The sequence below is a fragment of the Malania oleifera genome, chromosome 6 (assembly GCF_029873635.1).
Source record: "Malania oleifera isolate guangnan ecotype guangnan chromosome 6, ASM2987363v1, whole genome shotgun sequence".
NCBI classification, from domain to species: domain Eukaryota; kingdom Viridiplantae; phylum Streptophyta; class Magnoliopsida; order Santalales; family Ximeniaceae; genus Malania; species Malania oleifera.
The window spans coordinates 13,559,992-13,632,080 of NC_080422.1; positions in this window are offsets into that span (position 1 = coordinate 13,559,992).

A 72,089-nucleotide genomic window follows, 5' to 3' on the forward strand; every position below is an offset into this window, starting at 1 on the left:
ATAAAGAATCCTTCCACGATCCTCGCGGTAACTTTAGATTCACGATTCTCAAAATGAACGACAAAGAAATCTAGAGATATGAAGAGTAGGGAGAGTTCTAGAGAGAGAGAGAGAGAGAGAGAGAGAGAAAAAAGATATTTGAGTTTTATTAGCTTGGAAGTAATGAAACTTCTATTTATAACCCCTTAACTCAGCCACTTCTCGTCGACGAATTGCATCCTCATCGATGAGGCTCTATAGTCTTCTCATCAATGAGACCAAGACCTCGTCGACGAGTCTGGGATCTCTGATTTTTTCGAAACCCCTCGGCTTCTCCTCGTTGATGAGACGACGCTCTATAGTCTTCTCATCAACGAGACCAAGACCTCGTCGACGAGTCTGGGATCTCCGGTTTTTTCGAAACCCCTCTGCTTCTCCTCGTTGATGAGCCTTTGAACTTCGCCGATGAGAGATACAAGGCCTTCGTCGATGAACTCTGGCTTTGTCGACGATCCTATTTAAATTCCAATTTTACCCCTCTCTTAGTTATTTAAACCCATTTATCACGGTTTGGGTTCTTACACACACACACACACACCTGAGCACACACCTGCATACACATTAACACACACATCCGAGCACATACTAACAAAACACACAACCCATACATAGCATAACACACATGCACGGGGCAGGGGGAAAACATAGTAGAAAGAAGCCAAAAAAAAAAGGACAGAGGGAGGAGAGAGAGAGAGAGAGAGAGAGAGAGAGAATTACCTATAGGGGAAGGCTAAGGTTCTAGGAAGGGAGAAGGAGAAGAATAAGAAGAACCAAAAAAATCCTGAAGAAGGGGAAGAAAATGAAAGAAAAAAGAAAGAAGAAGAAAAAATACTAGAGCAGAGAGAGAGAGTTTCCTGAGCCCCACCCCCTTTGGCCAACCCCCTCGAGGGCTTTATATAGAGGGAGGAAGAGGAGAGAGATAAGGGGAAAACTAAAAAATAAAATAAAATAAAGGAAAAGGTGGCAGTGCAACTCTCATGTAGTCGCTAGAGTCGCGTTGCTAAGCATCATAGTAGAGGGAAGGGGACATGGGAAAGCAATGGTAGATGGGCAGAGGTGCCATGGGTAGCATGAGATAGCAATAGGATGAGAGAGAAATGGAGAGAAAAGAGAGAAAAGGGATGGGAACCCGCCCTTATTAATGGCGGAAGACCGCCAGAGACGCGCGAGGGGCGATGGAAGAAAAATAATAGGGGGATGCACCACAACAATGTCGTTTGCCCCCTTTTATTTTCTTTTTTTTTTTTAAATAAATTAATCTTATAGCTTAAAACATTGTCATTTTGGTTAAGAAGGGGGCGTATGTGCACATGTTTGCCCCATCTTAACTGGAACGACGCTGTTTTGGAAATGGCAAAACAATGTTATTGTTCTTCTTTCTTTTCCCATCTTCCTTCTCTTTCCTCCTCTTCCCCTCCCCCCTCCCTCCTGGCACACTAGCCTACAAGTCATTGCCATTTTCTCCAATGAAGACTCAGATTTCGCTCTCTATTTCTCTTTCTCCATTTTGGTTTCTTGTGTTCCCTACGCTTCCATCACCCTTCTCCCATCTTCTCCCTATTCCTTCATCCTCTACCAACCACTTGCCAATGTGACTTTGGTTAAAGGAGAGGAGGGGGGCATGTGGATTTGGGTAGGTGGCTTGGCCAGCTAGAATTAATAAAAGAAACAAGCATCAAATACTTGAGCAGGGGAAGGGGGTAGGAGGGGAGGGAACAAGGGGAACCTATATGGGTTTGGGATGGGGAGGGGAGGGGGGTAGACCTACTTAGGTTGGGTGGGTAGGAAAACTAAAATTAATAAAAAAAACAAGTATTAAATACTTAGTTGGGGGACGCTTCTAGTCCCCCTTGGATCCACCATTGTTACTTATGCAGTTTAATAATATCCATATGTTCGCAAATACTCTGTGTCATTTCCACTTTCTTGTTAATAGAACTATCTTAAGGTTTCAATCGTAGACTACAAGTATGTGTGTGCGCGCGTGTGTATAGCTCCCATATGAAAATCCTAAAATGCCCTCATGTAAAAATATAATGCTACTATGACTTAGCTTAAACATACCATACTGTACTTGGGGGGGGGGGTGTGATGACTCGATTTTTTCACCATTTTTTTATAATAAAGAATAATAATCAAACCTCTGTCACATAACAAAACTCTAATAACATATATCAAGACAACCCAACCCAAAGTGGGATACCGAGTAATTCGTCTATCACATACAAATATACCTAACAGCGGAAGTCAATATTTACATACCATCTCGAATACAAATACCAGAGGACTATCCATCCATATATACACATGTCTATTTACATCTCCAAACTCAACAAAATACTTTAGGGGATTACACAAACACATCCCCAACACAAAACACTTACCTTGACTACCAGAATACTAACTCCCCTCAATCTTGGAGCTCTCTCTACTCGACAGTCCTGATTACCTAAAATGTTTAATTTTCTGGGTAAGACACCTCTTAGTAAGATAGAATAAATTATTCAGTATGTGGCAGTATAAGTTTATTTATATCATAATACACTCATTTTAAATGATTATATCATCTGAGAAAATATATAGATATGCACTCATAATCATATAGATATAAAACATAGTTTCATAAGCTTTGATATCGTTTCTCATACTCACAATCATAAGCTATCATTTCTCATAATCATATACATATACTTTCATTTCTAAAATCATATTCATATACTTTCATATCTCATCTTTAAATTCATGCTCTTTCATTTCTCATATTCATTTTCACATTCAAACCCATGGGTATCCACCAGTATATTGCATAACATGTTTGTAACCCATGACTGTTTGTTTCCAAATTTCATAATCTAGCTCATGAGTTTTTGCCAGTATAGAATCCACATGTCTATAACTCATGGTTGTTCATTATCGTGTCTGTAATGAGTAACCAACCTGAGGATATTCCACTCTCATCATCATGTATCCCCTCATGATCGGGTTGTGTGGCCCAAAAGCTGGACCTAACCGCGGTTGGCCTATTTAGATCAAAATAGGGAACGTGTATGTAGTACGAATGACCTACACAATCCTAGTACAAACCCCAGGGGGCAACAAAACCCTTCACAGGCCCATTCGACTGTCATGCCACACTCTCCACGAAATGTGTGGTTGCACTATCACCATGCTAGCAACGGTACCGTGCTCTCTATACAACTATGGTTCATCAGGGTTCTCATTTTCACATTTTCATATTCACATTTCATTACATTTGTATATCTCATAATATCAGTATTATTCTCATCATATATGTATCATTTCCATTATACCTATATTCATTTCATCTCAAATATGTATGTATCTCAATTCAACATTTCTGTATAAAACATCTCTGTGTGCATATCACGTATATCATCATTTCAGTAAAAACATACATGGAACTCAAATTTTACCATTTCTTAGAAAAAAATATCTTTATACCACATTTCATTATTTCCCAGTAAAATACACATTTGTATATCACATTTCATCGTTCCTTTATAAAATAATTCTATATTCCACTTTTCATCATTTTCATATAAAAATCTCATAACGTCACAAATATGTATATAAAACATATATGGATTTCCCATATCTTCATTTCTATATATATATATATATATATCATAGTCTCATTTTCTCAGTGCAAAACACATATCTCAATTTCAATTACATTCCCAGTATAAATTTGTTATTTCAAATTCCTTATGCCACACAATTTTATCTGATATTCATAATATAATAACCATAGGCAAAATATCATATTCACATTTTCACATACTTTAAATCAACCAGCTCATTTCCCAAAATAGCTGTTATAATTTATTTTCCTTACCTGCTTACTGAGAGTCTTGCTAAAAACCCTAAATCCACGCCTGCGGCGTTTGAAACTCCATACCCTGAAATCGCATTATCCCCAATTCAATCAACTCAACCCCAGAATATTTATCATTCAATACATTCCCTAAGCCCACATACTCCAAATAACCAATTAAACCCTAAAATATCATACTTACCTTGGTTTTGGAGTAGTGCCTAGGAACCCTAAATCAACAATTTGCTCTGATTAACTTGTAGAGAATCATCCGTAGATCCTCATGGTGGTTCTTGATTGTCAAATTGGGCTAAAATGGAGCTGAAATCGAAAAGAGAAGGTGAGGAGCCGAAGCCGAGAGAGAGAGAGAGAGAGAGAGTGAAGAAAATATGTTTTCTCGCTAAAAAATTGATTTTAGTCTATATATAGACAGCTGTCCATGTGTGCTTGTCGACAAGATATGTGTACTTGTCGACAAGTCAAAGAAAGACGTTCGTCGACGAAGATAATGTGTTCATTGACGAACCCCTAATGGTTTGAAATTCCTTGCTCTCGGGATCTCCTTGTCGATGAGTGCAGGTGCCCCATCAAATTCTTTCTTCTTCCTCTCTTCTTTCTTTTCTTCCTCTTTTCCCATTTTTCCTTTATTATTTTCATAAATTAAAATTGTTGGGTCTCTACAAGGGGGTGCAAAAACCCCACATGTAACGCCCCGCACTCGCCAAGTGGGGCTCGAGGTGTTATGTGTTCCATTCACTTATCTTTGATACCATAAATATCATCCAAGCAGCGGAATATAATTAAACATCTTCAAATAAATACCAGAGTACTAATTTATACAACCCAAAAAAAAATGTATCATTCTATCCATATTACATATCCAAAAAATAAAATAATACATTTGAGTTCTACAACCAATCACTCTAAGCTATACTGTCACCCCACTATGGAGCTTACTAGGCTCGATCACGAGACAATCCTAAAAAATAAGTTGTATGATGGGGTGAGACACCTCTCAGTAAGGATGGAATAAATTATTATCAATGTGTGGCAACATGAGTTTTAGTGTATACAAAATATAATTATTTGATAAACGACAACAATTGTTAAAACATTTATAAATTGTATTCACACATGCAACATCTTTTATAAGCAAGAGTTCCCAAAGATTGAGGGCATTACACACCCATACTTGTAACGCCCATTTGCTCTGATACCTTATATAACCTTGCCCATTTAGTTTGGGTGTGACTACAACTGATACCTATCAGGACACTTGCCTTACTCAGAAAGCCCTCGAGCGGAGAGTTTACTTCGCCCCAACCATACGTAATACTACATTATAAATTACATTTAATACTTTACTATAAATAACTTTCACATGCAAACTATAACTCATACGTATATAAATATTATAAACTGTAAGCTGTTAATACTTTTACAACTATAAGTTGTGTACTGTAAATATTTTGCAACTATACTCTGTGAACTGTAATATCTGGAATACTCTTCTCTGCTATACTCTGTTTTCATATACTCTACTCTATTATACTCTCGTTAAATCTACAAATATGAATATAAGAACTCTCCTCGAATGGATAAACGACATGCTTTCTCCTATGACAGGTTGTGCAGCTCGTAGGCTGGATTTAACCCTGGCCGGCCTACCACCAGGCTAGGTCAACTATACTCCTTCTCTGCTAGTACGAATGGCCATTCCATAGCTGGTCTACACTCCAAGTGGGAACTCTACACTTCACTAGCCCACTTGACTATTCAATACCAACACTCTCCCCGAGACGTATGGTTGCACTAAGCTCTTTATTACTGTAGCTGCGGTACCGAGCGTTCTATGGTCCATCGTAGTTCTTAAACCATATATTGCAGTTTAATAATAATAATAATAATAATAATAATAATAATAATAATAATAATAATAATAATAATAATAATACTCAATAATTTACTTCCTTTTCCACAGTTCCAAAAATAGTATAACACCCATACATTTCAGTATATCAATATATCATACTATAAACTCATAACTTTAATTAAACAATAATATTGTTTCTCATGTCACACGATTTGGGTGTTTCTCATTATTATATAAATTATTGGAAAACTGGTCGTTCTATTTTCAATATATGTTTTTACCGAAAACACCGATTTAATTATCTCCACCAGTTATTTAACTCAAAACATGTATTTAAAGGAAAAACAAAGATAACTAACCCTACTTACTTTAATTCTTTATAAAATACGTATAATAAATCAAACCAATAATTTTAACCGATCAAATCATTTAGAAAATCTACTACAATAATCCAGAAATCAAATACTTTAATTAAATCGGCTAAACTTTGAAATACAATTATTATAAAAATCCCTAAACTCACAAACATCAGTTTAATCAACTAATAATAATAATAATAATAACTCAAAATCCAATTTCCATATGCTAGGATATTTAGAAAAATATGTATATAATACCTGTAATCTCATATTACAATTTAATCGGTTAATTTATAAAAATTCCTGACATAATTTATTCCCCTTACCTTATCACAAGAGTGGTGTTTACGACGCTCCTGCAACAAATCTACTTCGGTTAAAATATTGGTGGTCGAATTTGGAACCCAAGGGTATTTTCTGTTCTTCAATCGGTGCACGTTTGGTTGAGAGAAGAGAGAGAAAGAATGGCGAAAGACAGAGAGGGGGGGTTTTTAATAAATTCAATTGATGGATCCTTTATATATATCTATATATATTATATTATATTATATTATATTATATTATTATAGTATTTAATTAATAATAATGAATTAATTAATTTAATTTTTAATTAATATTTAATTTAATTTTAAATTTAATTTTTTTATTTTTGTTTTTTAGGTTCACTTCACCACACCTCTACTAGGCTTGGTTTAAGTAAGTTTTCATGCATGGATCGCATGAAACATCTTACTTTTAATGGCATCAAGTGTACAAACTCTTATAAATAAAAATCATAACTCAACAATACCTAAGTGAGTTTTTTTTTTTTACGAAAATATTATAAAATTAAAAAAAAAACAAAAATAGAGGGTAGGTAGGGGTATATTTATGATTTTAAAATCAAGCGACTTTCCAAAAGTCGGTTTGAATATTAAAAAAAAATGTGGCAAAACCAACTGTCCAAAAATTGATTTTTGATACAATAGGATGTCGCCATCAATACATGATTACTTGTAGAAGGTGAAACTGTTATGGGCACGACTAGTCCAACCTGTGTTTTAGACTCCTTGGATGCGACCCCCCCCCCCCACTAGCTTGAGAGGACGATCTGTCTCCTCCCTGTCAATAGCATGGATGGACAATGACCTACTGAGGCATGATGATAATGCATCGGAGGATTAAGTAATGCAATACACTCAAGCGTACATATTGCGACTTATATGTGGCTTGTTTTTCGTTAACAAGTTGCAATACTATGTCTTGTTAATGTTCCTACCGCTCCTTAACAACTTGGACATGACGTCAAGTATAGTTGGGGTAGCATCGCACTTGCATGGTTATACAAAGAGATGTGTCAGTTGGTCGTGGGGGGGGGGGGGGGGGGGGGGCACACACTCAGTTGGAGGTTCATTATTCATTCTACAGGCTTGCGCATGGGAGCTGATGTCTTTCATTGCTCTCATTATACTTGGCCTGCCACATCTTCCTGCTGATGTTGGCGATGGACCGTACTCACTTGGCGCCAAGTTAGTGTGTGTTTTACTTTATATACATTGAAAATTTTAAGCATCTTTTTATATTTTTAAGCAACGATAAGCTCTGTTTAACTTTATGTGAATATAATATATTGTAGGTGGAAAACTTCATTTCTTGCATCACATGTCCCCATGCACACTCTGCGATTATACCGACATGACATTGATATGATGCGCGAGGACCAAATAATACATCTTTATTATCATTGGAATCGTAAAATGTCATTAATTAATATTTAGTATTATTCTTGCATATATCGTTTGTTAGCAATTTATATCGATGTCGTACACATCAAATATCTATGCGAGACTACCACACATATGCATAATTTAGTGGAGCACAAATTTGGCTAGTTTGAACTCGGTTAGTCAACTTTCAGATTATGGAGCGGCACGTGCCAGACCGAGTCCTATGGAAGTTTGGGCTAAGGCAACATATCCCCCATCCACCTTGTTGCGATGTCCCGAGCGCGAGGGTGCCCTAGGGTCGACGAAATACAAAAAAAAAAATGTATGTTTAATTTTCAGAAAAAATAGGAATGGTTGGAGTCATCACTAACCTTTTAGTGTGGTTAGAATACTTGATTACTGTCCAATTAAGGATAGAATCGGTTTGCATTACCAAAGTAGGAATTGGGAGTTCGGTTATGCTAGGGGAAGGTATGAGCACCCCTACACACCCGTTTTTACGAATGGTACCTAATTAATTGAGAATTATCCCAAAATAAAGTTAGTAGTCTTCTATCTTACTCCCTTTGAAAAATTACGAACCATGATGTACATGCAACATATATTCACAAGATATATTTAATATAAATATTCCCTTAAAATTAGGGTACGTAAGGCTTAAAAAGCCTGTACCCCTTTTTTGAAATCATAGGGAATGGAATATCGAGAAAATATCTTATAAAAAATAAGCATAATGATATAGAAATAAAAATATAATATAAATTACTTAAAGAAAATAAATACTGCAATTATGAAGAACACACACCATGATAATAATAATAACACCTAACTTAAATATATGTACATAACGTAATAGTAATAATAACACGTACCTTAGCATATGTATAATAATAATAGTAATAATAATAATAAATAACTTGTACTCTGATATATGGTAATAATAACACGTAACTCAAATAATATATATATATACATACACTAATAGTAATAATAACACCTACTTTAACATATATATACTAGCACAAAAAAGATAATAATAATAATAACACGCAGTAGGATATACAATAATGACACAATTCTAAAAATATATGTATGTATATGTATATAATGATAAAGATAATAGTTGTAGCAATAATAATATTAATAATAAAAAGGTATATCTTAATAATACAATACTTGTCTTAATATTAACATACAATTAATGATAACATGTACAATATGGAAATAATTAAAGAAACAAATCAGTCCTACAATTAACATATAAACTATACAATATGGAAATAAATCAATTCTAAAATTAGTATGTAATTACACGATTATGAGTATGACAACAAAATAATGAAATTATGGAAACAATCAATTCTAAAATCAATATGTAGATATGCAAGGATAAATATAGCAACAAATAAGCTTTAACATTAGTAAGCAATAATATAAAATGATAAATATGGGAGCAACATTAAATAATAAAATAATGATTAAGAATACCCTAAATAATTATGCAAGTAAATGAAATAATCACATTACACATTAAATAATACAATAATAATAAAAAAACCCTAAATAATTACACAATCAAATAAGATAAATATATTACCCATTAAATGTCACAATAACAATAAAAAAACTCGAAATAATTATACAAGCAAACAAGGTGAACATATTACCCATTAAATATTACAATAAAAACAAAGAACTGTAAATGAACATATAAGCCAATAAGATAAATATATTACACATTAAATATTATAATGACAACAAAATAAACCCTAAACACTAACATATTACATATTAAAATTAACAATAATGATAAAAACCCTACATATAATACAAGCAAATAGAATAACTATTACATATTAAATGTTACCAAATCAACAAAGAAATCATGAATAAATATACAAACCAACTAAATACATTGCACTGAAAATATTATAATATCAACACAACAAAAACCATAAATAAATATTCAAGACAATAATCATGTTGCACTTCAAATATTAACAATAAAACATAAATAAATACGACCTATTACTAAAAGTATTACAACATTAAAACACATAAATAACATTACAACATAACAAAAAAAAAAACTTACTATAATAATAATAAATAAATAAATAATTTACGTGTGCAGTGCATGATGTGTGGTTACTGTGTGTGGGTGTCTGTGTATATTAATGGTGTGTGTTTTTAATGTGTGTGTATGGTGTGTGTGTGTGTGTGTGTGTGTGTGTTTGTGTGTGTTTGCAGCAGTAAGAACCGTGTGCGTGGGTGGCTGACTGCTGCAACCGCTGTGTGTATGAGGGCTATGGGGAACTTACCGCGAGAGGGTTACTGCTGGACTGACAGCCGGAGAAGGTGACCGGAGCTGGGCACGGCGACTGTGAAGATGCAAGGGGTGTTGTGAATGGAGGTTGCTGCTGGTGCTGTGGGTGATGCCTGCGGCTCTGCCCCTGCGACTTTGTCTCGATCTCCTTGGCAGTGTTGGCCGCCTTGGGGTGTGGAAGAGGGTGTCGTGAATGGAGGTTGCTGCTGGTGTTGTGGGTGAGGCGGAGGCAGGTGTAGGGGCTGCCGGAAAGGGTGGCGGTTGTTGGTGGTGATGCCGGTGGTGTGGGAGAAGCTGTGTGCAGGGTGGCCGTGGCAAGTTGGAAAGGAGATGAAGAGCGATGGTCTGTGAAGCAGGGTGAGGTCGAGCTCGGGTGGAAGATGGAGGAGAGACTAGAGAGAGATGGAAAGAGAGGGAGAATGCGTGAGAGAGCATTATGGAGAGCCCTCTGCGGCCGTTCTTGGGTGTGGTGCCTCTTATGTTCTTTTATAGGCCCCAAAAAGCCTAACTGAAGCCATAGTGTGCCTTCCCTATCTTTTGCATGTGTGGGTTTTAAATTGCAATGGGCCATGAATTTTATTTAGGTGCCCAATAAAAGAGAGACACGGTAAAAAAATGATTTTAATCCCAGAAATAAAAAGGATTCGAACTTAATTTAAAATAAAAACTCGAAAATAAAAGGGACTTGATCATCAAGAAAATTAAAAGACTAACTTTAAAATTAAAAGACTCGATTTCAAGGTAACCAGGACTTAATTTTAAAAATAAATGGGATTCAATTTTAAGAACTCAATTTTGAAATTAAAGAAGCCAACTAAAAATTAAAAGAACTCAATTTTAAAAAGAAATTAAAATTAGGACTTAATTTTTAATTTACCGGGGACTCGATTTTTTTTTTTAAAAAAAAACGTGACTCAAATTTAAAATAAATGAGATTCAATCGGATCCTCCTATTCCCAGGATTCAAAGTCAACTTTTTATTACGTCGGGTCTCCTCAGAATGGCCTAGTTAAAATTAAGGTGTCTACACACCTCAGACAGGGTACAACCCCGATGATCATTATTGGGATCTGCACGATAGTGACCAGCGTAGGATTATTACACTAACCAACGTATCTACATTCATACCCTGTAGATGTGGCAACGACGAATAAACTATGTCGTACACATACTGACTAAGATTCCATTCCCTAGGCCTATACCTATATGGATTGAGGATGGATACAGTCAGTGGTATCAGTCTATCACTGTTCGCTGCATTAGTAGGACCACTTGTTGGCTTTTTGAGTTCGATCTCTGTTTTAATACTGACAAAACACTTGTATCTCATGTGTGCATTTAGCGTTTTTGAACTGGTTCATGATTCAACACACACATGAGGTAATGGACATGAAAGCCAGAAGGAACGTAAAGATCACTCACTTAGGCCCATTCCATGACACCAGAAGAGCAAAAGAAGAAGACACTTAATTTAAGTTGTATATGCATTTAATTTTTGTTATCTGGTCAATAATAATGCATGCATCTGCATGATATGTTTGAAAGCTCAGGACGACCTTAGGATAGGGGACCCAACAATAGCACCAAAAATCTTTTTCTAAAGGGTTAAAATTAAACATGGATTTTTGAAATAACTTTAGGGTAAATATCGGGGCAAAAACAAAGCCTTCAGTCGACTGAAGGTTGACCGACGTTGGATTTTTGGCTTAGTTAAAGATTCTCGGTCGATCGAACCCTTATGTACTAAATGACTCGGTCGACCGAACCTGCCATGTAAGGCATGTGCTGTGAAGCCTCGGTCAACTAGACCCACCATGCACAAATTAGCTCAATCGACCAAACAGACCGTAGACTAGAAAGTCAAAAGTTTGACTAAGCCTCAGTTGACCAACTGATTTGCGTTATAAACGCTTCGGTCGACCAAATGGGTGAAAGTCAAATATTTGACTTGTCTCGATCGACCGACCCAACGCATTGTCCTTGGTCAACAAAACCATAAAGTGTCTAACACTCCAACTACTTGGTCAACCAAACCTTACAGTTCAAACTGGCATTGGTCAACCGAATCTATATAAATGGTCAATCGACCTTTGTCTTGGTCGACCGAACCCGTGAAGGGTTTAGAATCACCCTAAAACAGTCAACCATATCCTTAGTTCAAATTTGCCCTAGTTGACCGAACTTACAAAATTGGTCAACCTAACCTTGACCTCGGTCGATCGAACCTCTCTAGTTGGAAATTTTTTAAGGGATAAAACATCATTAATTTTTTAATTAAACTTTTTCAAATTATCGAGCGTGTCCTTTTAACAGTCAAATTTCCCGAAAATCTATAAATACCCCTCCATAACTCTGATTAGCAAGTTTGATTAACTTTAAAATTCTCTCTAAACCTTTGTTAATCAAACTTCCCCCAAACTAGTTTTTATAGTTAAAATCATTCTTTTGGGGCAAAATTTTTTATCCAAATCTCTTCCATGCTTTTATTTCAAAATTATTTTTGAGGAGAGTATTTTATTTAGGACATTTTACTTACACATACTCTCACTTGTTCTTTATGTTCTAGAAATCATTTCCTGGGAGTACTGCTTACATTTCTCTCAGTTATTTCTTTGATAAATATTTTTGGAAGAAAATTATTTATAGCACAAATATTTTCTTGAACTTAAATTCTCAGATTCTCCAAATATCTTTATTTGAAGAAAAATTTTGTTCGAGAACATATTTATAATATTCATATATATTTTATTTGTGCATTAACAATTTGAAAAATACCCTTACTCTACTAAGCATATTTCATATCATATTAGAGAGTGCATTGTAGAGTTTAAACATGTACATCTTTGCTTGTATTTTCAGAAGCATTATCTTGTACAAAAATATTTTTATTGTACTGGTTGGGATCAGCTCGTTAATTGAATAGGGGAGTCTCAGCCCCGTAAGTGAAACCGGTTAGGTTTTAGCCCATAAATTGAACTGGAGAGTCTCTGCCCTATAAGGGAGACACGTTGGGCTTAGCCTTATAATTAAGTTGGGGTTTACCTTGTCCCGTAAGGAAAGGTTGTAACGGCTTTTGCTCTGCCCCTTTAAGTGAGCAGAGATAATATAATCCTTGGGGGGTATATCTAAGGCAATGACATAGGCTGGTTTGGTCGAACCTCGATAACGAATATCTTGTTCTCTCTCTCTCTCTCTCTCTCTCTCTCTCTCTCTCACATTTATATTTTCGCACTTTGATTTCCATATGTGTATGCTTGTTCATTTATAGTTACAATTATTTGCATGCACACATTTGAATTAAAATGAGATATGTTGCACATGTGTATGCCGACACTTATATCTTAATCATTTTACATACACACTTGCATTATGAATGGGGTATGATTTGTGGTGAATCAACGAAATGCTTAAATTAGACGAAATATTTTGAAAGTCCAATTCACCCCTCTCTTGGGAATACACAAATTCCAACAATTAGTATCAAAGCCCGGTTGTAATAAGCTTGACAACATTTGCATAAAGATTGCAGCGACTTATTTTTCGGTGTATCCCTATTTTGAGGATCAACTCTTTGCAAATCCTCCACTATTTTCATTGTGTAGATTTTGTTGTTTGAATATTGAAAATGCTTTTGTAAAATCAATTGATTGGAGGTTTTGGAAAAGGTTTCGGCAAAATATTTCATATCCTATTGAAAATATTTTTTAATGCATAGTTTCCCAAACATGAAAATGATTTGAAAATACATGACTTGATCTTAATGCATATCATTTGAGTGTCATGCATATTGTATTGTGTCTTGGCTACTAATATTATTGTAAAGCTTATGCTTTATAGTAGTCCTAAGGAATTTTGGGAACAATAGAAATGTTGAAAAATACGAGAGAGAGGGGAATGCAACCTTGAGCTTAAACGACTAAGAATGAGTAAAACATAAAGGTATATCTATCCTCCTTCTAATTTATTGAATGATTCATGTTATGATTTACATGATATATTTTGTGTTAGATTTTTAATTTGTTGTGAATCATATGATAATTTTGTGATTATAGCATGCTATCTTATGAGGTTCTTAAAAAGAAATTTTATTTTATACTCATAAGATTTTAGAAATTGTTGTAAATGGGGTTAGAATGCTTTAAAGGCCTAAATAGTGTATAATGCTTAAATTTATAAATCTTAATATATGCTATTATTTTACTGGGAATCCTATGAAAATCTAGCCAATACGTGAGTTTTAATTGATATATCCATTTAGAAGATAAAAAATAAGTAAAATATGTTCATATTCTTAGAAAGAAATTTTTGATCAATTCAGTTAAGTACTAAAAAGTCAAAGTCATATTTATTGAACATTTAAAACCATTGGCTAAAATCTTAAATGATCTGGCTGTGTAATTGAGGGGGAGCAACCTTACTTAAAATTCATCCAATATGCATTTTATTGTAATTGTGTGCTTATCATTTCATATATATTGGATGCTTTGTTTGAGCTGAATGCAAATATCGATTTTTTCTAAATGATTATATTCTTTCATGAATATATATATATATTGGAATTGAATGCCACTGTCTCCTACATGACGGATACAATGATGTGAATTGCATGCTGGTAGTGGATATAAGTTTTTGCATGCTTGAGCTGAATTATAAATTGATTGTATGAATCTGTCAGGTTTTAGGTACATGAAAAAATGGAAAAATGTTCAATTTACAGACAGCATGCTACCGAAATTTCGGTAGTACTTTTCCCAAAAATGAAACCATATATATGGATAATAATTTAATGCATGCTAAAATATTTTTAAAATGATGAGTGAATCATAAAATAATAATATTTTTCATCCTTAGTGCATGCTAAATCATCCGCTGGTGCATGTTGAATTTTAAATGTTAAATGGTAAATTGAAAAACATCCACAGTCTTTATGTTTATTTCCTAGGATGCTAGTTAATTAAATAGGTTAGTACATATAAAATCCAAAAAGTTATAAATTAAAACATGTACACATTATGTTGTCCTATGAAGGACTAGTTCATGGACACCATTTGGTCCAAATCTTTAGGTTATGTACTCTCACTTATGACCTAAATGGTAAAACATCATCTTTAAAATTAAACGTCACATGTTCTGATGATGGTCCATAAACTAGGTGAATTGCATGACTTAGGGGGAGCTTTTCATATCGCACACACTCATTGTAGATTTTGAGTTGTGCCATTCTTTTGAAACCTTATTGCATAATCTTGAGTATAGCCTTGACTAGCTATCGAGTTTTTTGTTTTTTGTTTTCGTTTTTGTTTTTGTTTTTGTTTTTTTTTAAATATCAAAATGCAATATGTCATGCTTATATGCTAAACCATTAATATTTGTTGCATGCTGAAATCTCTTGAAATGATGAATATATGATGAGTGGTCTTAAATGATTATAGTCCTTGAACTAAAATGCAAGTAAGCGTGTATGCAAATATACAGGGGAGCTTATGCCCCACTCTTAAGAAAATTAGTAAGAGCTTAATGCCTATAATCTTTTGCATACTGAGTTTTGTCATAAAAGATGACCATATGTTAAATGTGCTTAAATGAAAATTCATCCTTACCCTTAAATGCACTTATGTGTGCTTGATAATATATCGGGGAGCATAAGCCCCATCCTTGAGAGAAGAATTAGAAGCACCCGACCCATGGACTCACACTTTCATTGCTTCTACCTTTTGAGTCCTAATTTCTTTTGGTACCCTGAACATCATATCATGTCTTTATTGAATCATATTTGATATAGATTATTCTTGGTACGCATGAACACATTGCACATGACTTGATATTAGATCTCTGGTGCATGTGTTCTAGGAATAATTTTACATGTAAAATATAAATTGTTTAACATATATACAGTAAAATTTATTTAAAAATGGAAATAATACTTATAGCGTTTAAACTCTCAATGATTTTTTTAGCATCAGTATAAGTAATTAATAGTTTCTAATCACATATTCAAATTGATACGGGGAGCACCTGAAAATGAAGTTCTATCTTGCTATGCTCAGCAACAGTTTTGGCTTAGATCTGATTTGAAATTTTTTGTGGCTTATGTACTTTAAAGTACGATGATTCTATTGAAAATATAAGATTGAGTCATGTTATTTAGCCACAAGTGTCTTAGGTTTTGCCATATGATCTAGGTTTAAATTGTCTAAACTATTTTTGGATCTATATGGTTGGCTTTTATGGTTATTTGTTGGAATATTTTGTTTTTAAATGCATACTAGAGAAACATAACTTACTTGAACTTTTATGTTAAAGTTTCTTTTTCAACAAGCATAACCTCCAGCATTTATTGAAAATGATATATATATATACATATATATATATATATATATATATATTCATATTTATCTATTTATATTATATATTTTTATACAAGTATATTTATATGTATGTATGTATATATATATATATATATATATATATATATATATATATATATATATACATACATATAAATATACTTGTATAAAAATATATAATATAAATAGATAAATATGAATATATATATATATATATATGTATATATATATTTTAAAGCAAGAAATGAACTTATATGGAATATATTTTATGTCTTACTTGTGTACTTAAATGCCTTCATGACTTGTGCTACTCTGTGTTAAAAATTTTATGTCATGAAGTTTCAAAATTTTTAAGGGTGTTGCATAACTAGTTCATTGACTTTACATGAAATGTATGTGAACTTGTTAGATCATGTTTATGCTCAAACATATTTTCTCATATGCCACATGGATTTTAAATTTCAATCTTTGCAGGGTCTTACGTTGTGCTTAAATTGAAATGAATTGTGTATATTTTTTATCTAGCCTTGTTCATCATGTCATTTTCTTTTGACCATTTAAACTATGTCGTGTGTTTCACTGCCATATATCTTTCAAAAAGTTACAAAATTTTTATGCCCATAAAGTATACTAAAAAGAAGGAGAGTTTTTCTAAGAAAAGTAAAAATTATTTTTAAAAGGGGGAGTTCGCTTTGCTAAGTCTATTTTAAATACTAAAAAAATTTTCTACTTAACTTAGCCCTTTTTACTGATTCCAAAAGGGAGAGAATTTTATTTTATGCGCAAAAATTTTGTTACCAAAAGAGAAGTTTTTTTAGGGGCAAAAACATAAGGGCAAATATCTGAGCATGCGCATTAATGCAAAACTTAAATGCATATGTTTTGAAATGTCTTCTTTTGTGAATATGCTTGCACTATATTGTTTACATTTTTAAATTATGCATATACTTAGGGAGAGCCTTTTCAGGTTGTACACATTTTACTCTGGTGCGTTTGTCATCATAAAAAAGGGGGAGATTGTTGAGCTTTTGAGTCCGATCGCTATTTTGATACTAACAAAGCTATTGGAATTGGTGTGATCCCAAAAGGGGGGGTGAATTGGATTTTAAAAATTTTTTTGACTAATTTAAACAATTCGCCGATTCACCACAATAACATATCCCATTCAACATGTAAATGTGTATGTAAATCGAGTTTAACAATAAAAGCAAACATACACGTGTGCAGTATCTTATTTAAATCAAATGTGTGCATGAGAATAATTTCAACATTAAATAAACATTCATACACATGCTAAAATTAAAGTGCGGGAATTTAAATAAGATAGAAAGAGTGACACCAGATTTGTTATCGAGGTTCGGCCAAACCAGCTTACATCCCCGCCTTGAGCTTACCCCCCAAGGATTCCACTATACCTGCTCACTTAACCGGGCGGAGCAAAAGCCTTTTACATCCTCTCCTTACAGGGCGAGGAAAGCCCCAACTCAATTACTAGGCTAAGCCAATCTAGTCTCACTTGCGTGGCTGAGACTCCCCAATTCAATTCCGGGCTGAACTGAACCAGTCTCATTTACAGGGCTGAGACTCTCCAGTTCAATTAATGGGCTAAACCGAACTATTACATGAAAACTATTTTTGTACATAAAAATATGCTTCTGAAATACAAGCAGAGATGTACACACTAAGCTCATACAAATACACACTCCAATGATGTGAAATAATTCTCAGGGGAGTAAGGGTGCTTAACTATATTTAAACCCTAATAAATGTTTTCTCCAAAAAGATATTTCAATAACACTATAGGAGAACCTAGGGTTTTTCTCTTTCAATGATTTTTGCACAAATAGAATGTATATGAAAAATGGGTATTATGTTCTCCAATCAAAGATTTATGCAAGTTAGAAATACTTGGAGAATCTAGGAGTTAAGCTCAATAGAATATTTGTGCAATAGATAACTTCTCTCAAAATATATTTATCAAGGAAATAATCCAGGAGAAATGCAAGCAATACTCTCAAAGATTGATTTTCAAAAAGTAAGTAACAAGTGAGAGTATATGCATGTAAATACAAATATGAAGCCCAAAATAAAATACTCTCTTTGAAAGTGATTTTGAGATAAAACAAGTGAAAGAGAGTTGGATAGATTTGAATAAAATATTTTGCCAAAGAAGAAATTTTTGCAATAAAAACAAGTTGGGGGAACTTTGATTAACAGAGGATTAGAGAGAAATTTAGAGGTAATCAAAGTTACTAATCTGGAGTAATGAGGGGGTATTTATAGAGTTTGTGGAAAATATAACCGTTAGGGACACGCTCGATATTTCGAAAAAGTTTAATTAAGTTTAATGACGTTTTAAACACTTAAAAAATATTCCAACCCAAGAGCACTGGTCGACCAGAAGACTTTTGGTCGATTGAAGTTTATATGGCTCGATCGACCGGGCCAATTTTGAACTTTAGGGTCGGTCAACAGGAAGGACGATTTTTCCAAATTAGCGCGGTTCGGTCGACCAGGGTGAAAATAAACTAAAGGTTTGGTCAACTGGAAGAGGGGATTTTTCAAAACAGTGAGGTTCGGTCGACCGGGACATTTTGAACTGAGAAGTTCGATCGACTAGGTTGTTGGGGAATTTCCCAAGGACCCTCGGTCAACCAGAGCATTAGAGTACATTTTGGGCTCGATTGACTAGGTAGTAAAAAATTTGACTTCCTAGGAGGTTCGGTCGACCGGGGCCATTTGAACTACAAAAGTTTGGTCGACCGGGACATGGTCAACCGTTAACCTGGACCTAGGTTCCGTCAACCGGGCTACAAATGAACTATAAGGGCCGGTCGACCGAAAGTGCAAAACTTGTGCATTTCGGTCCTATTTGAGCCAACGATCACCCTATTTCAAATGGCCAAGTATGGGTATGCATAAGTGAGTGTCCTAAGGTCATTTTTAGGTCCTTTTGAAAACATAAAAAAAATCCGGTGTCAGTTGACCTAAGGTCAACTGAAAGAAGTTTTCGTAAACTTCGTTCTAGCCCCAATTTTGACCTTAAAGCTATTCTAAAAACTTTATATGATTTTGGTTTATTTAGAAAAGAGTTTTTGGTGAGATGTGCTGGTCCTTAGGGTCTATCTACGGTCGTTCTGAGCATTTAAACACATCATGTAGATGTATGCAATATTACAGACCAAAGATAAAAATAAAAATAAATGCATATACAAATTAAAAACAAATGTCTTCATCTTTTTGCTCTTCCGACTTCACGGAATGTGCTTGATCGTATAGTCTTTAAGTCCTGCAAGCTTCCATCGCCATTGCCTTATGTGTGTGTTAAATTAATGGACCTGTTCACATGCTAAGTACACACATAAGGAACATGTGCATTGTCACCATCAAAACAGGGATCAGACTCAAAAAGTCAACAAAAGCACTCGTATCTCATGTGTGCATTTAATTTTTGTTATCTAGTCTGTAATAATACATGCATCTACATGATATGTTTGAAAGCTCATAACGATCTTAGGCTGACGATAGGAGACCTAACAATAGCACCAAAAATCTTTTTTTCTAAACGGTTAAAATGAAGCAAGAATTTTTTAAATAACTTTAGGGTCAAAATCGAGAAAAAATTCGGTTGACTGACGTTGGATTTTTGGCTTAGTTAAATAGCCTCGGTCGATCGAACCCTTATGTACTAAATGACTCAGTCGACCGAACTTGAAACGTGAGGCATGTGCTGTGAAGCCTTAGTTGACCAAACCCACCATGCAAAAATTAGCTCAGTCGACTGAAAAGACCGTAGACAAGAAAGTCAAAAGTTTGACTAAGCCTTAGTCGACCGACCTATTTGCATTAAAAACGCTTCGATCGACTGAATGGGTGAAAGTCAAATATTTGTCTTATCTCGGTCGACTGACCCATTATTGAATGCACCATCCTTGGTCGACCGAACCATAAAGTGTCTGACACTCCAACTACTTGGTTGATCAAACCTTTTAGGTCAAATTGGCCTTGGTCGACCAAATCTATATGAATGGTCAATTGACCTTTTTCTTGGTCGACCGAACCCATAAAGGGTTTAGAATCGCCCTGAGACGGTCGACCATATCCTTAGTTCAAATTTGCCCTAGCCGACCGAACTTACAAAAGTGGTCGATCGAACCTTGACTGAGGTTGACTAAACCTATCAATTTGGAAATTTTTTAAGGGCTAAAATGTCATTAATTTTTTAATTAAACTTTTACAAAATACTGAGTGTGTCTCTCAACGATCAAATTTCCTGAAAATCTATAAATAACCCCTCCATAACTCAAATTAGCAACTTTGATTAACTCTAAAATTCTCTTTAAACCTTTATTAATCAAAGTCCCCCCAACCCAATTTTTATAGTTAAAATCATTCTTTTGGGGAAAATTTTTTTTTATCGAAACCTCTCCAAATCTCTTCCATGCTTTTATTTCAAAATCATTTTTGATGAGAGTATTTTGTTTAGAGCATTTTACTTGCTCATACTCTGACTTGTTCTTTATGTTCTAGAAATCATTTCCTGAGAGTATTGCTTGCATTTCTCTCGGTTATTTCTTTGATAAATATTTTTTGGAGAAAATTATATATATCCCAAATATTTTTTTGAACTTAAAATCTCAGATTCTCCAAATGAGAACATATTTATAATATTCACATATATTTTATTTGTGCATTAACAATTTGAAAACACCATTACTCTACTGAGCATATTTCATATCATATTAAAGAGTGCATTGTAGAGGTTAAACGTGTACATCTTTGCTTGAATTTTCAGAAACATTATCTTTTACAAAAATATTTTTATTGTACCAGTTGGGTTCAGCCTGTTAATTGAACTGAAGAATCTCAGCCCCGTAAGTGAGAGCGGCTGGGTTCAGCTTGTAAATTGAACTGGAGAATCTCATTCCCGTAAGGGAGACAAGTTGGGCTCAGTCTTGTAATTGAACTTTTGGGTCTCAGCCTAGACCTATTCAAAATCAAACAATAATGAATGTAGCCCAATCAATCCTCGGGAATCTCTACAAGCGAACGTAAGTTTGGCCTTTAGACAAGCCAGGACCAATTAGTAAGGTTGCAAATGACTTAAGTTGCTTGTGATCTTCTCGATTTAATAATGACTAGCTTAAGCTTATTTATCAAATTAAACGAGTGAAACTCAAAGTCAAATTTCGAGGTCATCAACTAAATAAGTCGAGTTTGAGTTAGTTCATACTCGACATACTAGGCTCATAGGCTGGCTCGTTTATTAGTTTGTTTATATACTCGTTTACTAGTTTGTTAGTAACTTGCGAACTAACCCGATATTAGGCTTATTGTTGACCCTATGGGTCATATTCCGGTTTTGATAATGATAAATACTCAAGTATTTAATGGCTATCTAGTTCATGTGTAGGTTTATATTAGCAGATACACTGATGGCACATGAAGTAAAGCATGAAGAGCCTGAAGATCATTTTTATTGTATTTTATTATTATTCAATTCGGGTTTGTAATAGTAATTAGGAGAAAAAGGTCTTTAATATTTAATGCATATCATGCATGTAAGAACTACAAGCTCAAAGACTTTAAAACAACTCTAGGTCCCTACACATCACTTGAAAATCAAATGACCTTAGACGGTGAACCGACCCCAAATTTTTTCGGTGTCCTCAAAAAGACCTAGAATGACCCTAGGATCTACATACGTACAGAAACATATATGCTTATATGGATAGGGTGATTGCATAAGAAAACAGAACCGAAATGCATTAAAAATGCATGTTCGGTCAACCGTACTTTCACAGTGTAAATCTATCGGTCGATCGAACCGATCACCAGGTCAATAGTTTAACCATGGCTTGGTTGATTGAACAAGACTTGTTCAATTATGCTGGTTGACCGAACTTCCCCTAGTCAACACTTTGACCTTTCGATCAACCAACCAAGAAAGTACTTCAACGCCCTGGTCGACCGAAGGTCCTCAGGAGATGCCACAACGTCCCGGTTGACTAAACTTCATAGTTAAAAATCACCTGGTTGACCAGACCGCACAAAAATGAAAAATTGCCTTTGGGACCCTTATTTGGTTGATCGAATTTTTAGTTCAAATTTCTCCCGATCGACCGAACTTTGTCACTGGGGTCAACTGAACCTCAAGTCTGGTCAATCGATGCTCTTGGGTTGGCAAATTATTTTTGTGATTAAAGTTTTTAAACGGGGTTAATTTTCTTAATGATTTTTAAAACAAATTTAATAATACCCTTGGCGTCCCCAACGGTCATAATTTTTCCTATGCCTATATATATATTTTCATTTGCAAAATTAAGGCAAGATTAGCAAATAGGATTAAGCCAAAATTCTCTAAAAAATTCCAATTCCTATTTTCTCCTACTAAGTACATAACACTCAAATACATTCATTCCTTTGAGAAATCCTACTTTGTGAGTGTTTTATTAATCATTTTTTAAATTACTAAGAAACCCTCACTTGCTTTGCTTGTGATTTTCATATTGAGGGTTTAGCTTGATTTTTCCCCTGATTTTATTTGATAAATCTTTGTGTGGAAAAAATCTTATAGCTAAGTGGGTCTTTGCATTGTCATTGCAAGACTCATTAGGGCATATAGTTTTTTATGTGCAAAAATATTTTACAAACTCAGATTTGAATATCTCATTGTGCATTGTCATTGAGAAAATTATTTTGGAGATATTCTAGATTTCTATTAGTTTGAATCTTTGAAACCCTAAACTAAGATTGAGAGTTTATCATTGCCTAGTTTCAAAGATTAGCTTGTATAAACACTTATGTGCTTGACTTGAGAAAATATCTATACTAAGTGTTGATTGCACACGTAGAGCATCGAACTTATAGTTCATACATCATTGAGGTACATTAATTATATTGTGCGTATTGTAGTACATACCTACTTAGTTGAGAAGCACATTTTCATGTACAAAAAAAAAAAAAAAAAAAAAAAATTCATATCATTTGTTGTATTCCAAGCGTGGACCTGAAGAGAGAGACTAGTCCTGTTGAATAGTCCCGGATTGGCTTAAACCCGGTTAGGGAAGATAGGTGCGTCATCCTAGTATGGCGTGTTGATTGAGGTTAGCCCCGTTAATTGATCTAGTTGTAACCAGTGTTGTTTTACCCGTTAAGTGAGCATTAGTGGAATCCTTGGGCTTGCGAGCTAGAGGCGAGGATGTAGGCACAGTTTGTCAAACCTCGATAACATATCTGGTGTTGATTTTATTTTATGCAATTTACTTTCTGCACCTATATGTTAATGTTTATCGTTTAAATATTTGATTGGGATTGTGAATACATAGAAAGACCCTATGTAATGACCTGCTATTTAAATGGGGTTTTTTTTTATATACTATAATATTTAAAATGCCCTGATACCATACTGAATTAAACTCAATCATCAACCTAAGCAGCGAGAAGTAGAAATCAAAAAAACATGCCCATGTCTAATTATATACAATACCAAAGTGCTAACAGGTTTCCCAAGATACACATATATGACTGTTCCCCAAATATCCTCAACTGGTGAGGGCTATACAAAAATACTCCCAAAAATATACTTACTCTCTCTGACGGGGTAGTACTGTGACCCCTCTATCTGCGAGCCTGGTCCGCTCGCCTCACTAGCTCACCTAAAAAATAATTCAACACTGGGATGAGCCAAAGCTCAGTAAGACGAAATATGCTATTACTAGTGTGTGGCAAATGAGCTACAATACTGAGAAAATATATTACTATATAGTCATGTATCACTGAATCTGTAAAGCACAATACTAGAAGTATAATCTTTATCTTTTACCTGTTGCTTAACATTTCTGTACTTTAGGTTTCTATGCAAAATACTGCTAATATATGTATGTATTTTCTATTTCTGTAAAACTGTATAAACATAATAATAATTGTAAACTTCCCTATGGATAACTGTGTGTCATGATTTAACCCCTCATGACAGGGTTGTGCGACCCGTAGGCAGGATTTACCCTAACTAGCCAACCAGGAATAAATCACTATACTTCAAGTCTGATCAGCCCTCCTCAACCCATATCTGATGGGGAGCCTGTCCACTCGTGGGCTCTTTGCGATCGACCTTTATATCACGTATTATCTGAATAGGTGGTTGCACTCTATAAACTGTATGCAGTTACGGTACCGTACTCTGTAAACTGTATGGTCCAACAGGGTCTAATACTATATAATACATCTCTATAATACAACTATCTGCTTTACCATGATTCTGTAATAACTGTATAAACCATGACGTTATGGAAAATTGTATCTATATCACTGTGTTTCTGTAATGAACTGTAAAACTATATGTCATGGTATTGTAAAACTGTATAATTATGTTATTTCTATAATTGCTGTAAAATACATTCACTGTCTGTATATTTTGTAAAACACATTTATGAAAAATACTGTAAAACATGTTTCTATACTAGGTACATATTCTCAAGCCACACAATAATTTTAAAACATATTAATCATATTTGATAAACTGTATAAATCTCTCTTGTAGATCGATACTTTGGTGAAACATTTATAATTTTATACTAAAAACATTCTCAAATAACCTAGCATAACATATTCCCCTTACCTATTTCCTACTAAAAATCCCCTACTATAACGGGTCCAACACCCGCAGGGTTCTCCACTCAACACCCTAAAAACCATAAATCCCAGAACAAAATATCAATACTTAGCCTACATCATTTCCTACAACTTCCAGAAACCAAAAACTGAATAAAAGGTCTTACCCTAGATAATGAATTCCAACTTCATTTCACCAACGATCCGCTCCAGAAGATTTGAAGAGAACTTCTCTAGGAGCATTGTGGTGACCTCAGATCATTGATCCGGTGATTGACGGGGCTGAAATCGAAGAGAGAAGTGGGAGGGGCCGTAGGAGAGAGAGAGAGAGAAGAGAGCGGCACTGATTTTTGTGATTAAAATGTGTTTAGGGCTATTTATACTGCGGAATTCTTCGACGAGCCACGTCATCTCGTCGACGAGTTCTTAAAGAAATTTGTCGACGAACCTTACCCTTCGTCGATAAAATTCAGATTAGCCCAAGTTCTTCTCTCGGTATTTTCTCGTCGACAAACCTCTGTATTCGTCGACGAAATCTACTGCCTCCTTCTATTACTGATTCCATTTCTCTCTCTCTTTATTATTTAAATACCATTATTTTTTGGGTCGTTACACCCTAGGTTTGTGAAATACTGCTCTCTAGATTAGGCGAACCTAGGGGATTAATTTTTTGAATGCCCAATTCACCCTCCCTCTTGGGAATACACCAAGGCAAACACTTGTGAACTAGTTTGGTTTTAGGCTTGTGAACAAACTCAATATTAAAATCATTAAATATTTGATTTTAAATTTTTTACTTTAAAATATATATTTCTCAAATTAAATTTGTTAATTATCAATCAATTTAATTAACTTAGTGATTTGGTTCATTTTTTAGTTTGAAACAAGCTTACTTCAAGTCAAGTTAGAGCTTGAGCTCAACTCATTTAACCTTTAGTCGAGTCAAATTTGAGTTATATATATACACTAACGAGCTGAGTTCAAATAAAAAACTTTAACGCTGAGTCAAACTTGAGTTCGCCAAAACTCAACTCGGTTTGGCTCGTTTGCAATCTTAGGAATAGACATTGAGTTCGACGTGCTAGAGCTTACAATGCCCAAAAAGTCCTCCCCGATTGAAAATTATGTGCTTAGAGGTGAACTTAGTAAATTTAGTTGATTTTAGGCACTCAGGTGTCCAATTTGGGCATACGATATCCAAATTGAGTGGGGTCAATCCCGACATGTCCATTACATTGAGCTGGACGTGCCAGTGCTGACTGTGTCAAAAAACTCAACTCCGAGATCTTTTTGCGCACTTAGAAGTAAAGTTAGAATACAAACAAACTTAAAAAACTTTGTGGATTTTATCACTTAAGTGTCCAAGTCAGGCATACGAGGTTTAAATCGAGTGGGGTCAATTCCGACTAATCAAACTTAGTTATTTAAAATTGTATCATTTTGCTATCAAATCATTTTTACTTATAGTATGTATATGTATATATATATATATATATATATATTCAAAAATATATACTAATTTTTCGTATAATGATTACTTTGTAGGGTCTGCGAGTTGTCACAAGAAGGTGAGGACACTGAGCACTACAGTTAAATGCAATTTTTTTTTTTTTTTTTTGTATTTTTTGTTATCTGAACAGATCATATGTATGATCATGTTTCAAACAATTTTTATATGAATTTTGAACAATTTATGAATTTTTTAGTAATTTTGGCTCCAAATTATGTGTGTTTGAATGTAATTATAGGTTTTTACAGGAATTAATGGATGATTTAAAAAAGAACTTATTTTTCAACTTTTAGTGATGGTTCTACAACCGTCACTAATAGTTGGACTTTTAGTGACGATTTTCAGTCGAGAAAATGTGCAATTTATAGTGTCAGTCCTAAACTTTTAGTGATTGAATAAAACCGTCACTAATACTCAATTATTAGTGATGGTTTTAAAAATCGTCACTAATAATTATTTGTCACCTCTGTTTTAGTGACGAATTTGAAACTGTCACTAAACCGTCGCTAATAAGTATTAGTGATAGTTTCAAACCGTCACTAATAACCTTTTTTTTTTGTAGTGAATACCAGCATTTCCCGATTTCATCACCAATCACATTCGATATGTTTGGTGAAATGTCAGAGCAAGATGCTGGCTAGTAGCAATAGATCCCAAAAACATCACAAGTTAACGAGGATGCATATCAATGTGGGAGATAGCGACGTGTGCGAGGTGTCCCCGAAGAGTAGTAGTAACCATGTCAACGACTGCAACGATAGAGGAGACCGCGACCTTGTGGGACTTGATTGTATTTTTTGTTGCATTATTGTATACTGATTTAATTATATAGATTGGATAAGATGGGTACGACTTATATAGGGTATGTTTAGTTGGTTTCCTTTTGGTTTTAGTATAGGTTTGCTTTCTTCTTTTGTTTGGTTTGATGCATGGGGTGTTTTATTGGTTATTATGTAAGCCCTAAGTGTCCTTTTGTTTCCATGGTATTCCTCCGCCATAAGTGAGGGTTATTAATACACTTGGGACGGGGCCTCTATGTGGGTGCCTTCCGGCTCTTTAAAAAAAAGATTTAATTGTTATTTTCAATTAATCAATAAATAGATCATGTCTTACCTTAATAATAATAATAATAATAATAATAATAATAATTTTGAGAAGGAAGATATGAACTTTTCACTATTGCAAAATTTTTATAAAAAATAAAAACAATTACAATTTTTTATGCTATTGGCTTGTTCAAATATTTTTATTTTCTCTTTTTAAAACAATTACAATACTACCACTTTATTTTGCAAATGTATCATTTATTTTAAGGGTAATGAAATGAAAATTATGTATTTACAAATGTATAATTTGCACACCTAAAAAATATCTTATTTTAAAATGTCTTACATCATTCAACCTTGTACAATTTTTAAAAAAAAATCAAAAGAAGGCAAAAAAAAATATTTTAAAGTACACAACAATTTACGTAGTTCAGCTATAAAGCCTACGTCTATGGGAGGAGGTTATTGTTCTGATTGTAGGAAAATAGTATATCAGGGAGACCAATACATCACATTTACAACAATTAAAAATCATAAACAAACAGTATGTTAATAACACGTATAGAGATAAATAGGCAAAATAATACATACTATACACATTGAGTACACATCAATGTGATGGTCCAACTCCATCATGACCTACAGTCCTCCTTAGGCACTAAATGCGGTTGTGACCTTCGTGGCAGAAATCGCATCTCATCTTCCTACTACCCTCTCGTTTGTCCATTTCATTATGCGGTCTAGAACTCTTCGGTCGACTGTTTTGCTAATCAATTGTTGATTTCCATATAATGTTGGCGCAACTAGATTTATCCAATACTCTTCATGAAGGACGGGGATGAAGTCCATTGCATATGTAGCCAAAATGCTCAATCACCATAAAACAAGGGTCAACATAGCGATTGTACCCTAATCTCCTCAACCCACACACAGTCAACAAGTGTGAACAAGGGTAGTGTAGGTTTTGCAATTTCCCATATGTACACTAACATCCCCTTATGTCAGTAGTTTGAACATATCAACCTTTATTTGGCTAGCGTGGTATAGTTTGAAAACTGATCAATCCCCTTTAAATATTAAATTTTATAATCTCGTGTTCATCATACGCCATTTCCCTCCTTTACATTTGCAACAACAAATATAGGGTGTAATCATTCCCTAACTCCATCACTTGGAGAGATGTCTCCCGTCGGGCATTGAAGTACTACACAACTCAATAAAACATCATCTAGAGAATGGCAGTTACTAGTAAATTGCGAGTTCCTTTTAGGACGACAATAAAGCATTCAACTAGATTTGTGGTCATGTTCCCATACCTTTGACCACGATCATGGCATTGCGTCTATATGTGAAAAAGGATCTCTTCCAAAAAAAAAAAAAAATCACACATGGCCCACCTTCTATTAGAATCCTTTCCATCATACTATTGAATTTCCTAACTTGGTGTTCCTGACTAGCAATTTCAATCGTTACCTTCAACATGGTATTGTGCACTCTCTTATTGAAGTTATTAACAATGTGACACAAGAAAAATATATGGTGTGCACGTGGCGGTTTCTAGTTGACATTATGACGAACAACACCAATAATACCGAGGTATATGTCTGATATAAGACACAAATTATCGCAATCAGTCATTTCATCTTGAATGCACTAAAGAAATCAAGATCATGTTCGTAGACTCTCCTCCTTAACAATTGTGAGCGTCACAGGAAATATTTGTTAGTTTGCATCAGCGACCATTGTAATTAGTAATTTTCCTTTATATTTCTCGTATAAGTGCATTCCATCTACACAAATAACTGGAGGACAATGACAAGATCCCTCAATTGAGACTACAAATGATCAAAAAATACATATCAAAATAGCAGAGTTGTTAGCATCAAGAATATCTCTACATAACCACTTCACCTTTGTACCAGGATTTGATTCACACGACAGCATGCAGCGACTTTACACTACAAAAAATAAGGTTATTAGTAATGGTTTTAAACCATCACTAATACTCAAAAAACCGTCACTAATAGTATTAATGACGATTTTTTGAGTATTAGTAACGATTTTCAATTAGTCGCTATAACTGCCGTTACTAATACTTATTAGTGACGATTTTTTCAAATCGTTACTAATAATAGCGTATTAGTGACGAATTAAAACCGTCACTATAGATTCTACACAAAATCGACCAAAGATGGTCACTAAAACCGTAGTATTAGTGACGGTTTTAAATTCATCACTAATGCTCTATTGTTAGTGACGATTTTAAAACTGTCACTATTTCTCTTTTATTAGTGACGGATTTAAAACCGTGACTATTGCTCTATTATTAGTGACGATTTTTAAACTGTCACTAATACTTAAATTGGACAATTAGTAGTGAAATTAATTTTTTCCCCAATTATTAATTTCTATAAAAATCTGTAATTAAATTACATTTTCTTATACATAACATTAAACCATAATTGCAAAAAAATTCATAAATTATTCAAAATTCTAATTCAAATTTAAATACATACAAATACAAATATATTATACAAATTCAAATTCAAATACAAATATATTATACAAATTCAAATTTAAATACAAATACATTATACAAATTCAAATTCAAATTCAAATACATTTCATATAACAAAAAAAGTTAAAAGCTGCATCCGTAGTGCATGACATCGTGCTGACGTTGTCACAATTGCAAACCCTACAAATTAAGAAAAGTTAAAAAATTTAGTATACGCTTTTTAAAAAATTTTGGCAACATTTCCCCTGTAAATATGACATTTTCCATAGAGATATGCTCCAAACTTAGGTGTTTACAATAAACAGTTCACAATAATCCAACTAGTAATGAATTTTACAACTACACAAGAGCTTCATATAATAAGTGTTGCGACGTCCTGGAGAGCGTGTGCCCCGAGGTCGAAAAAATAAAAATGTGTATTAATATTTTTCGGGAAAAACAAAGAATGTTGGAGTCGCCACTAACCTTTTAGTGTGGTTAGAACACATGATTACTACCCCATTAAGGATAAAGTGGGTCTACGTTACCAGATCCAAGGTCGGGAGTTTGGTTACGCGAGGGGAAGGTACAAACACCCCCCACACACCCGTTCTTACGAACGGTACCTAATTAATTTGCAATTATCCCTAAGTTAATCCAATAAGTCTTTCAAATTACCCCTCTATTAGTGGATTTACAAATATACATCCAACATAAATAAATAAATAACACTAAAATATATGTACTATACACATTCCCTCAGAACTAAAGGTACATGAAGCCCGAAAGCTTATACCCTAGCATAAAAATCATAGGGATACAAATTAAGAAAATACACTCTCAAATTTTGAAATTGTATTAAAATTTTTTATAGGAAAATATTAGTATGGGAGTTTTTTGCAATTCGAAGGATGTCAAATATAAACATATAATGTGAACAACAATATCAAAATATAATGATACATAAAATAAAATAAAATACGTAATAATAATAATAATAATAATAATAATAATAATAATAATAATAATAATAATAATAACAACAACTATATGCCATATGTACTATATAATAATAAATCACTATAATACCTAATAACTTACTCTAATAATAAACCAACCTAATAGATAGTAATAATAGACGCATCATAATAATGATAATAATGTACCACATACCATAATAATACTAAACTTAGAGTAATGATAATAATAATAATAATAATAATAATAATAATAATAATACACTACCATATAATAAGACATTAACATCCTATAAATATAATGATGACACCTTGGAAATAATCAAAACCCTAAAGTTAACACTCAATATATATACACATATGGAAACAATCAATCCTTTAATAATAATAATAATAATAATAATAATAATAATAATATGGAAACAATTTGAACCCTAAAATAAATATATGATATATGCAATAAAAATTATGAAAAATAATTGAAGTCTTACTATTAATATACAACAACAATGTGGAAACAAATTAAACCCTATAATACACATGCAATATATACAATAATGGAAACTATTACACAAGTAATATTACGAGAAGCAATTTAAACCCTAGAGTTAACAGATAAAACATGCGACAATAATTATGGAAATAATTTAAAACCTTACAATTAATATATCATAACAATATGAGAAACCAATTGAACCCTAAATAAAACATATGATGAACAAAACCCTAAATATACCTTTAAAACCCTAAACACAACATGTAAATAATCTAAACCCTAAATACACAATATATACTAAAATAAATAAAAACTTCTAGGATAATATACGTCAATAACATAGACACCCTAAATAATAAATGATTATATTACAATGATTGAAAATACAATGATAACATAAAAACTTTATACCAATATTCAAACATTAAATATGGACATGTAATAAGGCATTAAAAAAATAATAATCCAACAATAATATTAATATTTATATACATATATATAATAAAAGTCTAAACATGAAAACTATATATTACAATAAAAAAAGCATTAAATATTACACATACCTGCATAAATAAATAAAAACAAAAAAAAAACCATTATTAGATGTTAATAATGACCAAAACGAGAAGAGAAATAAATAAAAATAAAATAAAACAAAATGACAAAAATAAAATAAAATTGCATGTGTGTGTGTGTGTTCTGTGCATGTGTGTGTGTGGGTTAGTGTGTGTACCTACAGGAGAACTTACAGCGGGGAGGTGCTGCCGGACGAAAAGTTCTTCTGGTTCGTGGTTGTGCAGAGGGTCTTCGGGATAGAGATTCCGGCGGTATGGTGGTGGCCGGAGTTGTGTCGCAACTGGTTGCCGTCTGTAGAGACTGGTGTGGCCGCGGCTGTCTGTTTCGTTACCGGCGTTTGCTGTGAAGCCGCGGTGGTGCCAGAGCTGGAGTGAGACGGTGGCTAGTTTGGTTGGCGGCTGCTGGTGCTCCGGCAGGGGGTGATGGAAGTTGTGCAGGTTCGTCGGAGAGCTGCTACTGCTGTGCACAATTGGGTAGGGGAGCTGGGGGCAGGAGATCTTCACGGGTTGGTGTGGTCCCAGCGGATTGCAGTCGGGGTGCTTGCACGAGTGGTGGTGGCTAGCAGTTGCAGGGTGAGGATGGTGAAGGGTTAATGGCGATGGTGGTTTCTGTGCGTGGCCGGAGACGTAGAGATATGAGAGAATGAGATGAGAGTGAGGGGACGAGAGGAAGCAGTGAGGTTGGGAGGAGCCAGGTGCGGCTGCCTGTGAGAATGAAGAAAGGCCCTTTTTTTTTTTATTTGAATGTCTCCGCCTCCTCCTTTTTGATCTGCGAACGTGCCTTTTTAAAGGCATCTCCCCAAAACCCTAAACCTAATACCAAATAATAATAATAATAATAATAATATTAGTAATAATAATAAATGAATAAAGTAATTATACTAATAATAATAATAATAATAATAATAATAATAATAATAATCATAACATTACTAATAAAAATAATAATAGCTAAAATAAGATACTAATGCTAATAATAATAATAATACTAATAATAATAATAGAAAAATAATAATAATAATAATAATAATAATAATAACAAAAATAATAATAATATAATAAGAATAATAATAATACTAATAATAATAATAACAAATCCTAATAATAATAATAATAATAATAATAAAAATTGTAACCCTAATAATAATAATAATATATCAAAAATAATAACAATAAAATAAATAATAATGAATAATAAAAATAATTATAGTAAAGTAATAATAAAATAAAGATAATAAAAATACCAGTAATAATAAAAAAAATGAAAAATAATAGTAATAATGATAATAAAAATAATAAAAATAATAGTGATAATAAAATAATAATAATAATAATAATAATAATAATAATAAGGTAATAATAATAATAATAATAATAATAATAATAATAATAAATAATATGGTAACCCCTTTGTTATATTTAGTTTGGGCAAAAATAGGGTGTCTGCAGCTGCTGTCACGCCCCGAACCCTGAAATGGGACCCAGGGGTGAATTAAATAACCTAACCTATCTCTGTATCAATATAGAACATACATGATACCATATACAAGAGGGTCCGACCCCGTGGGGTAACGGATGCCCTATATACATACATACAATACATGTCCATACTCATCAATATACACAGCGGAAAACGGTCTTTCTTTACATCAAACTGTACCATACCAGAGTCTATACCATACAAGGTTAAACATACCTACAAATACTATACATACCACGGGTGTCTACAAAATCCATCACGACAACCCGGTTACAAAATTAGTACCTATCTGGTACTAATAGTAACTAAACACACCCCTTGCTTCTGGATGCTAGGATGCTAGTTTCGGCTACCCGAAGGACCTGAAAAATATTTGTATATATATTCGAGGTGAGACACCTCTCAGTAAGGGAGAAAACAGGTTATATCAGTGTGTGGCATACCAGTGTCATTTTCAAACTTCATAACACATACATACGATACAGTTTGAAACACATACGTACAGTTTCAAAACAAGTTCCATACATTTCCATACAATTTCATACAGTTCCAGTATTTCAACAAAATCCATTCCAGTTCATACGATACTCAAATACATACATACATACATACGGTTAGTGTCGTCACACTACTCACAACTGCACAAGTCACCTAGTCTCACGGCGGTTACGTTCCAACACATTAAACTACGAAGGTTTCCGACTCAGGCCCAATAGTGAATCCATTGCTATGTATGCAACTACACAAGGTTACCTAGTCTAACCCCGATTACGTTACCATGTGCAAACTACGCTGCGTCAACCCAGACCCACTGTGCTCCGTTGCTACATTCGGTGACCAACCGAATCATACTGGCGATATTTCGCACCCCGGATATAAAGCCGGCCCATCTTGTCCACCGTAGTTAACCGTTACAGGGCACAGCGTACGGTAGTTAGCCGCCCCTAGCTGTTACGGCGTATAGTAGTTAGCCGCCCCTAGCCGTTTTTCACAAAACCTGGAATCACTTTGGAACTCACGTCCCTATACATTTCAGCGTACGGTAATAAGCCGCCACATAGTTGTTTTTCACAAATACCTGGAACAACATACATACATACACATGTACCACACTTATTTGGTTGATGGCAATCATATCGTTTATAATTTCAAGTTTACAGTTTATGCAAATATGGATTACGATCACCTCAATAATACAGTTTAAACAACATATACGATTTTCCAATCAAATAAGAGATGATACCCGAAATCCCCAATTTTCTTGAAAACTATAACCCAAAAATTTGTTTTTTTTACCCAATAGATTTCCCCAAATAAGTAGTCAAAACATACATACGATCGTAGCCTACAGGCTTACCAATCCTGATTTTGAAAATGAACTAATATAAACAGAATCCCCTTACCTCAACCCGAAACCAAATCACGAACTCTACGGCCCTCAAAACTATGAATCGAGACTCCAAAATCTACCAATCACAATACTAAACATGCTTATAATCCATACTACTACACATATACCGAATCAGAAATGAAAACCGAGCCTTACCTCGATTTTGGCCCAAAACCCGAAAACGCTCGAATCGAGATTCTGATCCACAGAAGTTCTAGAGAATCCCTCCACGATCCTCGTGGTAACCTCAGATTTTCGATTCTATTAATGACCGGTGAGGAAATCTAGAGAGAAAGAGAGAGAGTAGAGAGAGTTTAGAGAGAGAGAGAGAGAGAGAGAGAGAGAGCAACTTAGTGAAGAAGAAAACCCAAATATCCCTTTTTGAAGTCTTTGACCCGCCCGATTTTCGTCGACGAAAAGTACCTTCGTTGTCAAAAAATTAAGAATTTCGTCGTGGATGTCGGCAGCCTCATCGACGAAGTCTGATATTTAAAATTTTCTAGACCTTTCGGCTTCTCTTCGTTGACGAACTTCTGAATTTCGTCGACGAAAAGTCTACTTCCCTCGTGGACGAAATTTACAGAAATCTATTTTATATTTTTCGAGTTCTTTCAATCTCCCCTACTTACAAAAACTTCTTCCTCAAAATTTGCCATCTTTCATTACAATACATTCATACTACTACATACATACTCACTCTAAAGCGAAACCAAACTGTCACGATAGACACATACGTACTCTAGAGAATACCAAGCTGTTACAATACATACATACTGATACCAAGCGGTCACCATCCATACATACATTCTCTAGAGGACACGACGACCATTTATACACAGCCCCATTACAATATGTACATACACACTCTAGAGAATACGGAGGCCATGATACCAAGCGGTTACGATACATACATACCCTACAAATACGGCAGCCATTTATACGCAGCCCCGTTACGATACATACATACATTTCCTCACTTATGGCGGAGGAAAATACCATGGTTACATACATACAAGTCTCGGGAGTTTACAACACAACAAGACCCACCCAAAGACTAACCACCAATACCATACGATAACAGGGCATTACATACATACATACTCATACGACCCTGCTATCAAAATACTACTCAAATAGCTGTGGATACTTTCGGCGTATCTCCGTTTCTAGTTCCCAAGAAGCCTCCTCTACCTCATGGTTTTGCCACAATACCTTCACTAACGGTATCTCTTTGGTACGGAGCTTCTGAACTTTACAGTCCAGAACCTGAACAAGTATCTCCTCATACGCTAAAGTATCCCCAAGCCCCAACTTATTGTAGCTGATAACATGTGAAGGATCCAACACGTATCTCCTCAACATGGAGACGTGAAACACATCATGGACCCTCGAAAGTGCTGGAGGTAATGTAACTCTGTAGGCTATCGGTCCCACTCGCTCAAGTACCTCGAATGGTCCGATATACCTCGGGCTCAACTTGCCCTTCCTATCGAATCTCATCACCCCTTTCATCGGAGCGATACACAAAAAAACCTTACCTCCCACTTCGAACTCTAACTCACGGCGGCGAACATCCGTGTAACTCTTCTGCCGACGTTGAGCTGATCTAATCCTCTCCCAAATCAAACCCACCTTCTCAAACGCCTGCTGCACAAGTTCAGGTCCTAAAACCTGACGTTCACCGACCTCATCCCAATACAAAGGAGATCGACACCTTCGACCATACAAAGCCTCGAACGGTGCCATCCCTATACTAGCCTGAAAGCTGTTGTTATAGGCAAACTCCACTAGTGGCCGAAACTGAATCCAACTACCACCGAAGTCCAATACACAAGCCCGTAACATATCTTCCAAGATCTGTATCGTCCTCTTCGGCTGTCCATCAGTTTGGTGGTGGAACGTTGCACTGAAAGTAAGCTTCGTCCCTAATGCTTCCTGCAAGCTCTTTCAAAATCGAGAAGTAAACCTCGGATCCCGATCTGAAACAATGGACACCGGAACTCTGTGCATTCTCACAATCTCATGCACATACATATCAACTAGTCTACCCAAAGGGTAGCTAACCTTCATCGGTATAAAGTGAGCAGATTTTGTCAACCTGTCCACAATTACCCAAATAGCATTTTGTCCGTGAAGCGCTGTCGGTAATCCGGTAACAAAGTCCATGGAAATATGCTCCCATTTCCACATCGGAATAGGCAAAGGCTGCAACGGCCCTGCCAGTCTCTAATGTTCAGCTTTCACCTGCTGACACGTCAAACACTGCTCCACAAACCGGGCAATACCCCTCTTCATACCACTCCACTAGAAGGACTCGCGCAAATCCCGATACATCTTCGTACTACCCGGATATACCATATACAAAGAACGATGCGCTTCTTCCAAAATTGTCTTTCTAATCTCCTCATCGTTTGGAACACACAGCCTGGTCCCAAACTTCAACACACCTCTGTTAGAGATGTTAAAATCCGCAGCCAAACCCTGTTGTACTTTTTCCACAATTTCAACTAATTCTGCATCATTAGTTTGCGCGGCTTTAATACGCTCTAACAAGGTTGGCTGAATCACCAAACTAGCAATGAAAGCCTGATGATCACCAAACACCATTTCCATGCCAAGACTTTCCAGATCTCGTCTGACATGATGCTGAGTTACAACTGCAAATACTACTGCATGTTCTGACTTACGACGTAATGCATCTGCTACCACATTAGCCTTTCTTGGGTGATAACTAATCGTACAATCATAGTCCTTAATCAACTCTAGCCACCGCCTCTGCCTCATATTCAGCTCCTTCTACGTGAAAAAGTACCTGAGGCTTTTGTGATTCATGAAGATCTCACACTGCACCCCGTACAGATAGTGCCACTAGATCTTCAGTGCATATACCACGGCAGCTAACTCTAAATCATGCGTAGGGTAATTCTTCTCATATTCTCTCAATTGTCGAGAAGCACCTTACCCTACTGCATAAGCACACATCTCAAACCCTTCAGAGACGCGTCGCTATAAATCACATACCCACCATCCCCCGAGGGAATAGTCAGCACTGAAGCAGTAACCAGCTGGTGCTTCAACTCCTGAAAGCACTGCTCGCAATCACTAGTCCACTCAAACTGAACTCCCTTCCTGGTTAATCGTGTCAAAGGTCCAGACAGTTTAGAGAAACCCTCTACAAACCGACGATAATAACTCGCCAGTCCTAGAAAACTTCGAACCTCCTACACGCTCTTTGGTCTAACCCAGTTGACCACAGCTTCGATCTTGCTAGGATCAATAAAGATACCGCCCTCAGACACCACATGGCCTAAGAATGCGACCTGATTCAACCAGAACTCACACTTCGTCAGCTTAGCGTACAACTTCTTTTCTCGCAACCTCTATAGCACTAACCTCAAATGACCCACATGCTCTTCCTTACTCCTTGAGTATACTAGAATGTCATCAATAAACACCACCATGAACCGATCCAAGTACTCATGGAAAACCCTGTTCATCAGATCCATGAACACCGTCAACGCATTGGCCAACCCAAAAGGCATGACTAAGAACTCATAGTGGCCATATCTAGTTCGAAAAACAGTTTTCGCTACATCCTCTACTCTAACCCTCACCTGATGATATCCTGACCGCAAATCGATCTTCGAAAAGACCTACGTTCCCTGCAACTAGTCAAAGAGATCATCTATACAAGGCAAAGGGTAATGGTTCTTCACCGTCACTTTGTTAATCTCACGGTAAACAATGCACATCCGCATTGACCAGTCCTTCTTCTTCACAAATAATACTGAAGCTTCCTAGGGTGAAACACTAGGTCGAATGAATCCCCTGTCTAGTAATTCCTGCAATTGCTCCTTCAACTCCCGAAGTTCTGCTGGAGCCATCCGGTACGGAGCTTTAGAGATCAGTGCCTTACCAGGCAGCAACTCAATCGTAAACCCCACCTCACGGTCCAGAGGTAAACCGGGTAAATCATTTGGAAACACATCCGGAAACTCGCTGACTACCCAAACATCCTCGAGTCTCAACTCATCCCGCAATGGTTCGTTCACACAAGCTAAGTACCCCTAACATCCTCGCAAGAGTAACCTCCTCGCCTGCAATGCCGATAAGATCTGTGGCGCCGGACGCACACATGATCCCACGAACTCATATTCCTGCTTCCCAAGAGGTCTGAACACTACTACCTTCTTACGACAGTCAATCACAGCATAACTGGAGAACAACCGATCCATCCCCAGAATGACGTCAAAACCTAACATGTCGTATACCACCAAATTTGCCGATAGTAGTCTCTCCTAAATCACAACTGGAAAGTTTCCTATTATCTTACTACAAATTGTTACACTCCCAGTTGGCGTAATCACAAACAATAACTTACTCATCACACAAGTTTCTGCCCCACACAACTTCACAAAACTAACAGATATGAACGAATGGGTTGCCCCCGAATCAAATAAAACAACAGTTCTATTCGAAAGCAATAACATGGTACCTGTCACCACGTTCCCAGCATGTTCCGCATCTGCTGGAGTAAGTGAATATACTCTCGCTGAAGCCGTTGCTGGAGCCGTGGTTGCCTGATAATTTCCCCAAGGCACCTGATTACTCCCGTGATTCTGGCTCTGTGCAGGCATAATCTTTCTTTGTTCCAAAAAATACTTCACCATGTGACCCGACTAGCCACAGTTGAAGCAAACACCCCTGAATGGCTGACACTCGCGATCATGCCATTTATGGCACTTCGCGCACGGTCCGGAGGATGGATCCCCCTGAGAACTCAGTCGCTCGGTGTTCTACCGATACTCAGAACTATAGCTCTTCTTCTTCTTCCACGATCCTTGCCGAGAACTACTCTAAGGACCAGAAGATACTGGCCTCTTCCCCTGTACCTGTGCAACCTCATCTCCTTGAAGGTTGGTCTCAACTATGATGGCTTTATCCACCAGAACAGAAAACTCATGGATCTGCAGCATCCCCACAAGACGGCGGATGTCTTTCCTCATACCCTTCTTGAACCTCCGAGCCTTCTCGTGCTCATTCAGAACTAAGTATGGTGCAAATCGAGATAACTTGATGTATCTGGAAGCATATCTCTGCACCGACAAAGTCCCCTGCGTCAGGCTTGAAAACTTGTCAGCCTTTGCATCCCAAGTGGAGACCGGAAAGTATCTCTAGAAGAATACCTCCTTGAAGCGGCCCCACGTCATATCAGATGAACCAGCTCTCTGCCTCTCAAGCAGACTCACCGCTGTCCACCATTGCCCTGCCTCCCCAGCCAGCTGGAAGGTAGCGTACAAGACCTTCTACTTCTCAGTGCAGTGGAGGACTCCCAAAATCCTCTCGGTCTTCTCAATCCAATCTTCCACCACAATCGTATCCGGTCCTCCTGTAAATGTCGGAGGGTGCATGCGTGTGAACCTCTCGATGGTATACCCCGCATCAGTAGGAGAGCTCTCGCATCTCCTGACACTCCGTCCAATTTCCCGGATTACCTGTCTCGCCATACTACGAGACACAGAAGGAGACTCATCATTTGCCGTCTCCTCAGAGCCACTTTCCAAGTTATTATCCTTGGGCTTCATGCTGAAAACAGAATAGGATTCGGTTAGAATCCCTACAACACATACAGTTAACACAATGATCTACACTAATTATGTTAACTACTCCCTTCTAGATCTAGGTCTGTCGTACCACACCAACACGAAAGTCATCAATGATCTGCCCTGCTTTTACTGGAATCGTCATCCCAGGAAAAACACGGAATACTGTCGACAATTTCCGGTCTAGCAACCGAACAACCCACAACCAACTCTACCCATATCCACATCCTATACTTTGGTATGTACACAACAATACTCCTAACCAAGTCTACAAGACCTAACAACCTGGTTAGCTCTAATACCAATCTGTTATACCCCAAACCCTGAAATGGGACCTAGAGGTGAATTAAGTAACCTAACATGTCTCTGTATCAATATAAAACATACAAGATACCATATACAAGAGGGTCCGACCCCGTGGGGTAACAGATGCCCTATATACATACATACAATACATGTCCATACTCATCAATATACACAGCGAAAAACGGTCTTTCTTTACATCAAACTATACCATACCAGAGTCTATAACATACAAGGTTAAACATACCTACAAATACTATACATACCACAGGTGTCTACAAAATCCATCAGGACAACCCGGTTACAAAATTCGTACCTATCATGTACTAATAGTAGCAAAACACACCCCTCGCTTCTGGATGCTAGGATGCTAGTTTCGGCTACCCGAAGGACCTAAAAAACATTTGTATATATATTTGGGGTGAGACACCTGTCAATAAAGGAGAAAACAGGTTATATCAGTGTGTGGCATACCAGTGTCATTTTCATACTTTATAACACATACATACGATACAGTTTGAAACACATACGTACAGTTTCAAAACAAGTTCCATACATTTCCATACAATTCCATACAGTTCCAGTATTTCCAAAAAATCCATTCCAGTTCATACGATACTCAAATACACACATACATACATACGGTCAGTGTCGCCACACTACTCACAACTGCACAAGTCACCTAATCTCACAGCGGTTACGTTCCAACACATTAAACTACGAAGGTTTCCGAATCAGGCCCAATAGTGAATCCATTGCTACATATGCAACTACACAAGGTTACCTGGTCTAACCCCGATTACGTTACCATGTGCAAACTACACTGCATCAACCCAGGCCCACTGTGGTCCGTTGCTACATTCGGTGACCAACCGATCATACTGGTTATATTTCGCACCCCAGATATAGAGCCGACCACTCTTGCCCATGGTAGTTAACCGTTACAGGGCACCGCGTATGGTAGTTAGCTGCCCCTAGCTGTTACAGCGTACGGTAGTTAGCCGCCCCTAACTGTTACGGTATATGGTAGTTAGCAGCCCGTAGCCTTTTTTCACAAAACCTAGTATCACTTTGGAATTCACGTCCCTATACATTTCAGTGTACGCTAATAAGCCGTCACATAGCTTTTTTTCACAAATACCTGGAACAACATACATACATACACACGTACCACACTTATTTGGTTTATAGCAAATCATATCGTTTACAATTTCAAGTTTACAGTTTATGCAAATATGGATTACGGTCACCTCAATAATACAGTTTAAACAACATAAACGGTTTTCCAATCAAATAAGAGATGATACCCGAAATCCCCAATTTTCTTGAAAACTATAACCTGAAAATCCCTTATTTTTACCCGATAGATTTCCCCAAATAAGTAGTCAAAACATACATACGATCGTAGCCTACAGGCTTACCGATCCTGATTTCGAAAATGAACTAATATAAACAAAATCCCCTTACCTCAACCCAAAACCAAATCACAAACTCTACGGCCCTCAAAACTATGAACCGAGACTCCAAAATCTACCAATCACAATACTAAACATGCTTATAATCCATACTACTACACATATACCGAATCAAAAATGAAAATCGAGCCTTACCTTGATTTTGGCCCAAAACCCAAAAACGCTCGAACTGAGATTCCAATCCGCAGAAGTTGTAGAGAATCCCTCCATGATCCTCGTGGTAACCTCAGATTTCCGATTCTATTAATGACCAGCGAGGAAATCTAGGGAGAAAGAGAGTAGAGAGAGTTTAAAGAGAGAGAGAGAGAGAAAGAAAGAAAGAGAGAAACTTAGTGAAGAAAAAAAACCAAATATCCCTTTTTTAAGTCTTTGACCTGCCCGGTTTTTGTCGACGAAAAGTACCCTCATCGACGAAAAATCAAGAATTTCGTCGCGGATGTCGGCAGCCTCGTCGACGAAGTCTAATATTTAAAATTTTTCAGACCTCTCGGCTTCTCTTCGTCGACGAACCTCTGAATTTCGTCAACGAAAAGTCTACTGCCTTCATTGACGAAATCTGTAGAAATTCATTTTATATTTTCCGAGTTCTTACAGCTGCCCCTCTTTGTCGGTTTTATTGCTTCAATGTAACGGTAGGAACTCTCCTACATTTTTTGTTGCAACAAGCATGTAAAGATAAAAGACACCTATTTTAACCAGACCACAACTGTTTAGAGCTTTTTGATCTGGTACTGTTCACTTCTACCAATCACGAATAACAAGGCAATATAGGAATGTTCAACACGATTCTTTGGAATATGACTTCTTAAGTGAACAAGGTAATCCAACTGGTTTTTTTGAAAGGCTCAATAGAAAATGAAAAGGATGACTTGCATCAGGTTTGAGAACCCAAATGCCGAAGTATATGATGATGACTTACACCGGGTTTGAGAACCCGAGTGCCTAAGTATATGAGACTAACTTGTATTGGGTTTGAGAACCCGAGTGCCTAAGTACATGAGATTAACTTGCACTGGGTTTGAGAACCCGAGCGCCTAAGTACATGGGATTAACTTGTATTGGGTTTGAGAACCCGAGTGTCTCAGTACATGAGACTAACTTGCACTAGGTTTGAGAACCTGAGCGCCTAAGTATATGAGACTAACTTGCACTGCGTTTGAGAACCCCGAGCACCTAAGTATATAGGAATAACTTGTACTGGGTTTGAGGACCCGAGCACCTAAGTACGTGAGGCTGACTTGCACCGGGAAAAAAATATTTTCGTTAAAGTAAGGATATTTTCAAACATGGAAAATAACTGCTTACATTAAATCAAAAATATTTACAAATATAGTTACAAACTCTCACATTAAGTCAAGTATATTCACATATATGGGAACTGAATACGGAAGTAAATATTCTCATTTATTAAAATATCTACCTATATAGAAACTAAGTATTCACATAATTAAAGATACATACCTATATGAAAACTAAATATTCACATAATTGGATACATACCTATATGGAAACTAAATATTCACACAATTAAAGATACATACCTATATGGAAACTAAATATATACATTAATTAAGAGTATCTACCTATATGGAAACCACATATTTACATTAATTAGAGGTATCTGTCTGTATGGAAACTAAATATTCACATTGATTAAGGTATCTACTTATATGGAAAGTAATATTCACATTAATGAAGGTATCTCTATATATGGGAACATTAATTAAGGTCTCTATGATTATTAACTCCAAGCTATCTACAACTATGGAAACATATATATATTTACTAAGTCAAACGTATTATAATTTTAACAAATCACTTTATTCAAATATAGGGGTATTTTATTTACAAAAGTGGAGTAATTAAAAGACTTAATAGATTTAAATTGTGATAGTTCCTAATTAATTATTGGCTCGACTCTCAAGGTTCCCAGCGGAGTTGCCAAGCTGTCGCGACGTCCCGGAGCACGTGTGCCCCGGGGTCGGCGAAATAAAAATGCGTATTAATATTTTTTGGAAAAAACAAAGAATGTCGGAGTCGCCACTAACATTTTAGTATAGTTAGAACACATGATTACTACCTCATTAAGGGTAGAGTGGGTCTACGTTACCAGATCCGGGGTCGGGAGTTTGGTTACGCAAGGGGAAGGTACGAACACCCCCTACGTGCCCGTTCTTACGAACAATACCTATTTAATTTGGAATTATCTCAAAGTTAATCTAATAAGTCTTTCAAATTGCCCCTCTATTAGTGGATTTACAAATATACATGCAGCATAAATAAATAAATAACACTAAAATATATGTTCTATACACATTCCCTTATAACTAAAGGTACGTGAAATTTGAAAGCTCATATCCTAGCATTAAAATCATAAGGATAAAAATTAAGAAAATATACTCCCAAATTTTGAAATTGTATTGAAATTTTTTATAAGAAAATATTAGTATGGGAGTTTTTGGGAATTCGAAAGGTGTCAAATATAAACATATAATGTGAACAACGATATCAAAAATACCATGACACATAAAATAAATAAAAAATGTAATAATAATAATAACAACAACTATATGCCATATGTACTATATAATAATAAATCACAATAATACCTAATAACTTACCCTAATAATAAACCAACCTAATAGATAGTAATAATAGACGCATCATAATAATGTACCACATACCATAATAATACTAAATTTAGAGTGATGATAATAATAATAATAATAATAATACTATATCATACGTAATAATAATAATAACAATAATAATAATACACTACCATATAATAAGACATTAACATCCTATAAATATAATGATGACACCCTGGAAATAATCAAAACCCTAACGTTAATATTCAATATATATACACATATGGAAACAATCAATCCTTAAAATATATATATATATATATATATATATATATATATATATATATATATATAATATGGAAACAATTTGAACTCTAAAATAAATATATGATATATGCAATAAAAATTATGGAAATAATTGAAGCCTTACTATTAAGATACAATAACAATGTGGAAACAAATTAAACCCTATAATACACATGCAATATATACAATAATGGAAACTATTACACAAGTAATATTACGGGAAGCAATTTAAACCTAGAGTTGACAGATAAAACATGCGACAATAATTATGGAAATAATTTAAATCCTTACCATTAATATATCATAACAATATGAGAGACCAATCGAACCCTAAATAAAACATATGATGAACAAAACCCTAAATATACCTTTAAAACCCTAAATACAACATGTAATAATCTAAATCCTAAATACACAATATATACTAAAATAAATAAAAACTCTTAGGATAATATACAAAAATAACATAGACACCCTAAATAATAAATGAGTATATTACAATGATTGAAAATACAATGATAACATAAACACTTTATACCAATATTCAAACAATAAATATGGACATGTAATAAGGCATTAAAAAAATAATAATCCAACAATAATATTAATATTTATATACATATATATAATAAAAGCCTAAACATGAAAACTATATATTACAATAAAAAAAAGCATTAAATATTACACATACCTACATAAATAAATAAATAAATAACCAATATTAGATGTTAATAATGACCAAAACCATAAGAGAAATAAATATAAATAAAATAAAACAAAATGACAAAAATAAAATAAAATTGCATGTATGTGTGTGTGTTTTGTGCATGTGTGTGTGTGGGTTAGTGTGTGTACCTACAGGAGAACTTACTGCGGGGAGGTGCTACCGGACGAAGAGCTCTTCTGGTTCGTGGCTGTGCAGAGGGTCTTCGGGCTAGAGATTCCGGCGGTATGGTGGTGGCCGGAGTTGTGTCGCAACTGGTTGCCGTCTGTAGAGGCTGGTGTTGCCGCGGCTGTCTGGTTCGTTACCGGCATTTGCTGTGATGCCGCGGTGGTGCCAGAGCTAGAGTGAGACGGTGGCTAGTTTGGTTGGCGGCTGCTAGTGCTCCGGCAGGGGGTGATGGAAGTTGTGCAGGTTCGTCGGAGAGCTGCTACTGCTGTGCACAATTGGGTTGAGGAGCTGGGAGCAGGAGATCTTCACGGGTTGGTGTGGTCCCAGCGGATTGCAGTCGAGGTGCTTGCACGAGTGGTAGTGGCTAGGAGTTGCAGGGTGAGGATGGTGAGGGGTTAATGGCGATGGTGGTTTCTGTGTGTGGCCGGAGACGTAGAGATATGAGAGAATGAGATGAGAGAGAGAGGACGAGAGGAAGCAGTGAGGTTGGGAGGAACCCGGTGCGGCTGCCTGTGAGAATGAAGAAAGGCCCTTTTTTTTTTCTGTGAATGTCTCCGCCTCCCCCCTTTTGGTTATGTGAACGTGCCTTTTTAAAGGCATCTCCCCAAAACCCTAAACCTAATACCAAATAATAATAATAATAATAATAATAATAATAAATGAATAAAGTAATAATACTAATATTAAAAGTAATAATTAATAATGATAACATTACTAATAAAAATAAAGATAATAAAAATAATAATAGCCAAAATAAGATACTAATGCTAATAATAATAATAATAATAATAATAATAATAATAATAATAATAATAATATGGTAACCCCTTTGTTATATTTGGCTTGGGTAAAAGTAGGGTGTCTATAATAAGCATTAAATAATGTAACGTGTTTATGCATCCCATAAACAACATATATCAGAATATAGTTCTATGAAAAAATAGAATGTGATGTTTATGGTTTACATGACTTCCATAGGACTCTAAAATAACTATAATAATCAAATAATGCAAATGAGTCCATGATTGATAGAATTTTCACTTAGCATATGCAAAAGTAAATTTAGAGATGAAGTTCAATGTTCATTTAGAGTTCACTCATTCTTTCAAAAATGTTTTAACATTCAGCACACTATAACCATATGAGCATATGGTATATGACTATGATTATTTTGGAAAAAAGTCAACAAATTTTCGGCAGCAACACACAATTCACAATATTTTTGCATCATACAGATGTCATTTAGATTAAGATCGACATGCAACAACCTAAAACTATCTACCAGCAGGCAATACACATCACTACATCAGCCATACAGGTGGCGTTGGATCAAGCATGCAATCCTAATGTCCACTGCCAGCATGCAGTTCACAAGATATATCAATCCAAGCATTCAGTCCAGAAGTTAAATCATCTATTAAACTGAAGTTAGATAAGCACAAGGAAATTATGTGTTGTGCGCAGGAAAAAATTTTGAGTGCGCAAACAATAGAAATTGTGTGTGCTGTATGTACAAAAAAGAATTGTAAGTGTGTTCTGTGTTGGCAACATGGAAATGTTTTGTAAGTGAGAATGCTTAGTGTTACTTGCTCCAAAAAATGTAGAAGACATCATAGAAACCTTTGTCTTCCCTAAATCAGCCTCAGCCTCATCTTCCTCCGCCATAGACTTCAACGCCACCATCGACAATCATAGCCACTGAGGTCGTCACGATCATGGCAGCAAGGGCAGCTATGGCTTGCTGCAGTGTCATCCTCGAGGGCGAAATTCTAGAACGATAAGGCTCAATCTGCAATCTAAGGCCCAACTTTAGAATCCTCGACCTTGATGGTGATGGAGCAAACGATGAGGTCATGGAGGGTGATGAAGGACAATGAGGTCATGGATGACAGAGAAGGACGACGAGGCCGTGGATGGTGGTGGCTGCATCAATGATTCTTTAAGTTATTTACCCGGAGTTTCTTTTCAAAATTGATTTGAAATGCGATAAGCTTGCCTATGCAGACAAAATGAATTTTAGCCTTTCATATAATAGGTTGTCTCTTATAGTTAAGGTATGATTTAAATATTATTTTTATTTCTCTTGAATCTTGATGCCCTTCTTGCTGTCGTTGCATCCACTTGCCTTATTTACAATAATTTCTCACTTGAGTCTTTGAAATTCTGTAGAATGTTCTACTTGAAAGCAGTGATTTGGACAAGATTCAGCTAGATTATGGAGCTAATTTAGTTATTTGTACACAATATGAGTTGTTCTCAATTTGCAATCCATGTCAAGGTATGTTCATTTGTTTCTTGTTCTTTGATTATCATGAATTTTTATTAAAGCTTCTGCACATAAGGTTGAAGAGATGAGTCCATGATAACAATACTTGAGGAATTAGTACCTCTTCCTCCTCATAGGTTTGTGGATGGTTGTTGATAGGTTTACATTATGAAAGTCAATCATGATGGTTCCGTGGCTCGTTTGGAGGAAGAGGTACTAATTCCTCAAGTATTGTTATCATGGACTCATCTCTTCAACCTTATGTGCAGAAGCTTTAATAAAAATTCATGATGATCAAAGAATAAGAAACAAATGAACATACCTTGACATGGAATGCAAATTGAGAACAACTCATCTTATGTACAAATAACTAAATTAGCTCCATAATCCGGTCGACTCTTGTCCAAATCACTGTTTTCAATTAGAACATTCTACAGAATTTCAAAGACTCAAATGAGAAATTATGGTAAATAAGGCAAGTGGATGCAATGATTGCAAGAAAGGCATCAAGATTCAAGAGAAATAAAAATAATATTTAAATCATACCTTAACTATAAGAGACAACCTATTGGATGAAAGGCTAAAATTCATTTTGTCTACATGGGTAGGCTTATCGCACTTCAAATCAATTTTGAAAAGAAACTTACGGTAAATAACTAGATAAAGAATGACCATCCACCCACTATAAGAGTACCTAAACCTCCCGATTCTTACCTCCATGTCCATCATAAACTCCGAAGAATGAAGTGGAAGCATCCAGAACAAGATATATTATGTAGCATGCTAGCAAATCAAACATTCATAGTCAATAACAGAATATTCATACTAATAGTTTGAGGGTTTTAAGGAGAGAACAAAATGGATGTTAGGTAATCATTAAATTTATTCTCAACGCTATTTTCGAAATTTCCAAAGAAAGTTGTAATTTAGGAGTTTTGAATTAAATGGAAAGAAGTAAAGAACCCTTCGGGCTTTGATCCCCAGATTCGTATTTAAGAATTTCAAGTAGAATAGAAGAGAATGAAGAATTCTTCAGTTCTATGGTTCGCATTTTTCAGATGCAATGAAAAAAAAATATGAACAAAGAATTCTCCAATCTTTTTCCCTTCATAAAAACAAACTCCAGACATCATTTAATCCTTCCCTCCATTTCCTAAACTTCCAAAATGACTGCCAAGGACAAATCTCAGAAATACCTCTTCTTCCAAAGGCCGAACCCACTTGCCAATGACCCATTCACGATGAAGCCTTAGATCCGCGGCCGCAAAATCCATCTGCTCCCTCGACCCAAGGAAAAAAATGGAGCACCTCCCACCGTCCAACACTTCGGTGACCATGCCCTCCCACCACCCGTCATTGTGGAACGCATTGACTTCCTCGCTGAACTTGAACCTGCGGCCGAGCTCACGCGGCGAAGGCGGCCGCAGCTGCACCAAATCCACCAGCTCCCCCAACTGCTCTGACCCCTCCTCGTCGGCCATCAAGCTCTTGTACACCACCATAATGGTCGAGTTCTTCTTCGACACTAGCCGGATGACGGTCCTAGCATACCAGGTGCCGCGAAAGGCCTCCTCATCGCTGCTTATCTCCACCTCCGCTCCTTTCTTCAAATACTATCCCGGCGCCTCTCCCATTTCTAAGGTTTAAGCTAAAATCCTTAACTAATTTTTTTTTTATTTTTTTTTTAAATGAAAACACAATTAGTGATGGTTTCAAAACCGTCACTAATACCCTTAACTAAATTTTTTTTATATTTTTTAAATAAAAAGCACTATTAGTGACGGGTTCAAAACCGTCACTAATACCTTTAACCAAATTTGTATATATATTTTAAATAAAAACACTATTAGTGACGGGTTCAAAACCGTTACTAATACCCTTAACTAAATTTTTTTATATTTTTTAAATAAAAACAACTATTAGTGACGGTTTCAAAATCGTCACTAATACCCTATTATTAGTGATGGATTGGGAGATCCGTCACTCATACCCTTAACTAAATTTTTGTATATTTTTAAAATAAAAATACTATTAGTGACGGTTTCAAAACCGTCACTAATACCCTATTATTAGTGACGGATTGGGAGATCTGTCACTAATACCCTTAACTAAATTTTTTATATATTTTTTAAATGAAAACACTATTAGTGACGGTTCAAAACCGTCACTAATATCCTATTATCAGTGACCGATGCTCCAATCCGTCACTAATACCCTTAACTAAATTTTTTATATATTTTTTAAATAAAAACACTATTAGTGACGGGTTCAAAATCGTCACTAATACCCTATTTTTAGTGATAGATGCCCCAATCCATCACTAATACCCTTAACTAAATTTTTATATATTTTTTTAAATAAAAACACTATTAGTGACGGTTTCAAAACCGTCACTAATACCCTATTATTAGTGAAAGATCTCCAAATCCGTCACTAATACCCTTAACTAAATTTTTATTTGTTTATTCATAAATATTAGTAGTGGTGGTTAGTTAATCAACACTAATAAGTGACTTTACTGACGAATTTAATCTGTCACTAATACCCTAGAATCGTCGCTAATATTTTTCTGGAAAAATTTTCGCGTGAAAATTATTTACCGCGCAGTTTTTAGTGACGAAAATATTAGTGACAGTTTTAAAATCGTCACTAATAGTGTTGTATTAGTGACAGCTGCTAAAATCGTCTCTAATGCTTACACTATTAGTGACAGTTCTTAAAAACCGTCACTAATACTATCTTTTAGTGACAAAATTGAATTTGTCATTAATACTTTCGTCATTAAATATAAGTTTTTTTGTTGTGTTAGTAGCATTTGATATGAAAGATCCTGGTTTCCGAAAACCCTTGCAACTATCATTTGCTTCCTAAGTCATACCTTTCTATAAGATACGTAGTATTAATACTTTGACCTTAGGTATACTTGCAAAGCTGCAATTGAAGCACCAACATCACTTTTGATAATTTCTATTATTTTATTCGTAGCTAAGGTCGACTTGAACTGCAGGTGGTCTTACGAAAGAGTCTCATTGATGCATATATAGGGGCCTATGTACTGTGTAATTTCAAAGAGCTCATGCTTTCTACATTGACAGGCACGCAACCTCCAAGCACAACTCTTGTTTGCATTGCACCTAACAACCTATGTTGTTGGGCTCGATTGCACCACCTTGAAGTTATGGTGTGTTCGCGCATGGTGCACAGGCACAGAGTGTATCAGATCATCTTTTGTGTTGAAAATCATACCTTTGCAAAATTCTGAGACATCATCCCATCAAGTGCCCTCAAGGGAACTCTCAAATTGAGTTCCAATATTTGTTTCCATGATGCTATTGGGGCGATATATCGACTTCCAAGACCTTTCACCCGGCCCCCTCATTCCCCAAGCACCTGAGCAGTTATCTGGAAATCCGTCATTTGCCGACTCCCATTTGAAACAGGTGCATCCCTCAGCTCGACCATCCGTGCCTAATTTCAGTTATGAAAATGATAAAAAGGAAGAAGTAAAAAATACAACTTTGATGTTTTGAATCAAGTTATTGACACCCCAATTTTAACCAGGCCACCCCAAGGAAACCCAACAAAACAGGAGTTAACTCTAAGCCCCAAATGACCCCGAGATCTAAAATTAAGGACCTGACCTTTCACTCGAATCCTCTTGCCCTCATTTTAGTCTTTAAAAATGGTTTAAGGTTGAGTCACACAAATGACCAATCCAAATTTTGTTTTTTGAGTCAAGTGTTAGGTTTTTGTTGTTGGCAATTCTTTTTAGTTGTAAAGATAATTCCCTCTTTAGGGTATTGGGGGTTTAGAATCTTGAGGGTTGTTAATCCCAATAAAAGTCAAGTACCTTTAAATTAGTCGATCTCAAAAACAATTTTCTTTAATTAGAGTCCCCAAAGTTTCCCAAATTCACGGTGGTCTAGTCTTTAAAGTTTTTGGATCTTTTGATTATTAAGGTTGGCAACTTTAAAACTCCAAGTCCCAAAGTCTCCAAATTAAGAGGGGTCATTCCATTTTTCTTAGTAAGTTTGGGATTGCAAAGTTCAAAACCCAAGATTTTGAGTTGAAGCCCTTACAATAAATTGAGTCATCTGTTAATTTCCCAAATTCCATTGTTCCCCTTTAAGGTCTGATTTTAGTCTTCTAAAAGCTAATTTAGTTGATTAAGTCCTGATTAAGTTTCCATAAGTTCAAAAAAGTGGAATTTGGAGTTAACTAACCATAGTCTTAATTCATTCTCGGATTGGGTCTTGTTCTTAGAAGACTGTGTCATTCAAGGATTAAAGTCATAGCCTGTTTTATTTTACCAAGGTTGGTCAATTACTTTGGTCAAAATATATGGTCAAAATGGGTCAAGGGAACGTGTGACTTGGGGAGTATGAACATCGGCACAGTACACAAATGTGCACAAGGGCATTAACGTGCCAAAGGAGGAATGCAAGGGGGCATATGAGATAATAAATGTTGTAAATGCATAAGAATGTTCAATAAGATAACATGGGGAGAATACATCAACACACATACATCAAAAAGAAATTACAAGACAAAATCAAAATAAAGACGATTGAGCCTATCCTTGCCAGCCATCTAGAAGTTTCTTCCCATCCCCCACTGATTCCCACACTCCACCTGGAACCCCCAAAAGCCCTCCTCTCTTCGAGCGCCACTTGGAGCCACCTGCATGCAAAAGAAAGGAGCAAGCGAGTTAGTTAGCAGAGAGAAATCACAGGGTAAGAATATAAAATAAAATAAAAACAACAAAATACCTGGCCATCCATTCTCGGGATGCCACCTGGGGGCACTCAAAATGCCCTCCACTCCACGTCTGCCAACTTGACCCATCCAAAAAGTCCGCAAATCTTGGATGGCCACCTGGACTTTCACCTGCACACAGAATGGGAAAATTGGCGCGGTTAGATAGTAGAAGAAGAAAAATGATAATAAAATAAATCAAATGAAATCACAAGGAATCCTTCTCTAACAGATCGTCAGTAGGGAATCGGCGCCAAAAGGCACCCCTAGACTCCTTATAAATAGGGAGTCCTACCACTGTAGCAGGGCACCCGGGGAAGAGCAAAAGAAATGCTGGAAAAATGAAGAAAATAAAAACAGAGAGAGAAAAGTCATAGAGCATAGCATCACTCTGCCGAAATTGAGAACTCTGTCCAATTACATAGAGCACTAGCAACACGCTGCAGGAGTGGAGAGGAAGTGAGAGTGAGAAAATTCGAGGAAGGAAACTCTGCCAAAATACAGAGAGCAAAGAAAGAGAGGAATAGAGGGACAAAGGGGAAGCTCTACCCAAATTGCAGAAAGCAGGAGGTAGAGGAGCCGAAATCAGGAGTTGATTCCGAACCAACTCAACAGACAGATACAGAGAGGAGGAGTAACAAAAAAGGAGGAGGAAAGAAAAAGGTAACAATTTAAACACTTTATTTTCTGAATTTGTTCAATTCATGCGTTCATTATGAATTAAGAGTGTGAGTGTAGGTACTCCCCCCCTGAGATTAGACCCGAACCCTTGACCCAAACCCGAACTCGAGTTCGGACCCTTCACACTTACCAGACCCTAACCCCTGACCTTAGTCTTTCTTCAGGTTTTAACAACCTGAATTGAACCTACTGAGGAACCCCTCCAAGCCCACACGCCAAATTTTAAAAGCTGGCCTGTTACCCTTATTCTTAAACCCGCAGCCCACTCTTAACAAAACTCTAGGCCCAGTTTTAAAACATAAACCTAAAACCCATCTAATTTGAAAAGGCTCTTTGGGCTGGCCCATTCTGTTTTAACCCATGAAGCCCATATTTTTTTAAAACTAAACCCCAAAGCCCATTTTCTAAAAGACCTAATGCCTAACCAGTTTATAAAATGTTTAACTCGGACCGATTTCTTTTTTTAAAAAAAAAATTTCCAGCTCAATAGTTTTCTTCTTAAACTCAGCCCCTAAACCTAGTTTGTAAATAAACCCACTAACCCAGCTTCTGAAATGAGCCCATTACCCATTTTTTAAACTACTCAGCCCATTTCTCAAATACTCCCAGACCCATTTGAAAACTCATACCAGACTCACTGAGCCCACTAGACCTTTTGCGTGTCCATCCACACGTGCCTCACCCCTATATATCTCAGCCTTACTTGGGTTTCCCCGAGTCCCCACTCACCGAGTTGACTCATTGGAGTCAAGCCTCATCCTAACTCACCTGGACTGAGATGAGGATAACTCGTCTTTGCCTACCCTACAATAGACCCCCAACCTCAACAAATTCACACACAAGGCACTGCAAGCACGACTAGTATTTCAAATCACCAAATCCAAGACGATATCATTCACAAACCGCACCCAAACCATATGAACAAGAAATAAACAAAAAAACAATAATAAGGGAAGAGATATTTATCTGTTTGACTTCCTTTGAAGATCTGGCAAACTCCTACCTTTCAGACCACAAACCCTTTCGAGCTTAGGGGGAGCTTGGACCTTCAAGCTTGCCTTGCAATGAACAGAGAGGACACAACCCTTTTGAAACCAGGAAGAGAAATGGCCAGGGCTTTTGGATTGGGTTTTCCAATAAACAGAGAGAAATTAGCGGGTTGATGATCTGAGAGGCTTAGTGAGTTTTTGAGGCTCAAATAGGGAAAGAAAGTTGTTGGTCTCCAAGATCATAGAGATTACATTTGTTCCTTTTTGGGGTTTCGAAGGAATCTTGGAGAGCTGGGGTTTTCGAAAGACTCGGGTTGGTAGAGATCAGAAGACAGGAAGAGATAAGAAAGTAGGAGTGATAGAAGTTAGGGTTTTTGGGTGTTAGGATGAAGGGAGAAGAAGAGATAGGAGAGAAATGGGACTGAGAGCATTCGAGGGAGAATGGAAAATGAGACAAAGAAAAAAAAATGAGTTTATGTTTGCCTTCGAGGTTGTAGGATGCTGCTACGCGTAACTTCCACGACCCTCAGATCAGGTTCGAGCGTGGTTAAAATCATTGTTCATCCGAGACTCGCTTCGGACAGTCTAGATGAGTCCACCTCGCGACAGATTTGCCACCGTTCGATCTGGGTCTATTTGGAAGGCCTCAATTTCACCACTGTTAATATCTTCGACCTGCTCAACCATTATTGTTCGATCCCTGCAGAGCATCAACGACCCTAATGGTTTGTGTTAGAGGCATTAATCCTGATCTGCTCCTCCAAATGACACATGGCGAGCTAGTCACCTCTGTTATCAATGCTGGGAGGCGCTTCAACTCCCAGCCATCAGATCTCCTTACCACGCCAATGTCCAGGATCACTCCGTGCTTCACCCTTCCAACTAGCCATTGACATGCGTCCATCCGGCTTTGCGGGTAATAAGTGCTCCGATCCTTCACCGTTTGATCCTAGGTTTCATCAACGGTGGTGACTCCCTTGAGTCAGGAGCCTTCTTAAATGCTCGCAGACATCCCCGACCAAAGGCCAACACGTGGATTCACATTCCTACCTACACTTCACCGTAGCCGCCAGATCGCTCTCTCCTCAATAGCCAGGATTAAGCCATGTGGTTCGATCGTCGACCCACTTGCCAGCTCCTCTTGCCACACGACACGTGGCATCAGTCCTGACCCAGACCTTAAACTGGTCTCCTTCAGACTGATCAAGGTTTGACCGGTCCATTCCCCCCTTTAAACTAGGTAACATCGATTTTTCTTATTTTCTTTCATTCATAATATACATTCAAATATTTCAAAGAAAAAAAAAATCCTTTTTAAAATGCACAAATATCATGAAAAGTACATAAAAAATCCAGAAATATTCCCAGGAAAATTAAAAATACTTCAAGGTTTTAGAATTGAGCCATACTTGAATAAAGCTCAAGAAAAGTTTCCGAAACGTTTTTTCGAAGTTAAAAAGATATTTTTACATCTGAAAATTTCACAAAAACTCCAAAAAATATATGTTTCTTTCAAAAAAAATCCTTGAAAAACTCAAAAAAAAAATTTCAAGCTTCGATTATTTATAGCTTTCATCTCCATTTTATTTTCATGCTATTTTGAAGTTCTAGAAAATATCAAAAATCATGAAAATACTTTTACACTTGGAAAATATTTTTTAGGCACAAAAAATCATTTCCATCTCGAACAAATTTAAAAAAAGCCTCCCGGAGTAGTATTTTTCTTACTTAACAAAACCTATAGATTTCAAAACCCCCAGGAGCGTATTTTGTACCTTATGTTTTTTATTTTCCATCCTGATGATTGCAACAAAGGGCAAGGACTCTTCAGAGTATTGGATTGCCCCGGTTATGAGGAAATACCTATATAGTATTTTCATTCTTTCAATTTTTGGGAGGGAGAAATATCGAAAGGCTTATTAGATTTATTTTAGGATAATTTTTTATTAATCTAGTATCGTTCGTAAGAACGGGCGCACAGGGGATGCTAACACCTTACCCTCACGTCACCGTACTCCCGAGCTCGACTCTGGTGACGCAGACCAATTCTACCCCTAATGGGGTAGCAATCAAGTGTTCTAACCGCACTCCAAAGGGTTAGTGGCAACTCTATCATACACTGTTTTCCCACGAAAATGTTTTTCAAAATCCCATATTCATTCTTCCCAGTTCGCAGTCACACCCCATTCACCTAAGAGTGTTTCTCTAGGCGGGTTTGAGACGTCGCAACATCCATGCATCAACGACACATAATAAACAAAATAATTTCTTTAAATAAGAAATAAACAAAAAAACAATAATAAGACGAACTCCTACCTTTCATACCACAAACCCTTTTGAGCTTAGGGGGAGCTTGGACCTTCAAGCTTGCCTCGAAATGACTAGGGAGGACAAAACCCTTTTGAAACCAAGAAGAGAAATGGCTAGGGCTTCTGGATTGGGTTTTCCAATAAAGAGAGAGAAATTAGTCAGTTGATGATCTGAGAGGCTCGATGAGTTTCTGAGGTTCAAATAGGGGAAGAAAGTTGTAGGTCTTCGAGATCGGAGAGATAAGGTTTGCTCCTTTTAGGGGTTTCGAAGGAATCCTCGAGATCTAGGGTTTCCTGAAGACTCAGGTTGGTAGAGATTAGAGGATGGGAAAAGAGAAGAGAGTTGGAGTGATAGAAGTTACGGTTTTAAGGTGTTAATACGAAGGGAGAAGAAGAGATAGGAGAGAAAAGGGACTGAGAGCGTTCGAGGGAGAATGGAAAATAAGACAAAGAAAAAAAAATGAGTTTAAGTATGTTTTCCTTCGAGGTCGTAGGATATTGCCATGCAGAACTTCCATGACCCTCATATCAGGTTCGTGCATGGCTAAAATCAGGATCATTCGTCTGAGACTTGCTTCGGACGATCCAGATGAAGCCACCTCGCAATAGATTCGCCACCATTAGATATGGGTCTATTTGGATGGCCACGATTTCACCACTATTAATATCTCCGACCTGCTCAACCATTGCCATTTGATCCTTGCAGAGCATCAATGACCTTGATCGTTTGTGTCAAAGGCATTAATCCCAATCCACTCCTCCAAACGACACGTGGTGAGCCAGTCACCTTCGTCATCAATGCTGGGAGGCGCTTCGACTCCTAGCCATCGGATCTCCTTACCACGCCAATGTCCAGGATCACTCCGCGCTTCACCCTTCCAACTAACCATTGACACGCATCCATCCGGCTTTACGGGTAATAAGTGCTCCAATCCTTCACTATTTGATCATATGTTTCATCAACGGTGGCAACTCCCTTGAGTCAAGAGCCTTCTTAATTGCTCGCAGACATCCTTGACCAAAGGCCAATGCGTGGATTCACATTCTTACCTGCACTTTATCGTAATCGCCAAATCGCTCTCTCCTTAACAACTAGGATTAAGCCACGTGGTTTGATCCTCGACCCATTTGCCAGCTCCTCTTGCCACATGACACGTGGCATCAGTCCTAACCCATTGGGGAACACCTAAGATTTGAGCCGATGATTAATTGAAGATTATCCCAAAATCCAAATCTAATGAGCCTCCTTGATTGCTCCTCCCATGTTTTGTACACATAAACCATATGATTACTTTGTTTGCAGGTACCTCGCGAATAAATCACAATAAGTAACTAAACAAATGCTCAGCCTTGCTTGTGTTTTCATTATCTACTGAATAAGCATGCGATTAACTATGAATACCTTAATTTAGCATGAGATGATAAGCATGTGATTACTTCTTTCCATGACTTATGTGAATAAAGCATGTGTTTAATTCTGATGGATGCGGCGTAAAGGGTGTAGGCTTAAACTGATGAACTCACACACTCTCACAGCTCTATACCTGGGCTTTTTTTTTTTTTTTTTTAAGGTTTAGATAGGGGTGTAATAGAGTTTTTCCCTTTGTAGCTAAAGCTTGATGGGAGCCGCGAACCACTTTGCTCAGTGCGAACTTTGTCTGAACCTCTGAAACAGGTGCATCCCTCAGCTCGACCATCCGTGCCTAATTTCAGTAATGAAAATGATAAGAAGGAAGAAGTAAGAATACAACTTCGATATTTTGAATCAAGTAATAAACTAAATATTTTCTTTGACTTACATGTTTGTCCTGCACACCCTCGCACCACTCTCTCGATTGCCGTTGGTGTGTTCTCTAATAAAGATCTGGCAGCGGCTCCTCTGCACTATTCTTGGGATCACGCTACATTATCATATAAGACATCATTAACATTAAGTCATGTAATGGTCAGATAGTTTTATATATAGTAATTACCCATCGATGATTTACGAATAACCTCGACCTACCGCAATGCAACGTAGGGAGTTTGCTGCAGTTCGCAGCATTTTTTTCACATATAGCCTACAAGAAAGTTGTAATGATGGTTTATTAGCGACATCAATTTGAAAAGTAGTGTTTATAATATAAACACATCACCTGATATTGTGGGTCACGGAAATGGCGACACACCACCTCCCAATCCTCTTAGGATATCTTATCGTATGGGTGTGCTGCTGCATGATCTCCCATCGCCCGAAAATGCGCGACTACATAGTTGGATGTCCACCGCCCTCTTCACATGGTCAGCCTCGAGGATTTCCATATCGAACTCCTCCTGCATAGGTAATATAATTAGAATGTTAGGCAGTTGTTAATTGACTAGTATACTAAAAGTAAAAAAACAAAACAAAACAAAAAAAAAAAAGGTTTAGGATTACTTACCAAAATGGGCATGAAAAGAACCATGCGCTGCTCTTGAGTCATCTGCAACCAACTGAAGGTCGTGACTGGAGCATACTGTTGGCATATAATGCCGAGCTCCTAGGTCCACGAGGTGCACCAATTGTTAAGCGGGGTCGTGTAGCCTGGAGGAATGTCAATTTGAATCCACTGCTTAGTCCTCTCCAGGTGCTTCTTCAGCGACATGTTCTTTGCTGCACCATGACCTGACCTCACCGTGGATGTAGATGCTGAAGGTAAAGTTAAATTAAGAACAAAATTATAATCATACACGTGAATAACCGTCAATAGTTGAAATGTAAATAAATTAATCGTAGCCTTACCAACACTACTTATCATGGTCAGCAACTCACCCTACATATTAGTCGCATTTGTGGTATCCATGTCTAGCCGAGGTCCGAATGGCTCAGACAATGATGGTGCCACAACACCACTGATGTGCTCCACTGGTCTCAAGGCCACCAGATCAACCTTGTGTGATGACGTAGTCGATAGCGTGGAAGGAAGTCGGCCATGACGACCTCCTAGTACCATGTCTGCAAAATATTAGACAAGTTAATATAAAAATTACAAATATTAGATGGATGCATAATAAATATATTTTTAGTTATTTACACATGTCAGATACATGGAGACAACCTTCACTTGCTTACCCCCTACACGTCCTCAATATCGATATCATCCTCACTTTCTAAAGTGTCTTCCTCTTCACTACAGTACTTAACCCCTGTTTCATCTTCCCCATTAGTTTCCTCATCATCGATGAAGTGAACATCTATAAAAGGTTCAATTGTAATGTCAGCAGTCTCTACAGCTTCTGCAGTGGCACCAACCCTATGCAATGGTATAAGATCGGGGCCTTCTTCGACAACATTGAAAGCAGATTGCAGTGTTGCACTGACAGATGGCTCATCTTCTTGGAATGCAGCCTCACTGGCACTTATCTCCCCATCTGCAACTTCTGTAATAGCGTACAAACTTCGGGGAGGAATCTTTTGGGCCACATGCCATTCACCCTTCAATTTTGTGTCTTTAAGGTAAAACACTTGTTCTGCTAGCATTGCTAGAACAAAAGGGTCATTTTGATACCATGTCTTACTAAAATTGACACTAGTAAAGTAGGCATCCGTGTTAATCCTAGTCTTTTTATTGCTAATGTCCCACCAGGTACACTTGAACAGGTGGACGAGTCTGTTGGCTCCATAGCTAATCTCTATAATGTCATCCAACACATCAAAGAAGTCAATTTCTTCATCTCCTTCTGTGCCTAGCACCACAACCCCACAATTTTGGGTTTTTCTACGTAGTTCAAGGGACTTTGTATGAAATTGTAACCCGTTGACAATGCAACCGTTGTAGCGGTTAACTCATTGATCGGGGCCACATGCCAACGCGTACAAATCTTTACTTGCTGTTGGTTCCTTATTGTAATACATAACTTTCATCTATTAAATAAATAGGAGTTTAGAAGAATAAACCGCCAATAGCGAAAACGTACATTACTTCGTACTCAGGCACTATTTGTTACTTACATGACTCTCAAACCAATTGATAAATTTCTTCTTATGTCTTTCGTCAACATTCCATTCATTTTGGGCCAGAAGTTTAGCTTTATGTCCGTTATATACAACAGCAGTACATGTTGATGTCAACTAAGTATATAAGTATGCATATGTAAATACAATGTAAAGTAAGGAGTTTGGAACCACGTACTCGATATATGGAACAGTTTCATCATAATTTTTGAGGATGTAAAAATGAGCCTTTTGTAGGCGTCCATATTAATGAAATTGTAAACTCGTGCATCAAAAGGCCAAACATTTTCTCAAAATATAGAGCTCCTTGGTTCTTTATCTTCAACATTAATAGCATAAACGTCTGCATTTCGCTCCTCATGAGTGAACCTTGTATCAATATCATGTAGATACATTAAGAAAATGCAAGACATTCACTGTCAATGTATGCCTCAATGATTGAACCTTCTGGTTGTGCCTTATTACGCACATACCCCTTCAAAGTGGACAAGAACCTGTGCATTTTACATAGCATTAAAGACTTGTAGACACAAAAAAGAAAGAAAAAAAAAATAAGGAAATCACATGACCATTATACAAGGACTTTATAATTTACCTCTCAACAAGATACATCCAACGATATTGAACCGGTCCTCCAATTATAGCCTCCCTTGGTAAATAGACGGCTAGGTGGACCATTACATTGAAGAATGCTAGGAAAAATATTTTCTCCAGCTTGCATAGTATGATCACGATGCATCCTTTAACCATTCAAGTACGTTTATGCTCAATTTTTTGGAGCACAATTGTCAAAAAAAGATCCCCAGCCCAATCAGCACCGAACAAACATCTTCAGTCAAGGTCCACGAAGGAAAATGGGTAGAACCCATTGTAGAAGGACATGACAGTCGTGAATTTTCATTCCTAACATCTTCCCTTCCTTCGTGTTTATGCATCAAGCTATGTTCAATGCATATCCATCAGGGAAATTCACTGATTTCAACCATTCGAAGAATTTATTCTTCTCATCCTTCAAAAATGTGTAACAAGATGATGGCATGAGAATTTTGTCCCCATCACGAAAAAAGTGTAACTCAGGTCATATTCCCATATCTTCCATATCCTAACGAGCATTTTCGGTGTCCTTTGTCTTCCCATGTATATCCAGCAATGTACCAATGACATTCTCACAAATGTTCTTTTCAATGTACATGACATCCAAGTTGTGGTGTAATGGAAGATCTTTCCAGTATGGCAACTTGAAGAAGATGCTTCTCTTTGTCCAATTCAACTCCAACTTAGTGCGTTTTCTTTTTCTACTGGTAGGTGGTTTCCAAAATTTCACATCTCCGTTCAACTTGACTTGGTTTAATATCTCTTCCCCACTTAGTCGCTTTGGCTGCAACCTTCGTTCAGGTTTTCAATTAAAGCTTCTGACGCCACGAGTCCTACAAGGATGTCCAGTTCGTAGAAAACGATGATGACACATAAAGCATAACTTGCAGCCATGCTTCAAGGGTAAGGACCCAGCATCCTTATTACATACTAGGCATGCTAATTAACCTTTTGTGCTCCAACCTGACAGGTTGCCGTAAGCAGGGAAATCATTAATTGTCCACAACACTGCAATATACATCCAAAATGTTGTCCTGATTTCCACATCGAATGTCTCCACTCCTTTTTCACATAGTTCTTTCAACTTATCAATTAACAGATGCAGGTAAACATCAATATCATTACCAGGTGCCCTCGATCTGGGAATGAGCAGACATATATAAATGAAAGGTTCTTTCATACATCGCCATGGTGGCATATTGTATGGCATCATCATAACTGGCCACATGCTATACGGGTTGTTTATGTTAACGACAGGATTAAACCCATCTGAAGCAAGGCCAAGTCTAATGTTGTGAGGATCACTAGAAAACCAGGGATGCATTTTATCAAAATCGGCCCAAGTTTCGGAGTCCGCTGGATGGCTAAGGGTGTTTCCATCTTGAAGATATTTCTCTTGATGCCATCTCATATCTGTTGCAGTTTTTTGCACATATACAATCGTTGCAGTCGCGGGATTAATGGACAATATCGCAAAACATTTTTGGGGATCTTTTTACCCTTCTTCTGATTAGTTGTATACCTCAGTTCACCACATTCTGGGCACTTGTTCACATTCTCATGTTCACCATAAAAGAGTGCACAATCCTACCAACACGCATGTATTAAAGTGTAACCATGACCCAATTCATGCATGTATGTCTTTGCCTCATAAAAAAACTTCGGAAGTGTTTCACCATCAGGTAGTGCCACCTTAATGAGACTTAAATACATGTTGAATGCGCTCTAAGATAACCCATGCATTGTCCTTGCATGAAGCAACTTTATCAGAAACTCTAATTTTGAGAACCTTTTACAGTTTGGATATAGGGGTCCCGTGCATCCCTCATGAGATTAGCAAATGATTTACCAAGTCGATTCAACGTACTAGGATCACAAGTTACGGGACCTGCTGAAGTAGATTCATCACCAGTATGCGACACACCGACATCACTCGTGTCCACTGCAATCCCCCTTTGGAAGTCACCTAACATTTCAATTACCCCTTCCGAACATGTATCACCACCTACTATATTTGTCTCCTCATCTTCATCATTATCATCATTGCTTTGAACTGGGTAATCTTCACTGTGGAGCACCCATGTTATGTACCTTTTCTCTATTCCAAAATCTAATAAATGTGAATGGACCAAATCAATGTGTTTGAATGTTATGTTTTAACATTTCTTGCAAGGACACCTTATTCTACTAGCTTTGTCTACACAAAGACACGTGAACTCTATGAAATCATGTACCCCTTTCACGTATTCTAGAAAAAACCTACCCCGAGCATTCATCCAACTCTTATCCATGTTCATTAATTACCCTATAACATGTTCAAGTAAATGGTGTTCATTACATTCTCATAATGTTTATAACACATGCATCGTGAATCCTATAATCAACCATCATACTCTAAATGGTACGGATCCTATCCCATTCAGGAATGTTGCATTTACATTGTGATTAATCGCTCAAATTCCTTCGTCGTAGTCATTATACATTTTGGCAGCATCTTCCTAGGGCTCTCCAAGTACACGAGATGGGCAAAGTAAACATGTTTCTAGTTTTTCAGAACTAACAAATTGTCACGACACCCCATTATGCACCTATAGAACACAAGTAGAGACGCGCTCGAAATATATAATGACAATTGACAAAGCGTGAACGATGGCAACAATGTAAATACAACATCCTGAATTGTCCACATTGGACAATCCAAGAATGGTTGAAATACAAACATTACTAATCGTAAGTGAAACATATAATTAACATGTTCAGGTGATTATTAGTCAACATATGAATTATAACAATTGATTTGTTTCACATGTATGATTAGGTATGAATGTATAGTAACCATTGTATAGTAACCATTTTTAGATGGGTTTAAGCTTCAATGAATACATGAAATGGCAGTAATAAATTTGGCATTTTACATCATATGGCATTTAGTTCTTGACCTTTCACTGTACACTTAAGATTATTGTTCTTAGCCAAGTGTTTTAGATTTTCAATTATAAGCCTAATATCACCTCTTTTATTACGAATTTCAACACGTGAGAGGCATGAATTAGAATGACTTTAACTTTTAACAGATCATGCATACATTTCTTTGTACATAGTTTTATTATGGAAAAACTTTAACGAAATTTTAGAAACATGCCATCTGTAAATTGGACATTTCCCAAAAAATTCCTGCACTAAAACTTGATAAATTCAAGCAAACAAATCACAATAATATGCACCATGCAAATACCAGTGAGTTTGAGCATGCGAGAACCTAAATCCACTATTAGCATGCAATTCACAATGTATTGCATCAGCCATGCAGTTAGCGTTCAACACAAGCATGTATTTCAGTAGTTCATTTTACAATTTATATCACATAATACCATCCATCAAGACAAGATTTCCAACATTTCAGTAGTCATTTTAATTAATTTTTTATAACTACTTAATTTCGATTGTGTTGAATCAAGTGTAATCCCAAGAGGGGGGGTGAATTGGGTATTTAAAAAATTCTTTGACACTTATTTATCACTTAAACCATTCTTATATATTTACCAATGAATTATTGTTACTCAATTATTTATGTGTAAATCTATCCAACCTATACATGCAATATACACAATTTAAATGCAATTTTTAAAATAAAGAGTAAAGAGAAGAGAGAAGACAAACACGATTTTTACGAGGTTCAGCCGACTTGGCATACGTCCTCGCCTTGAACAACCACTCAAGGATTTCACTAAATCCCTACTCCTTAAATTGGGATGGAGGTTCCCTTACAATCCGCTGCTTACAAGAGGCACAACTCCCTCCTACTCCGCTGCTTACAAAAGATACAGTTCTCTCCTCACACACCGGTTCACACACTGAACCGTGTATACAATAGAATCTGAAAAATAACACTCAAAAATGCTTCTAACAAAACCGTGTGAGTACAAATCAAATTCCTAACACATTAACATATGATTAAACTTGAAGCTCATGAATGTATGAAAACGATACAATCGTTTTATGTATGATATGCTTCAACACACAAACCCTCTTTAATCAAAACTCCCACGTAATGATATATTTAAAATGCTTTGGAGTATACTAGGGTTCTAGTTCACTTTGTAAAGATGCACACATATATCTAATGTGAACTTGATAAAAGCCTTATCTTGAATATTTTATCAATCTATATCAAAAAGCTTTCTATCAAATATTTAATCATAACTCGATCTTTGTAATATGTAAATGAATATGATATGTAATTCAAAGAACAAAATCCTAAGTATAAGATTTTCCGAACAAGATATCCCTTAATAAAATATATATTTTAGAATACCAAGGATATATTCTCAAGTGTTTTAATATGTATAAAATATGAATCCTATAACTGAATGCACACTTGAATCAAACCATTAAATCAATAACACAACCTTAATCAAGTAACTATCTTGTTTAAAATAAATATGTATATGTATAAGCAATTTCAAGATCAACCTTTTAATAACTAATCAAAAATAGATTTTTCAAAAATATGCTCTATGAAAACTATATATATACTCTTGAATCAAAAACAATCAATTAATAGCTAAATAACTTTCTCAAGTAATGATCTTTTCAAAAACAATTTTTTTATATGTATGAACACACACAAGATCAAACTTTTCTAAAGATAATCAAGAATAAGTAATGAGATGAGAAGTTCTAGGATAATAACTTGAATGATCAAACCTCAATACTAGAATGAGAATTCAAATGAGTAAATAAGTTCCCTTTGAGATTATGAGTTAATTTGCCCAAGCTTGATGGTTAGAGATTGAAGTGCAGGCAATCGTATAGCAGTAGGAGCAAATTTTCTATATTCTTTCAACAAGATGTGTTCTTCTTTTTCTTGAGTGTCTTTGCTTCGTTCTAGGGATTAGATATTCAGTATATATAGTGTTTTACCCTTAGGATTAATCTCATATGTTGGATCATAGAAATGGGTCGCGAGTTCGTTTAATAAAAATCACAATTTTAAGTTTCTCACAAGTTCAGGCGCCTGAGGGTGAACGCCCAAGTGACTGAAGTTCCTTAACCCTTTGAAAATTTAACTTAGGATGTAGGGTCAAGCTCCTAAGGATAGGGTCAGGCTCCTGAAGTGGTTCAGGTGCCTGAGGTTCCAGGGTCAGGCGACTGAGGTGCCTCGGCTAACTTGCTATGCTTTCCCATTAATTCTTCAGGCTACCGAACTTAATCTTCAGGCTCCTGAAGAAATTCAGGCTACTGAGGGTGAGTTCAAGCTACTGAAGTCCCATTTTTCTCAATTTTCCTTTTCTAATTTAAAATTCTTCTTTGCTTTTTTCTTGGGTCTTTTATAAAACATATTTTTCATGATTTTAAAAGTATTTTTAAGTCCATGAAAGTACCATAATGATGTACATGAAATGCATGAATCCTAAAATCATTCTAAGTTACGTTGAGCCTCAAATTAAATCATATGAAAATGTAAGTACATAAGTTCTAAATACCCATTCCCAAGATATTCTTGAACTTTGCTATTTGCATCTTGATTTTCGTACTCTTTGAGTTCCATGGATCTTACCAAGATGTGTCAGCTTTACTTTATGGCTTCCATGACTCGTTATCTTTCCGTGCATGCTTAGTATGGTTCCTGTTCATAAACTCAATGCACAGATCAAATACCAAAGGATTTTTCATTATCAAAAACGGATTGGACTAATAGAGTCAATAGATTGGAATAAAAATTAAATATGTCACTAAAACACTGATAGCGGAGGAGGACGTACACCTAAATCTCCGGGCCAAAAAGACCCGCATTATCCCATTCCAAAATGGATTGTCCATGGATTTCCCAATATCACACAAAAGCCCAAGATACTCCTTGAGGATATCAAGAGTCTGCCCTTGAGCACTCCTTAGGGTTTACTCACTTAGTACCCATTTGGATACTGAAGGAGGTAGGACGCCCACCTTGTGTACCTCCAAGAGATGTTTTTTGAAATATTCTCGGTCACATGAATAACCATAAGGATTCAATAATCATATATCTTAAATTCTAGAACACCATAATAAAACAATTCAAATCAACCATAACGTCATAGAAATATAATCAAATCATCCCCATGACAACCGTAAAGTAGCATCTAGGTTAATGTATCATACCTCTTAGTTTATAATCACATGCCAAAATCATGTGTTAAGATCACAAGAACTTTATGACCTTAACACTAACCATATCCAATGAAGTTGATTTTTCAGATATTGAAAACCCCCTTTTTCTATGACAGGGTGGCAGAGTGGAAAAAGGAAATTTCAACGTGAGTTTGCGTACGAACTGATTTGATTCCAGTTCCCCATGGATATTTCTTGAAAAATGTACTACTATTAATGGTTTGTTTGGTAATGAAGATTGGAAATGAAATGGAATGAAATAAAAAAATTTAGTTTTTATATCAAAATAAAATAAAATGAATAACAATAAAAGGTTTAGGCACGATTAAATTGTCATGCCCCGAACCTAAAAATGGGACCCAGGGGTGAATAAATAATCTGACCTGTCCCTGTATCATACAAATCATCAATGACACACTACAATTAATGAGGGTCCGACCTCGTGGGGTTCTTGTACACCCTATACATAATCATATACATCACAGATACACAATAGAAAAGTTCTTTCTATACATAATCAGTACCATACCAGAGTATATACCAAAAAGGAATTCCAAGTCCCATAATACAAAACAAAAACCAGGGTGCCAACCATACCCCAAAAAGGAAACCCGATAAGATCCTAGTACTTACCCAAGCACTTCTCGCAATACACCAACCACTACGCTCCCAATACTATGACGCTAGTTCCAGTTACTCGAAGGACCTGAAAAATATGTACGTACAGCAGGGGTGAGACACCTCTCAATAAGGCAGATACAAGTTATATCGGTGTGTGGCATTTGAGTGTTATCATGACACAAAACATACACAGTTAAATGCAATTCCAGTATTTTCACAAAAATAGTTCCAGTACAGTACATACATGCACACACACATGATCAAGCAACCCGGTGTCGTCACACCCTTCAAGCCGAAGCTGGCCCGCATTACATGACGTCCCCGGCACATGGCGTAGTCCCAAACTCCCACGGAATCATACCGGTTCAACTAGTGGATCCACACCCTTCGGTGATCAGCGATATTTCATGCCCTCAGATATAGAACCGGACACTCTTTCAATATTGGAATAATTCGGAACCCAGTTCCTATTGCATTTCATCAAAATACAACCATGCACGCTCATATAATCAAACAAACCACGCCCATTTGGTAATCTAAAATCATGATTTTCCAAACATATAAAGTTTAAACAATTCAAGGCACGACCATCCCTATAACATAATATATATCACAATATATTTACGGTTTTCCAACAAAACTAGGGATGTAGCCCATCACCCACTTTTTCCCAAAACTGTTACATGAAAAACCCATAATTTTACCCATTGGATTTCCCCAAATGAGTAACCAAAATATACATAGGACCATGAATGACAGTTCTACTGAGTCCGATTTCGAAAATAACCGACATAAACAAAATCTCCTTACCTTTCCCCAAATGGCCAATCTCGAACTCTACGGCCCCTAACCAGCGAACCAAGTTCCCAAAACCTATAAACCACAGTACAGAAGATACTCACAATCCTATTCCCTACATAACTATCTTATCAGAATTGAAAACCAAGCCTTACCTCAATTTTAAGTCGAAACCCAAAAATGCTTGAAACGAAGATCCGATCCGTAAAACTTGTATAGAATCCTTCCTTGATCCTCATGGTAAAGTCGGATCGACGATTCCCGCAATGTAGGTTGAAGAAATCTATAGAGAGAGAGAGAGAAAGAGAGAGAGAGAGAGAGAGAGAGAGAGAGAGAGAGATTATTTCGAGTTTCTAGAGAGATAGAGAGAGAATTTTAGATTACTTAGCTTGGAAGAAAAGGAAATGGATATTTATAGCCCTTTGACTTGGCCCCCCTCGTCGATGAGATGGCATCTTCATCGACGAGACATTGAAGATAATTTGTTGACAAGATGGCAGCCTCATCGATGAGCCTGAGCTTTCCGATTTCCTGAAACCTCTCGTCTTCTCCTCATCGACTAGCCTCTGCATTTTATCGCCGAGTAACAGAAGGCCTTCGTCGACGAACTCTAGGTTCGTCGATGAAGCTTGCTTAATTACCATATTACCCTTCTTTTCATTCATTATTCCATATATCACGTTTCGGGTTCTTACAACCTCCCCTTCTTACAAAAATTTTGTCCTCGAAATTTGCAATCTCTCATTCATGAACTCATTTATACAACCCAACACACACTCGACTCTAGAAAGAAAATCAGCAACTACTATAATGCAATCGCATCACAACATATACATACCCTCACTTATGGCGGAGGATTACCAGGGTTACATACATGAATCGTCTCAGGAGTTCATACACACACACACACACACTCTCTAAGACTAACCACCTATTTCAATACAAAGTAGGGTATTGTACATATACTTAGAACAATTATGGATACTTCTGGCATATTTTTGCTTTCAATTCCCAAGAAGCTTCCTCAACCTCATGATTTCACCACAATACCTTCACCAATGGTATTTCCTTGGTACATAACTTCTGAACTTTACAGTCCAGAATTTGAATAGGTACCACCTCGTATGCTAAAGTATCCCCAATCTCTAAGTCCTCATAACAAACAATATGCGATCGATCCAATACGTACGTCCTCAACATATATAAGTGAAACACATTGTGGATCCTCGAGAGTGCTGGGGGGTAGTGCAATCATGTATTCTACCGGACCCACCCATTCAAGAACTTCAAATGGTCTGATATACCTCGGGCTCAGCTTGCCCTTCTTCCCAAATCTCATCACCCCTTTCATCAAAGCGATCCTTAGAAATACCTTACCCCCCACTTCAAATTCTAACTCACGGTGGAGGACATCCGCGTAACTCTTCTGCCAACTTTGAACTGATTTAATCCTATCCCAAATCAAACCCACCTTCTCAGATGCCTGCTGCATGAGTTCAAATCCTAACACCTGACGTTCTCCAACCTCATCCCAATACAAAGGAGATCGACACCTTCCATCATACAGAGCCTCAAACGGTGCCATCCCGATACTTGCATGGAAGCTATTGTTATAGGCGAACTCTACCAGTGGCATAAACCGTATCCAGCTACCACCAAAGTCTAACACACAAGCCTGTAACATATCTTTCAAGATCTGTATTATCCTCTCCGACTGTCCATCAGTTTGGGGGCAGAACGTTGTACTAAAAGTAAGCTTTGTCCCCAGTGCTTCCTGCAAGCTCGTCCATAATCGAGAAGTAAACCTCGAGTCTCGATCTGACACAATGGACATTGATACCCCGTGCATCCTAACAATCTCATGTATGTACATGTCTGCTAGCCTACTCAAAGGGTAGCTAACCTTCATCGATAAGAAGTGAGCATATTTTGTCAACTTGTCCATGATCACCCAGATAGCATTCTGCCCGTAAGTGCTAGCAACAATCCGGTCACAAAATCCATGAAAATATGCTCCTATTTCCATTCCGAAATAGCTAAGGGTTGTAACGGCCCTACTGGCCTCTGATGTTTAGCTTTTACCTGCTGACACATCAGACACTGCTTCACGAACTGAGAAATCTGCCTTTTCATACCACTCCACTTGAAGGTCTCGCATAGATCCCAATACATCTTTGTACTACCCTGATGTACCATATACAAAGAATGATGCGCTTCCTCCAAAATCGTCCTTCTGATTCCGTCGTCGTTTGGAACACATAACCTAGTCCCAAACCCCAATACACGTCCCTCAGAGATGTTAAATTCCGCAGCCAACCCCTGCTACATTTTCTCCACAATCTCAGCTAACTCTGCATCATTAGCTTGCGCAGCTTTAATACGCTCAAACAAGGTCGGCTAGACCACCAAGCTAGCAATAAAGGCCTAATGATCACCAAAAACCAACTCTATACCCAAGCTTTCCAGATCCCTTCTAATGTGATCCTGAGCTACAACTGCAGATACTGTAGCATGTTCCGACTTCCGACTCAATGCATCGGCTACCACATTAGCTTTCCCTGGGTGATAACTGATGATGCAATCGTAGTCCTTAATCAACTCAAGTTACCGTCTCTGTCTCATGTTCAACTCCTTTTGCGTGAAAAAGTACCTGATGCTTTTGTGATCAGTGAAAATCTTGCATTGCACACCATACAAATAGTGTCACTAGATCA